Raw genomic sequence first — 68,712 nt, forward strand, 5'->3', positions numbered from 1 at the left:
GGTCTAGGTAGAATGTACTTACTCTTAATCAGAAGATATTTTCTACTATGGTGACACAGTGGTACGAGCGGTAAGGGCATGGTGCACAACCGGTTGCCTATTGCGGCTCCGTATTGCCAAGATGTCAAGATGGCCTTCACTTGCACTAGAGATGTCAGGATGGTCTCTACTTGTGTTGCATTAAATATGGGTCATTTTCTTACCGGAGAAAGACATTTAGTGAGCCCCATCTAATTGATCTTTCATTAAGATTAGATGGCCCCTCCCTCCGGGTTCCGAGGAGCCTGCCCAGGCTCCGAGAGACGCGGATCCAGGAGACTGGGGATCCGTGAGGCCATGGCTCCGGGAGATGGGGCTCCGGGAGGCTGTGGTTTTGGGGGTGTTGAGGGCTCTGGGAGGCTGTGATTTCAGGGGTGTCGAGGGCTCTGGGAGACTGTAGCTCCAGGAGTGCTGAGGGTCTGTAGAGACGGGGCTCCGGGAGGCTGGGCTCCGAGAGGCTGGGGCTCCAGGAGACGGGATTCAAGAGACTAGGTCTCCGAGAGACTTGGGCTCTAGGAGTCTATGGCTCTGTGAGATGGGGCTTTGTGAAATCGGAGCTCCAAGAGGTTATGACTTGGGGGGCGTTGAGGGCTCCGAGAGACTGGGGCTCCGGAAGTGTTGTGGCTCTGGGAGACGATGTCTACGGGAGACTGGGCCTCGGGAGACTGTGGCTTTGGGAGTGCTGAGGGTCTTTAGAGACAGGGCTTCGGAAGACGGGGCTCCGGGAGACTATGGCTTCGTGAGATGGGGCTTCGGGGGGCTGTGGCTGCAGGAGACTAGAGCTCAGAAAGGCTAGGCTCCTGGAGACTGTGGCGCCGAAAGTGCTGAGGATCTTTAGAGATGACCTCCACCCCCCTGAGGACGTATTCTTCTCCCGCCTTGGGGATAATAGTCGGAGGGGCTCACAGCCTCCGGAAACTGAGCTTTCTTCTGTGGATTTGAAACCCAAGAGTTCCGACGAAACTCTTGTTGACAACCTTTTCGCGATACCTACAGATTAAGATATTTCTCCCAACATGCAGCAAGCCAACGCTGTACATGATAGCGCAGACATGAGCCAGCACCAAAGCCGGCTGCTAAATAAACCGAGCACCGCATATGAATCTGTGCCACCGTGCAAGGCTACCGGCGATGCGAGCAAGATTGATGGCGCAAGACGCAAGTGGTAGCTGCTAGCTCCTGGGCCCTGGGCGTGGAGGACGTCAAGGCCGGGCAAGCAGAAGCAGGTGGCCGGGCAAGCAGAAGCAGGTGTCGGCGTTGGAGATAGTAGCGCCCACAAGGCCACCAGGATAACACAAACCGCTACTCCTGTATGGGCCTGGCCCAATAAAACTCTGGACAAGCCCAAAACAGCAGTGATTTGCTCAACACACAAAAAATTATCTTGGGAGGACGAGAGCTTTTTCCCCAAAACGACCCGGATCCTGTCGTCCCAAAAAATTTCACTCAAAACAGAGATATAGACACACAAAAAAGGCAGTGATTTGCAACCTTCCACCGTCACACCGGGCAGTAGCGTACGGACATAGCCACCATTATTAAGCGTAAGTTTATACAACTGCGACATGTAGATCATAATGAAAAGGGGAAAAAACAATCGGACAAACCAAAGCACAGCAGAGACGCGGGACTACATCAACATAGGTGAGGCGGTAAACAAAACATCATCGCAACGGGGAGCAGCCTTTCAGCTGAAAATTCCAAAACAGCACGATAGCAATGCAATAGTTGTCTGATCGTAGCGGTTCTACATGCTCAAGCAAGACCACAGAGGTGCCCACCAGCATTCACCGACTTGGTGCATTTCAAGCAAATAATTCATTACATGGTATGATTAAGATAGTACTAAGCCAAAAAACAGTTTCAAGGAAATGTTCTCGATCCATGCTCCCATCCTCGTGATCCTTTTGAGCTCTGGTTTTTCAGCGGTACTGCAAAACAAAAGCGGACATTGAGAGACTCAAAATCAAAAGCCACAAACTGTTTGCCAATAACAGAAGTGTCTAGCATCTTCGACAGAAAGAGACATTTATAGACTCAACGATGCATTAGAAACACCAACTGAATCTGTAAAAACAGCATGCTTCTTGGCTTATGCCAATGTGCACAGTACAAACATGAGAATTATAGGCCGAATCACAATAAAAACTTCAGATTAAATTGCTAATGGCATAGGTCCAACTTTCCAGGAAGTCCATTGTGACTCAGCGCAATAGTTTACCTATAACTAAAATGTCTAGCATCTTTGACAGAAACAGAAATAAGGGAACTCAAGGATGCATTAGAAACACGAACTGAATACGGGGAAAACAGCATGCTTCAGCGATTATGCCAACGTGCGCAGTACAAACATCAGGCAATGCAAATAAAAGATACATCCTGAGACAAGAAATAATGATATCATCAGGCAAGGCGCATAGTAATAGATTAATCGGGAGACATCGCCCCACATAACACTTGGTTTTTTACGACAGAACTATTAGTACGACACAGAGACTAGGAATTGATAAACAAGCAGCTAAATTCATGTTTCACAAGTGCATCAAGATCAAATGACAAGCACAGATAGGTGATGATAAATTGGAGTCGTAACATTGACGGCAGAAGCAAAAGAAACCCTAGAGGCAATCTTTGGCACTTGGAACATGATCCCTAACAAGTAACCAGGCAAAAAGTACGTCCAGATCCAGTAGGAGGCCCCTGACTCCAATCCCTCCCTTGTTGCCGAACAAAAACAAATTAAAAACTTAGAATTGTAAACAAGATAAGGTTAGTAATTCACAAATTAAGGAAGTATAAGCAGTGTAACTACCCGGCTCCAGTCAGTCATTTCTGCGTGAAGATGCCCCTCAGCTCTCTCTTGCGTGGAACGAGAGGATAGAGCTTCCCAAAGAAATTGAAAGGCAAGATGACAGGATGAGCATCGGTATGGTACTGGCGGAGGCGTCCGGACCACAGGACACACATCCTGCCCAAGTCGAGGTTGCAGATGTAATCCTCCGTGGGATCCTCCATTCTCTTGGGCTTGTTACGCAACAAGAGGCAGAGGGTACCATCCGCCATGAGGACGGGGAACCTGGGCTCCATCTCCGGCAACCCCTCCCTCTGGAAGCTCCACTGGCTCCAGAGCTCTTTGGCGCGGAACTCCTTGTCTTTCGTCCACAGCTGGGTTGCCAGGTCCAGAGTCCACACGGACACATTCACGCCGCCACGTCGTCTGGAGCGGTCGATGCAGACGAACCTGATGGAGCCCGCGACGCAGCCCATGGTCCGGTCCCTGGTCATCGAAAACAAAAGTTCCGGATCGAACTTGGGTGTCGTCCACCTCGGGTCAGGAGGGCACCCCGGGGGCAGGTCGATGAAGCCGAAGTCCACGACGGAGCCCCCGTCGGCGGTGGGCCAATCGCAGTACACGAGGCCCTGCAAGAGATCGACCCAGAAAGTCTTGCCTTCGAACGAGAACATCACGTCCGCGGCGAAGGGCTCATGGATCTCTTTCGGGAAGCGCCACTGCCCCCCGCTTCTGCCATGGGTGGATGCCGTCGCGACACGCCGGCTCCTCCGCGGTTGCAGCCGGTGTCCACACTCAGAGAACGTCATCGTAGCGCAGGTCCCATCTTCCCGGCGGCGGAGGCACCGACTTGCGAGCTCGAGCCAAGAGGACCAGTTCGTAACCGCCGCCGCGGGGCACGTGGAGGGGCGTCGGCGTGTAAGCGATCGGACACTCCTCCGGAAGGAAGGGGATCATGGAAAGCGACGCGGCGGTGGAGTCGTAGATCAGGTAGTACTGGCAATCGTCATGGTCCCTGAGGCGAAAGAGCAAGTCGAGGAAGATGAAGCGCTCGTCCGCTGCCGCGACGCAGGCATTGGCACGGAACATGCGGTCGTCGCCGAACTTGATGAGATGCCCTCGCCGAACTCCGCTTGGATTCCTCGAAGCGCGTCGTCGTTCGCTTGGATGTACAAGGCGGAGGTGAGACCCGGGGAGCTAACGAGGCGGGCGTAGAGAGTGAGGCCCTTCACCACCTTCTGGCCGTGCTCTCCGCAGCCGTAGGCCTTCTTGCTCTGGCACACGACGATCGCCCACTCCTGCTGAAGCCCCACGGGAGGCACTTCCAGATCCACGAGGTGCTCCAGCACGAGGTGGTGGCCATGCTGGCGCGCGAGGCTGATACGGTGGAGGATGGATCGGTGTGGTTTACCCTGATCTGAGTCTGGATGGTAGACGCACCGCCGGGAAAGGAGACGGACACGGCACGGAGCGGAGCGAAACCCTATTCGAATGACCGAGGGGAGTCGTTGCATGCGGGGTTAGATGTGGTGTCTCAACGAACACATGGTGACAAGAGTGCATGGACTCGGTGCACGGTGGACCGATTGGACGTGGAGGGATCGATTCAAGCGTCGTGGCATCAAGTTGAGGTGTAGACTCGAGGGTACCTGTTTTGCAGCTGAATTTGCATCTTTTAGGCACTGAACACAAATCGTGACGTCTGTTATCCCGTGAATGAACAATTTCCTCATCGTGTACCGTTATTTCGTTGGAAACAATTCTGCATGCTTACGGGTCCCAAAAAATGTACTGCCAATTTTCTCATATAAATTGTTAAAAAGCTCATAATCTTGTTTTCTCATATAAATTGTTAAAAAGCTCATAATAAAGTAGATTTATGAAATTGGTGAATCTTATTTCCCAATAGGGAAAACCCATGTCCATTTTCTGTTATTTACAAAAACCACACTAAAAGGTGGCTAGGTGGGCCGAGCGAAATGGGCCGGCACGAGGCACAGCCATTTCAGCTTGGTCTAGACACAGCACGGCACGGGGGCTAACAGATCAGACCGGCACGGTACGAAGGCTTGAGCTGTGCTTGGACCGGAGCCGCGACACGACGGGCTGGCACGGCACATGTCCGTTTAACTGTTTCTATATTTTAATATCTTATATAATTTATTTATATCTAATAACATATAGGATATATGGTGCAATGATAATATGTTTGACTCTTAAGCAAAAGGTTGTGTGTTCGATTCCGGGTGAAATCAAGTTTTTATGATTTTTTTAAATTTTTCGCGAGTTGACTGACTGATAGGCAAAAAAGATCATCAGATCTACCGTACCACGGCCCAGCAGAGAGCAGACCGTTGCAACTTGCCACATGTTCAAACATATAACATCCTAGATGCCTAAATTCAAGATTGAAAGCTTGAGTTTACATCTTGAAAGTATGAATCTTCAATTAACGTTTTAAGTTCAAACTCTAAGTGCAAGTCATTTTCGACGGAAATTAAGTGGAAAGTTAGAAGTTGAGAACTTCTTGATATATGAATTAAAGGTTTGAACTTCTTGTTGCGGATACGGACAAACAAGTAAAGTGGGGACACAGGAATTCGAAGTCGAATTCTGGACGGTGCAAACGATATGTATTATATTAGGCATCTTGCATATAAGAATCCAATGCCCTATCACAACCTTAGATACAAGGGAAAAATGTAAAAAAAAACCCTCAAAAATCACTTAGATTTTGATTTTCCCCCCAAAAATTGTTTTGTTGCAAATAACCCCTCAAAGGTTTGATTTTGTGGCAAAAACACCCCAAAAATTCAAAAACTTGTTAAAAAATCACAAATAATTCTAAGAAAACTAGAGACAATTCTAAGACCTTTTGTGAAATTGTTTTTCAAAAATAATATCCTTTGCATCATATTTTATGGAGAGGAAGTTTGAAAAAAAAGAAAAACGTGCAACTCATTTATTAATTCGAATTAAATGCATAGTTAATTATTTACTAATCCAAAAATCATGAAACCAATTTTTTAGTCTTCTTACATGATCCTTTATCTTCTAAAAATACATGAAATCTTGAAATAGTTATTGTAACGTGCAGGATTGAGTAAATATGTTACAGATAGATTAATTCATAACTAATCCATAACACCCCCAAAATTAGTGAAACCACTTTTATTAGTTTACTTAAACAATTATTTGTGTAGTAAAAATAATGATAGAAACGAAAAGTTAAAATAACATGAGTTATAAATGAGCTGCACATTTTTTTTTTCAAACTTCTTCTCCAGGAAATATGATGCAAATGATATTATTTTTGAAAAAAAAAATCACTGAAGGTCTTAGAATTGTCTCTATTTTTTTAAAAAAAAATGTGATTTTTTTTTATCTTTTTTGAATTTTTGAAGGATTTTTTTCAACAAAGTCAAACTTTTGAGAGTTATTTGCAACAAAATAACTTTTGGGAGGGAGAGTCAAAATCCAAGTGATTTTTTGAGGGGGTTGCATTTTTCCCTAGATACAACCTTAAGGTCCACACCTACATCCTCTCTGGATCTTTACTAGGGTATCCTCATACAATAGCATTGACCAGGGCATCCTATTCATCTGCCTAACTAACCCTAGTGGCTATCCACAGACTGGCTACGTTGTGAGACCCGCAGTTCGGGTCACACTATTGTCTACCCTGCTAAGTGGGACCTACGCGATGTTGGATCCCCTCCAAGAAGGAGTCTACGAGGAGTACTTCGCATGGCCTTCAGAGCATGCGACCCTTCAAATGGCCTCTTCTGCTAACTTGTTCCTACTAGGATGACAATCAGACCTGTGGGTTCGAGTTCTAAATTCATGTGGGTTTAGATTTCCCCCCGTGAGTGACCCGTGGGCACATAAGGTTACATGTTCTCTCATCTCCCAGTGGCCTACAGCCCAGCAGCCCAACATAGAAAACCTAGCCTATCCTTGTCCTACCTCGGCCCAGCGACAGTATGAGTTAGCGCTCCACCTTGCCCCGCCCCTCCGCCACGCCCGTGACCTTGAGGCACTCGGGTCCCTCAGTCGCGCCTGCGCTTTCCGTCGCCGCGTCAATATGCATAACACAATCTGTTCAGTGTCTGTTATAAGACTTGACGGGTACCGCGACCTCGAGGCGCTCGAGTCCCTCCGTCGCGCACACACCCTCCGCCGCCGCGTTAATCTGCATAACAAAATCTGTTCAGTGTTTGTTATAAGACTTGATGGGTACCCGTCGGGTTCGGGCGTGAGGCCACTTTTCAACCCGATTAACAATTCGAGTACGGGTAAGATTTTGATTTTCGGGTTTTGTGACGGACGAGTTTTGACTAAATCTGTATTCGATCTGACTCGCTGTCATCCCTATTCGCTAGCTTCTTGGCATGGTTCTTCGGAAGCCTGGGCTGGTCTTTCGATCCGGTCCTGCCTTCCGATACAAAACCTTGCTTTCCGGATCGAAGGTTCCACCTTTTGTTATGCTTCTAAACTATACCGTCATTGTAGGCTTGAGAGCTCCGGTGGCATCTCGGTGGATCTGTGGTGGTTGATGAGAGAGAGATAAAGAGAGAAGGGGAAATGCTACCAATTGTGCTGCGTATGTGCATACCGGAAAAAAAACCCAACAAATTCCAGTGACAAATGGGCTTGTAAGGAAAAGAGGCACCTGCGTACGCGCACGGTGCTGAAAAGGCAGCATGCGCCGTAGATTTCCAACCGCGGTGTGGAGTTTTGAACGTGGGGCGAGAAACAATGGATACACATACGACAATAATGCGTGTGTGCATGCGAGAATGCAAAACACATACAAGCTTGAAAAATTAGATTTTACCTTGTTTTTATTGATTGGAACAATTTTGTGTTTTACCTTGAACATTTTGAGGCTCGTCGAAGTAGCTTGCCGCAGTCTTCTACGATGCCGACGAGGAGGGCAGCGAGTGGGGTGCTGGCGCTGGAAGAAAGCCATCTTCACTACTATTGATGTGGGCCGAAGCAACAGGTAAATTGGGTTGTCTACGTGGGCCAAAGCAACTGGGCCGACTCGGCGATATATGATCTTGGGTAGGCGGGGGTGGGCGGCGGACGCGAACAATCCCCGCGGCACACCTCCATGCCCGAACATGGGCTTGCTATTGCATGATAACCTCTTGTCCCGTGACCGGAGTACGCACTCCATGGCCGGCAGCGGCAGGCACCTACCTCGGCGCCCGTGAGGCCAGAGCTGACGGAAACCAGGAAGGGGTCTCCTGTGGCGTGCATGGTAAGAGCACCCGGCGGCCGGTACTGTGTAACACGCACGGAACAGACGTACGCACCGCATGCTTTACTTCCACCGCCGGCACGGGCGGAAGAGGAAGCATTCACCCGGCCGTGCCACACCAGCGGCGAAGCAAATGCATCTGCATGCATCGACAAAGACGGGAGCATCCGTACACCAGTGCAGTGCGGCAGCAGTAAAATACTAGTATCAGGCAAAAAGACACCGGCCGCTAGATTCCATGACGTCATGATTTGGGCCTGATTAGACTAGCCCGGCGTGGTCAAAAGCTCGCTCGGCGGGGCATGATTGATCCAGTGGTTAAAACAACGGAACGGTGCTGACGGAGGGTGGTGTCAACCACCGTGGTGGCAACTTGCTATCGACGGATGATGGCGAGCATTCATCGCCGAGGTGGTCGGAACAAAAATTTAGACGCGAAACAAAAATATCCTGTTTGTTTATCGATGCCTTGAGCAATGGTCCGGCTTCCCTTTTATATCCGTCTCCTGAGAGCTGGGCCCATCTGTCAGTCGGTACAACCAAGTTCGTGACAATGCTCTATTGCCCTTTGGCGGTTCGGGCTCCCCGGGTATGTACCGCACACGCGACAACTTCGTGGCACGGATATTTTTGTTTCACGTCTAAATTTGTTATGTCTAATCTTATCTTATATTTACTAATTGCAGGCTCTTTTTTGCCTCCACATTAATCCTAGAAAAATTCTAGAAATTCTCATAAAAAAGCAAAACATCCAACCGTCGAATTGATTGATTGACTAATTGTAACCATAGATTAACAACCAGAAGAAACAAAAGATTAAAAAATAAATCATAGAGTCCAACTCTAAGACTACTTCTTTCCTTATCTTTCTTTTTTTTATAGATACCCTTTGTCCAACAAGATTACGTTAGCAAACTCCAACTTAGTTACGTTAGCAAACTCCAACTTAGTTACGTTAGCAATAAACACACTTTTTCAAATAAATTAAAATATGCCAATTAAATATGCGTGTAATCAAATATTACAAAATTAAAACAACAGAACGTAAATATATTACGGATTATCACATAAAAGTAATATCAAAGAATTTATAATGTATTTCAAAATAATAATATGAGATACGGTGACGACATTAAGAATAATAATAATTTCAAAAAATCAAGAAACAAATAAAAATCAATTTGCATAACACATAAAATGAAAATTATAAATTAGATCTATTCACAAATAATAAATATGATTCCAATATTATGAATAAAAATTACATTTATATTTTACATTCTAATATTTAAATATAAATAGCTGATGTATCTTAGCATACAATCATTATTAACACAAATATCTAAAATTCAGCTGTAAGCTAAATTTCTAGCCTGTGCAGTTGCACAGGTTGATGCGCTAGTATTAGTTAAACATAGTTAATAGATTTTTAGCTATAAGTATAGCAAAATATAAAAAAAATAAATGTATGATGTATATAACAGATCTAACAAAATATGATTTATCATAGTTATGATAATTAATTAAATAGTATCTAAAATCTATGAAATGAATAGATACGATAAATTTAGACATGAACCAAACATATTCGTACAGACCAATCACATGCAAGAATCTCGCAGCTCGGGCCACGGTTCGGTGTGCGCCCCCCCCCCCCCCCCCCCCTTCCCGTATTATGTTCTCTCTTTCTTAAAAGGGAACGCGGATATAACTTCCCTAAAAAAATGCAAATATGACTGCGAATCCGATTTGTAGCTGGGACTTTTAATTTCAAACACGCATGCAGTTCGAAATTCGTGAGTCCAGTTCAAAAGGCTGAGAAGAGGTGTTGGCTCCAAGCACATTCGAGTTTTGAGCTTCGCGGTGATCGCTTGCTTGTTGAAACCTTCAATATCTGGAACACGAACATAACTACGTGCCCAGTTTGTAGTTGGAAACTGAAGATTCTTCACGGGCATTTCGAAAATTTTCGAGTTCAAGTTCCGGAGGCGCGCGTTGGGGGCATCAACATCACCGATCTCAAGTGGGCCGCGACAGAGAACGTACAGTCCGGTCGCCTCACCAGAAAAATCATGTTCATGTTAGGTGCAACACGTTCCAAGTCACTAATGCTAGCTGTTCGTTTCACGATCAGGTATTATTTCTGATCCTTATCAGATCTCAAGTGTCGTTTTCCACGCATCTCGAAGAAAATCTAAAAGAGGTCAGTGACATTTGCATAAAAAGACACGAGGTACAAAGTACAAGCATTTGGCAGGGGCTTTTTATCACTATTAAATCGTTGTCTGAAATAGTCCACGAGCATAATTTCTTCGACTAATTACAGCATTAGGACCAAGAAATCAACGAAGCCGTACCGTTTTGCTGCAGCAGTGCTAGCGAGTCGTTGAATAAACGGGATCGACATGGTAACAACACGCAGGAGTAGATGTTTAGACCAAAGGCTTGGCCTGCTTTTTACACAAAGCAACATGGAGTAAGTTTAGTTTGGTTACCAGCTTACAAAAACCAGAACACCAATCAGGCAAACATGAGTATAAACATCTAAAATCGTCTTTACCAGATCCATCTAAAAAGCATAAACCCTCTAGACACTAGTCATCTATATGAATCTAACCGCTCAATAACTTCTATGCATCACAAAATCATCCAATCTCGGCAGGAAGTCTCGTAGGAATTTGATAGCGCTGGTGAGCCTCCATGTGAACATCCACTGACTTCTTGATCTTGTGGGCTATCATGTCTACCTCCATTCGCATCTTAGTTGTGCTAAGTAGTTTCTACCGCTGCAAGAAAGAGATCGTCGTGTAAACAACCACCTGAGGAGAAAAATAAATTTTATTATAAAAAAATATATTCGCTTCTAATTAGCCACACATAGCTTCCATTAAAACCATTATCAATTTTTTGTCTCTATTTGGGACAACAACCATCTCCACAAACTCTCTCAAAGAATTTGGTGCACACCAGTAAAAACATCTCTCATCACATATCAGGAAAATTTAGTAACAAGGCATTGAAACATGATATAATCAGCGAGAGGTTTAACGTCTGCGCACACGGATAGATCTGCAGGACCGATCTGAATGCAAGACGCGTCGACCATTTTCTGAGCGTTTCAGCAAGCATGCAGGCAGATTGTACGCATCCATGCATGAAACACGAACATTGTTTGCTCGATTACGTTACGGATGCTTTTCATTACCCGTGAATTAAGTTGGTACCCACGGCCCCACGCTAGCTAGTCTGGGGTTGAGCAAGGAACCCTCCCGATCAGGGCATGATAATTGTTGCTTATGGGAGAGATATTGGCATCAACTTATGTTTCGTTTGACCATTGAGTCCAAGGAACTATAGAATTTTAGACAGAAGGTCAGTTCCCAGTTTATAGCGAAGGCATAGGCTTGGGCTTGGGCTGGGGTTACCGGGCTACCAGCTACTTACTTTTTTGTACACTATGTGCTTGATGCTTTTAAAAAAAAAAAAAACAATACACCGTACAGATATATGTACCTACTCACACCACCAAATATACGTAAATATATAACGTTACTAAAGATTAGAGATGCAGAGCTTAAAGTTTGATAAAGTCATCATAAACACTTGTTGTCGACATGCACGTTATCTACCACTGAAAGAAAATTTCGTTTTAATAAGACACATAGCGAATTGATGGTTTGATCTCTGATGAGTAGAATATACAACCACATTCACTAACCACACAAGCCAATGCTTAAATACACTATGTGATTGATGCTTGTTCGGAATGCGAATTTTTGTCTGTTTGGTTTGGTGGTATTTTAACGATTTTCTACGAATTCCCAATAGGACTCGAATGTTTTGCACATTCGATTTTGAACTAGAGACTAACTTTGCTCGCTCGAGATTCATTTAGATTACAGTAATTTCGTACAGAGTTTTACGGTTATAAGCATATTTTAGTTCTCGTAAAATTACAAAAATAATAGCTTAGCAACAAAACGGTAGATAAGTTCACATGGTACATAGTCCCAGTTGTAGGCAGTAGCATCCAATTTTAGTTTAGCCCACGTTCAACAGCTTTCCTTCGCGGACGAGATTCTCGTCATGAATAGATTCTTATTCCTTTTAACGCTTCAACGATTTTCCTTTACAGTTTTCTTCACGACGGGATTCTTAGAGTTATTCCTTTCAAAACAGAATTCTCTCTCTTATTCTTTCACGATTTCACTCGAAGAGAAATTGTTAAAAATTAAAGAAAATAAAGGGAATAAAAACAGGGAAAAAAATTAGGAAGAGAAGAAATGAAAGAAATATGATTGGATGGTCTTAACTCTTCCGACGTGCGAGACCTGGCAGAGGACGTTGGACGTGGCTGGGCGCTGCAGTGCAGGTGCGGCGTCGTGTACCGGAGGGCCAACGGGCCGTTGGTGTGTGGGCCCACCTTTCTCCCCTTCCGTTCCGTGTCGTCTTCTCCCCCGCGGCCGCGACAGCTGCCGCCAATTAATTATTCGCCCCCGTTAAAACACCACCTCCACCTCCTCCCTCCTCTTCAGTCTTTCCCACCTCACCACTCCTCCCTCCCATTTCATCCTCGCCGCTTATCCAATCCCTCTCCTGAATCTTCGTACCCAGTCTCCCCGTCGTGCCACCCACGAAATCGCACCCGTACTGCCGTTTTCTCCCCTCTCTGGGGGCGATTTGGGTCGGGGAGTGCGGAGCTGGGAGCGTTTCCGACCTTCCTGGCCGTTCTTGGCGCTCCGGCAAGGGAGGACGGTTCCGCGAGATCGCGTTTTTTTGCATACAAGGTCGGGCGCCGGAAGCGTTTCGACTCGGCTGTCGTAGTTTCTCGGGGTGTTTGGTTTTCTTTCGGCCGCGGCTCTCGGGTTGGTGGCCGGGCCAGTGCAGTAACTCCTTTTGGCGGTAGCCTTTTCGGAGCTGCCGCTGCCGCTGCTGCTGGTGGGGATGCGCCTTGCCTTTTCGCCGCCTCCGTTTGGCGTGATTTCGAAGCGTTGGAGCCATTGTTTTGGTTTCTGGTAGATAAAATCGCATCTTTTTTGGGGGGGTTGGGGGGGGGGGTGGGTGGCTGGGACGAAGGTTCCGGACAATGCCGAGCATCCGAGCTCCGGCTTCCAAACAGACGGCCACACTACAGGTACATCTTCCATTCCTCCTTCCTTGGGGTCATGAACCGGGCTGGTTCCTTGCGATTTGTAGTTTTGCTATAATAATTGTCACTTACGCTGTGTGTAATTGTAATTATGTGTTCTTGCATTGCAATTGCAGGTGGCTGTCAAGTGCAGGCCATTGACTGACAGCGAGCAGCGGCGCTCGCGGCATATCATACAGGTCATTGATGATAAGGTATAGGTTCTGGTCTGGCGATGCACGAGTAGTTTTGCCATGGATGGTAGCAATGCGATGGTTCAAAGTTTTTTTTTTTTCTCAGACTGTAGTTGTGTTGGACCCTGATCTGTCCAAGGACTACCTGGACCTCATCCAAAACCGAACCAAGGAGCGAAGATATACCTTCGATCATGTGTACGCACCTGGATGCTCCAATTCGGTATGTAGGAGTATAGTTTGTGCTGCTCTTACTTGTAATTGCTTAGCCTGTTATTGACATTGGGCTCGGATTCTGATTATAGTAAGTTTTCAGAATCTGCATTTCAGCTTGGATTCTTCTCAAACTGCCCTCATTTCTTGCTTGCCAGGAAATGATGCTCTAAAAGTCCAAACGACCAACTACTTATTTTGATTATGAATTACTGGAATTAGGTGTCTCTCGTGCTTTGGACAGTTGAAGCAATACTATTGGTATCTGCAAAGGGCAAATGAACAGCTCTTGTTCAGCCTATAGTCAACCCTTGATGTAGACTTACTGTTGGGTCTCTACCTAATTCAGACGTCTCGTCCAGGGAAAAGGACAACAGTTTTAGGGTACATGGACAGTAGTTTTGTTGTATTGAACATTAAAACTCTAGAACTTCATCAAAGGCCTAGACTGGAACTTTGTGTTAAACTATGATCCCAACAAATCAGTTGCCTAAGATTATGTTCATCTTCTAACTCTACAAAGCATGCAAATTATTTTAGTTGTTATGGCATTTACCTTGGGAGCTTTCAGAATCTAGGTTGGGTTACCGGACCTAAATGGAAATTGCAAGATGAGGACAGAATAGTACAAGCAACAGGAATAAAATAGTTTGTTTATATATAATATAAGATTTAGGCTAATCCTCTTCTGGGTGTGTACATGCTTGTGGTTGCCAGCTAATTAGTACGAACAAATCACATGGTCTTGTACTTCCACACTATCACATTTCCATATTGTAATTTGACAAGCATATTCTTAATTGTCCAGGATGTGTATAAGAATATATCCTCTACAATTGCTGGAGTAGTCCAAGGCCTTAATGCGACAGTCTTTGCTTATGGTTCTACTGGAAGGTATATGCGTTCACTGGATTGTTTTACTTGTCTTTTTAACATCGTCTAACATGCTGCCTCGCTGTTCTGTGTAACTTGTATGTTACTATCATTAATAAGCATGGTGCATATTGTATGTTACTATCATTAATAAACATGGTGCATATTCAAATTCAAAATCTTAAGTTATGATGCAGTGTTATATGGAAGTTTGTTCTGATATAAGCACATTAGACATGCTTGATTTTCTTGTTTGTAATACTTGTGATAATGTGATACGTGACTTGCACTGTATCTGTTAAATTTTGTCACGATTATGCGAAATAATCATGGCTAAACATTTATCAAGCTTAGAATGCATTTATTTTACATTCTTTATGTTTGTTTAAATGCTATAACTTAACCCTGTTCTATCTAAAAATAAAATTAGCTCATCACATATATTTTCTCAGTTGACTTGACCTTTGGTTTATGATGTTTTTTTTTATCATAACATTGTATGAACTATGTCTGCTTTCATCAGTGCGACATTAGTATGTGTCGTATAGTAGTTCCTTATATCCTGTTGTGACACTTTGTTATTAATCTAGAAGCTAATGTTCATGATTATGTTTCATTTAATATACTAATCTTTTTCATGATTCTACAGTGGCAAAACTTACACAATGGTTGGAACCCATAGTGATCCTGGTCTTATGGTTCTTAGTTTTCGTACAATTTTTGAGCTGATAAAAAAGGACAGCAGTCCAGATACATTTGAAGTCTCGTGTTCTTATCTGGAAGTGTACAATGAGGTAGTTTGTGCTATCTTATGCTATCATAGTACTAGACATTTGCAATAACCTTTCTGAAACAATAGCATCAGTGGTACATTTTCTGAATTCCAGGTTATCTACGATTTGCTTGAGAAATCCTCAGGACACCTGGAGCTTCGAGAGGATCCTGAGCATGGCATAATAGTTGCTGGATTGAGAAGCATTAAGGTTTCCAACTCTTTCTTCTCTATTTATTTCTCTGTTAATGAGAAAATAAATGTCATCCGCTTGTGGAAGTGTTGATTCTTGCCTTGTATTTCTACTTTTCGTTGCTACTATTTCCTAACACCTAATGTTTATCTGCATCCTTTTTCATGTTTGGGACATTGTCACAGCATTCAAGCGGCTGAGCGAGAGGGCCTCAATTAATTAAAAAACAGCTAGATATGCATGTTGTGCTTTCAATATGAATCAATAATAATTTGTTAGGAAAAAACTACACCTTTTCCCATTCTTAAGAAAGTATTGTCATGCCATGTCAGTTTCATTCAGTTCTTTTAAAAGGAAAAACCTATTTGATTACCTTGCGTGTATTGAGTACCTGTGCTCTTGGTTTTATATGAAGTGCTGTTTTCCTTCAGTTTAGTTATTGTTCATTTACCTATATGCCATGCCGTACTGTAATATTGGATCTACCACTTCCTGATTTTTTTTCAACATAAACATGATTAGGTGTTCAACCTTCTTTTTTTGCTAGGTTCACTCTGCAGATAGGATTCTTGAACTCTTGAACATAGGCAACAGTAGGCGCAAGACAGAGAGCACAGAAGCGAATGCAACTTCTTCACGGTAATTAAATAATCTACAAGAATTTTTCTGCCTTATTTTTTGAATGCCCATGCTTTCATTACTTATATGTGTTTTGAAGGAGAGGTATTGATATCTTGCTTGGCAGAACTTTGCTATTTCCTCCTGTTTAAGAAATCTGTCATTAAAGAGTGAATATTTTTAACCTTCTAGGTTGCTGAGATTGTTAGGATATGAAGATAGGCACAATCATATGTACCGCTGAACATTTTCCCTTCTATTAAGGCACCTCAGCTTTGAGGGCTACAAATTGCCACAATAATCTGTGAGAGTAGAAAATCCTATAAATTATCACATTAATCGAGAGAAAAAGGAAGATCGACGCCTCTAGCTGTGGTGGTGCCAGCCAGACTAAAACAAATTAGATCAATTCAGATAGATATACAGTTCTATAACAAGTACAGCTAATGTTTAAACTTTAAGTATTGAACATAAACATATGTATGATTATATCTAGCAATACTGTGGGGAACTCCCCCACAGTTTTGCGTAAAAAAAAAGATTATAACTAGCAATGCAGCTGTGCATGCGATTCTTCTAGTTCTGCTGACATCATAATCACTTCTTCTTTTTCTTTGTCAAGGTCACATGCTGTACTCGAGATTACTGTAAAGCGAAAGCAGAAAGGACAATATGGTAGCCAAGTTCTTCGTGGAAAGCTTGCCTTGGTTGATCTTGCGGGCAGGTAATAGCAATTCTGTTTGTATTGCTGTTCTGATTCCATTCTTTCAGGAAAAAGCAAGTTGTAAAGTTTTATTCTATGAGCAGTGAGAGGGCCTCCGAAACAAACAATTTTGGGCAAAAGCTTAGAGATGGAGCCAACATTAATCGGTCACTCCTAGCATTAGCAAACTGCATCAATGCCCTAGGCAAGCAAAATAAGAAAGGTCTTGCATATGTTCCCTATCGCAACAGGTATTTCAAGTGCAAATTCTACTCTATGGAACCTATTTTGTTTGTGGTAGCTATCTGATAACGGCTATTTGCAGCAAATTAACTCGAATTTTAAAGGATGGGCTGTCTGGTAATTCTCGAACTGTCATGGTTGCTACAATATCACCAGCTGATGATCAGTATCATCACACAACCAATACGCTCAAGTATGCGGACCGTGCTAAGGAGATAAAAACACATGTCCATGTAAGGGGTCATTTCATTTGGTTGAGTTATAAGTGTATAAGAACTAAGAAGCAAATTAAGAGGTCAAACGCCAGATTTTATGCTTATTGCTTCATCAAATTATTGTACAAATCCAATAAAAGCAAATTACCTGTTCTGATTATAAATACATAAGTGGACACTTTTTTCTTATGCTATTCTTTGTTCTTTGTAGAAAAATATTGGAACACTTGACACTCATGTTGAAGATTACCAGAGGATGATCGACAACCTCCAGGTTTGCCATAATGAGAAACAAATGATCTCCTACCTCAATGTTCATCATAGTAAAATGTGTCGCATTGTGATTTTGTAGGTTGAGGTTTCTCAGTTGAAGAAAGAATTAGCTGAAAAGGAACATCAATTAAGTGTAAAACCTATTGAAAAAACTGCAGATAGCGAGCTATCTTGGTTAAATGCGTTGAGCCAGGAAACTGGTGAGAATGTTCAGGAACGCATAAATCTTCAGAAGGCACTCTTTGAACTCGAAGAAACGAATAAGCGCAACCGAATGGAGCTCCAGCATCTTGATGATGCAATTGCAAGGCATCAGGTTGGTAATTTACCTGATCAGTTTGAAATCTGTTCCTATTCTTTAGAGCACACACAAAAAAAACATCATATGCTGGGCTATTCAGGAGAACTTCTTTGGTGCTGAGCTTTTTCTTTCCCCTCTTTATCTCTCGGGGACAAAAACTGTGCAGTTTATAGAACATCCGAAGCTACTGCCAGCTTTAGCCCTTCCAAACAGACTGCCAAGGCTGCTGATTGAAACCTGCATCATCCAATAATGAAATAATAGCTGATACCTTTTGGATACCATGATAGACTATAATTTCAGATATCACTATATGTCATATGTAAGAAATTTCTTGCTACAGAACACTGAGGCTTTGTATTCAGGTGAAAGAAATGGACTCTACAGTTCTGCAAGCGTTAACATCAAGGAGACAAGTTATTCTTGACAACATCCGTGATAATGATGAAGCTGGTGCTGGATATAGAAAGGTGTTATCTTCTTCTGTTTCCTTCCGTTTAGTTGCCTTAAAACAAATTTATATGGAGATTTTTTTTCTTTCTCTTTAGGACATTGAAATGAACGAGAGTCGCAGGCGTCAGCTCCAGGATATGATCGAGGAAGCTACCAGTAACAATGGCAATAGAACCTACCTGCACATTCTCAGCCAGTACAGACTCCTTGTAAGTAACCCACAACTTTTAAGTATATTTCTGCATAGAATATGATATCTCACAAGCTATCGATGTATAATGCACTCTTTAGGGAATGACTAATGCGGAGCTTCAAATTGAGATGGCTATGCGGGATCAAGTGATACATAATCAGAGGGAAGCTCTAAGGAGCCTGTGGAACATACTTTATGGAACAGGGCTAAATCAGAAACAGATTCTTAAATTGGCTGCTAAGCAAGGCTTAACCGTTGAAGGCTGTCCTTTGCCTAGCTCAAGCCCAGATGTTACCACCCCACCTTCCTTTCCACCACATAGAAGATTGCCACCGTTCATGTCATTTCCTAGTCCGCAGTCAGAGCCTTATCCTCCATCTGCTTGCTTTTTCCAACATGGTTTCAGCACACTGTCTTTTCTCAAAAATCAACATGAGACACCTACCATATGTAGGCAGGAGCACCTCAGTTCTTACTACATGATGTCTGGCTGCTCGCCTTATTCTGGTGATGGAAAACAGTGGTCAAGTGGAAGGTCAATGCCATTCTTTTCTACCCCAGAAAAAACTAGGGAGATGAGTGATTTTTACTCGGGGACAGAAAATGCACATTGCCAACACAGCAAGGAGCGTTCTGGCAATCAAGATTTCAGTCTGCATAGGAAGGTAAACTGTTTCCCTTCTACAAGCTGCTAACAAGTGTAATATCACCCCCGCAAGCATATTCCATCTATCAAGAATCCAAAGCAAAAAAAAAGGATGCAGTGCCAGAATAATTTTGCTTAGCGTCACTTTTCAGATTGCACAATTTCCTCAGTTTGCATTCAATGTAAACTGACTTTCCTCCAGTGTGAAATGGTCCGCAGAATTGCATCTGCTAATTTATGGTTCTGCCAAGTAAAACATGGAAATATTCCAGCTATTGTAGAAGCAAACACAACAAGTTTCGAATTTGGAGAATCAAATGTTAGATGAAGTTGTAGTGTAGTAGTAGTTAGTCCCAATTTTGCACTAATGCTCATCAATGCAAAATAACTTCTATCGGTTTTACCATATAAATTGCATTATGGTAGTACGCTTACAAATTTGTAGAAATCCCTGGGACAGTGCCAAACTGCAAACCGTTCTATGCAATTTGCTGATGGACAGTCAAGATTTGGATGACAGGCTAAAATTACTAATGCATCGTGTAGAGTAAGTGATCATTTCGCATAATATGATGCATGCAAACATAAATCGTAAAGTTACTTTGGAAATATGGAACTTGAGTTTACATGAACTGACTAAGATTTACTTGCTCTGCAGGATCCCTGGTCCATAGAAAGGAAATGAAGGACCTCAAGATCCTCCTTGTGCAGAAACAGTCACACAGCTGTCATGGCAATAATATGGCCTGATGTTCCTAACCTCAATCGCTGCGTGCATCTTCCGCCAAGCGCCGAACACCAATTTTACCGGAGTTCCTGAGATCTGATCAGATGATAGTAGGTTCAGCCAAGTTTGTTGCCTTCCCATGGGCCAAGAGGCCAAGGTCATTCTGATGCTTCTAGATCCTGCTTGACATGGCTCACTGCACCCTGTACAGTAGCTGCTAGTTCTCATGTCTTCCTCCTTTTCTTTGTATAGTGCTCGCATGGGGTGAATCTGATTTTTGGACCAAGAATTCTGTAAATTTGCCGTGATTCTCGCCCTTCTCAGTAGAAACAAAAAATGAAAAGCTTTCAAGATTGGTCTTCAAACACTGAGAATATCAGTAGTGTTATACATGCTGGTCACTTGTGTGATGACAAGTTGAGGCCCATTTGCTGGTGATTCAGGTGATTCACCTCAACTCACCTTATCGCTGATCGATGAACAGGATAGCGTTGGATGATTGATGAACAGAAGCATGTGCTGCGTGTGGTAGGATCTCCAGATCATTCAATAACCCCCTGAGAGCCTCACCTGCCCTGGAGACCACATTCATTCACGCTGGGCATCGAATGGTCCCGTGGTCAGGCCACGCCCTCTCCCATTCATGTTTTCTTTTGTGTTTTTCGGCTGAATGCAACGCTGGAACGGCAGCAGCTGACGCCGCACGGCAGGCACGCACATCGCATCGCATTACATTGAGACACTTCGTGTTGCTAGCCCATGCACATACACGTACTGACCTGAAATGTAAAATGTGGCAGCAGTAGAGGGGTTCAGGAACAGAAGCAGCGTGCAAGTCGTGACCTACTGACCGGCGACTGCAGACGTGAATGCCAATGGCCCAATCCTAGCTGCGTACGTTCCTGCCGGTGTCTACAGGATGGCACTGGCAGCTTGTTGGGTGCTGGCTACAGAAGCTCGCAGCGTTTTACCTCTGCTACTCCAACATCATAGCAACTTGGATTTAGGATTTATGCTCGCGAGAGCAGAGTTTGTCCGACATCAGTGAACGCAGGCCATGACAAGACTGTTTGGATTTATGCTTGTGACAGCAGAGTTTGCCTTGCTAAAATTTGGCAGTTTTGATCAAAATTGTCCTCTGTTTGGTTTAACGCCGCTAGGATTTTAGCTGTGCCTGTCTTGTCTAAGTCGTCGTCCTAATGAGCGGTTTGAGAGAGTAATCGATAAGATCGTTGTGAGTGTGATGCATGCAGCCAAGCGGTGATTCGATCGAGAGGCGCAGGTGACGACGTTTTGGGACCCCAACCAACCAGACCGCCGCCACTTTCGCAAGAGCAAGCGAGCCTTCTTAATTTGGAGGCATGCCTATGTCCTAGTGCGTCAAAGTTCAATGCGTCGCTAGTTTGACGAGATTAGTCCATCCCGGGCTAGAAATATTAAAAAAAAAATGCATGGCTAATAGAACTTGGTAAAATGCCTATGATTTAATTAGAATTTAGAGGTGATTGATGCGTGTATATTGACTATATTTTCTTCCTATATTCCTCTACGGAATCAAAGTATTGAGCAAAGTTATTTTCTTATTTCCCCCCTCATGTTCACGATATTCATCAATATGTGTGTGATAATCTATGGTATAATATTCTTTTATCTTAGTTTATCTCCGGACTTCACGACATAATTGAGATACCTAAATTAATGTTTAGGTAAAAACCATAAGGAACATTGCAATCCAGCTGCACTTTAGGTAAATTTTGTTTACAATGATAAATGTGGATAATTTAGAAGCAGCTATTTAGGTTTTTTTTTAGTTTTTTTCCATAATGGCATATGTGAGTAATTTAGAAGTTCATATTTGAGTACTTTGAGTTAATTTTTTCATAATGGCATAGGTGGGTAATTTAAAAGCATGTATTTAGGGTGTTTTGGATTAATTTTTTTCGCAATAACAAAGGTGAGTAGAAACACTAGCAACTGCACATATGTTTTACACATATATAATCAATCTAGGATATAGCAATTCAAAGAAGTAAAAAAATAGCATATAAAAAGTGATCTGTATACACGAGATTCACAATATGATCATGTAATTTTGAATGAAGGAGAATGTCGAGTAACTGGACAAGAGGATAGAGAGGACCGTATAATATAGAGTTGACCGTACATATCAACGCTGCGAGAAGGATCAAGATGGTGACTGTTTTGTGAGGGGATGAAAACAATTCGTGGTAGACAACGGTGGAGGCGATGTGCAAGCGGCAGCACACCCTCTCTAGAAAGTCGGCAATGTAGGTGTGTGCGGGAGGCTGCACACCCTGAAACCTGACAGTGAATATATAAAAGGCAAATATGGATGTATATGTATGTAAGATAAATAAAAGGAGATAGAATGTATTTTTAGAATATATAGAAAATAAATATTAGACGTCTAGGTATGAAAGATAAATAATGAGAGATTAAATATATTTTTGGAAGGAAAAATAGGATCCAACTGTGTACGGTGATCGTTTGATCAACTCGGCTGGATGGTAGAGAATGATCGGATCTGTTACAACTCGTGCATTTCATATGAGTATAAATGTTAGAACTAATAACTATTATTGTTAATGATGATTAGAGTACACCAAGTCGATAGTCAGATGTTTTGCTTTTTTTAAGAATTTCTTCTTTTTCCCTAGTGAGTCTCATCTTAGAATTAAAGGGGCTCTAAAAGAGCCTCCAATTAATAATAGTAAGATTCAAGACATGTTTAAAACATATAAATTTCATAAGGAATAGATAAATCTCCAAAGAATTGAGGAATAAAATACCGCATTCAAACGGGTTTACAAGGTTTCCAAGCTTGATGACCTGTGGGAACTACAAACCTTTTAGTTTAGTTTCTCCTTCCCGTTCAAGTTCATGGAAGCACAGGGGGAAAAAAATGGACGAAACAAACGGCTTGCTTCAAGAACATGTATGGTCGGTCCCGTCGCTGTACGGGGGGACGAAATGCACCCAACTCGGAGCGCGCAAGTGGTGCCAACTCTCGCACCAACGCAAAGTAAATTTTAGGCCTAGGTACCAATGCTTGCTAGACGTTGATACTAGAAGCAAACACTACGCTATCGCTGGTTGTTTACGTCCCTCTAGGCCTGATAATCAACACCCTAACCTAGGCCGCAATTGATCATTTCGTTGAAAACGTTGCCCAAGCACCACCTAGCATAGCTCAGCCAATTCCCAATTTCCCATCTCTGTGTAAAATAGTCGATCGTCACACGAGTCACTTGTAAGCCAAGGTTTACTGCTATCGAAATCACAAATTAGATTCTCACATATCTTTCATTTACACGGATGTGAATAAACCTTAGCTTTCGTGTGTGAAAACCCATGCTAGAATCATTGCAAGATATCTGTAAAATTCATACTCCCTCCTCGTTCAATAATATAGCGTGCATTTTATTTCGAAAAAGTAAAACTTCCTAAGTTTTAACTGACAATAAGTCAAATTATGTATATATTTAGTATACAAAATTTGCTTCAATAAATTTGTATTTTAAAGTATTTTTAATATAATTTTAATTTTATAGTAATTAATATATATTATAACAGAAATTAACCGTTAAAATTTATTTTTGATATGTTTTTAAAAATAAGGTATACTTACATTTTTTAACCGAGGGAGAAGAGAGTAATACCTGTAGCATGTCACTCTTGCTATCGTAAATGGATTAGGCCAGTCTCAACGAATTCCTTTCGGGGACTAAAATCTCGTCGTGAAGAGATTTTCGTTTCCTTCAGCGCTCCAACAATTTCCCTTTACTGTTTACATCACGACGTGATTTCTAGAGTCATTCACTTCAGGACGGGATTCTTTCTACTTTTCCTTCGCGATTTCACTCGAAAGTAAGCTGTTGAAAATGAGATAAAATAAAAAGAATAGGAACAGGAAAAGGAATTAGAAAGTGAACGAAACGAAAAAAAATATGATTAGTGATTATCTATAGTTCGAACTAGCAAGGAACTTGATGACAACGCAACAAGGGCGTAGTCAAGCGCACAGGGTTCAATCCCCTATTGCAACTTCCCATTAAAACTTTCAATGAAGACTCCAGATAAAGAGGAACCAGTTAAAAAAATAAAAAAATGAATTATAGTGACCTGAACGAGGGAGGATGGGACCTGAACGAGGGAGCAAGATCGAGGAGAGCGAACCATGAAAGTTGCCAAGTTTCGATGGCCGTGCCAACCAATCTAGGAGCTGAGTGCTTCGGAACCACCCATTTTTCTACGGTCGCCTCCTACAGGAGCAGGGAGAATCTGCCCCTTCCTCTCTCCTTTCGCCGGTCTCAAAGCATTCACATGGGCGTGGCCCCGTGCGGTGCAGCCAAAGGGCCTTTGGCCTTTTCACCGGCAAGGAGACTTGAAATTACAAGACAATCCACACCAAGATTTTGATCAACTTTGCCTAACTCGTGCAAGCATTTGGTTCCAGTTGGGTGCGTGCTGGGACTAGCTTTTATGCCGTTGTTGTGTTGGACCAGTTTCTTAGCCTGCAGATGCAGCGCCTACACAAAAGTAGGGTTCATGTTCATGTGCTGCTGTCTAGTGTCGTACTAATGTCTACCTAGTAAATGGTTATTCAAATTGATTAACGAGGATGAGATATGCTAAAACCTTTTTAGAAATAAATATTTAAGAAATAAAATAATGGTTGAAAAAGAGATTATCATTTCTGGTTGGGCCTCGTGAAGGTCAAACATGAGTTTCTGAATCATCTTTTGCCCTATAAAGTACTCAGATAAGGTTTTGAGAAGATGTATGGCTTGGCTAGCATCCGTTAAAAAATCAATACCTTTTACTGTATAATATTATTAGAACACAAGTGTAACAATAGCGAAAGTGTTAAGCTCTGAACCTCTTAATGTCTCATTTAGAAGGGTACTTGTGGGTGATAAGCTAAGTTCAATATATAGGGCATTGCTTAATAATGGCGTTCTGTTGACTAACCGTTACCTTTGAAAACTAAAACCCCCTTAAAGATCAAGATATTCAAGTGGTATCTATACAATTGTGTGATCTTAACCAAAAATAATTTAGCTAAAAGGTAATTGAAGGGCAATACTGAATGTTGTTTTTGTAACTTAGATGAATCTATTCAACATCTTTTCTTTGATTGTCATCTGACTAAATTTATACGGCTTATGGTACAAATTTCGTTTGGTATTAATCCTGCTTCAAGTGTTTCTAACCTATTTGAAGACTGACTTAATGGGGTTAATCAAAAGATTAAGTATCATTTTTTTTGTTGGGAGCCAGTGTTCTTTATTGGGCAATATGTTTAAGTCTCAATTGCATTGTTTTTGATAAGGCTCAAGTTTATTCTTCTATGCAGGTTCTTTTAAGAGATATTGTCGAGGGTAAATCACTGACAATGATTTTGGAGTATGTTGGATAGTGAGTGTGTGAACGGTGTTTCAGGAATTGATGTGCGCACGTATGATGGACTCAGGGACATAGTGGAGTTATACAGGTTTATATCTCTTGGAGGATAATAGCCATACGTTCTGTGTGTTGTGTTATGGAGGATCTAATTTGATTATAAAGTTGTTCTAACTAGTTGCCAGACTTTATCTGCCTTTCTCTAAAACGGGATCCTCATCCTTTTATATAGTAGGGAGGATGAGAACTTACACGTGGATCTAAATAAAAGATCCTGCTCATCCTAATATCTAACACAAGCCATCATTATGGAGGATCAGACGTGTCCACTTGCTCGGAGGGCTCAGTATATCCCATTGTTGTGTGTCACTGTGCTGGTCTGCAAAGTCCAACTCTGCAACATTTAATGCTACGGGATGGGACAATGCCCCTCCGTGTCGTCCCCGATCACTTGCTTTATCGACCTGCTGATAACGTCCCATCCGTCGTGTGATGCCGTGTGCTACCTGCAAAAGTCCCACTTCATAGCATTTAATGCTACGAGATGGGACAATGCCCCTCCGCGCCGTCCATGACTTCGTCCACTGGAGTTGGTGCCTAGAGAAGGAAAGTACTTGAGTGGATGTCAATAAACGCGATTGGATAGGTTGTGTCAGATCCAGCCCTACGACCAGTGAGACCGGTCATGGGTTTATACGATGACGCAGGGAGACTGATCGCGTATGCTTTGTACTGGTTGTGGGAATCATACCCTGGTAGCGTGACCGTTCATTTTTAGAAAATATACGCCACTCGCCGTTATATCCCTCGCGAAACCTGTTTGCTAGGATACCTCTTTACTCAATACACCAATAGACATTCATTGGTTTCGCTTTCGGTCCCTATTGCAAAAGTAGGAGGAGCGCCTCCATATAAAGATGGCATGCTGATTATTGGGGACCGAAATGATGGATATCTTAATTTTTTGAGTAGTGGTTTAACAATAGACTTTGTGTTTGAGTCATTATTATTCATGTCATCCATGTTGAGGTGTTTGAGAATCTTTTTACTCCTATGTGGTCACGCAGCTCATGGCTGCAACATTGTAATAAGGAATGGCTGCATACATCTTATGGTATTGAAATAATCTTATTTCTTTGTCTTAAAAAAAGTTGTCTACCCTTAGCCTTTGAAAATGTGTCTTCACCGGCTAACAATCATTTAGAAGTGGAGAAAGTTCAGGTCATTCTCTTTCACTAAAGAAACAACTAGCTCTCCTTTTGCTACTGATTAGGAGCATGTGTTTGGTGCGTGTTAGTGCTGTTGATGCAAGGTTGCAGACACAAAAAAGGATGGATGATTGCATCTGGTAGGAAGTAAACTGACGAGAAAATTGCGTGTTGCCCCTGTCATCAGATGTGTAGCGTCACTGCAATGCAAAGAACACTCCATTGTACTCTATTTTTTAAAAAACACAAGTTAACTGCAAGTGCATAGTACTCTCTGCAGTCTAAATAGGAGTAGGACTAGTACCTGTCTCTGTAAGTATACGGCGCAATCCAAATTGTCTTTTACTGACCCCTACTAGTAGGCTAGTAGCCTCCAACTGCGAGGCAAAACTGCGAGGAGAATAGAACAGAGGAAGAAGGATATGGTCCCTGTGTCTGCGGCTGCAAGCGTAGCAGGAGCAGGAGGCTAAGGGAAACTGGGCAAGTGAAAATGAAAGCTCAACTGGCACAACAATTTGACTGTCCTCTAGTTAGTGGAGTATCAAGTAGGAGACGGGGCCCACAATGTCAGGACAGGAACGAAGCCAGTAGGATACAATGATACGTCGTTGGCTCGCGTTGCCCGGCAACGGCAAGCAAGCATGCTCAAGCACCGGGAAAATCTGCCAAAAGAGAGCTGCACAAAGGGGGAGCGAATGATTACTCCTGAATGTCCAAGTGTATTTGCGATGCATTTACTAGAACTGATAGGTGTCTATTTCCCCGGTGACTTCTTGCAATTGTCGAGTTTCATATCCAGACCTGCCGTCCCAAGAAACTGGCAGTGATTCTGAAAATTTTGATGGAATGTGGTCGAAGAAGGCACCTTTTCACCACTTCTTCCCGCGAGCCAACATTGTTGGTGAAGCTATAAAGATACTGTTAATGCAGCCTTACAGATATGTATATGCATCTGTAATAAACCTAAAAAATACAATCAGTCGGACAAAAGAAGTACTGGTGCTGCAGAAAATCTCGAGAGCAATTCACTCCACCCTGCAAGTCAAATTTACAGGTGAGGCATCAAGTATAGCTCTGAATGCACCCGTATAATGCATCAACGCCGATGGCTGGTATACGCAGCTGCAGCCTGCAACAATAAAACCTCGAAATGAAATAAAAACACGCGTAGCTGGAGGAGTGTGCAAGTCAAGATAGCGTCACTGCCACAATATCTACACGCCTTACACGCGTGAGGGTATCTCAGATGTAAAAATAGAAGTCAGTTATAATTTTATATTTAATTGTATCTGTTAGAACTCAAATGTAAAATCTCTAATCTTAATACCATATTGAGCTATAAATATTAACTATTTTATAAAAAAATAAAGTTGATAGAAAAATATAAACAATTTACTTATACTTTTGATACGGCGAGTCAGAGTCGATGAAGTTTATAGAAGTTGCCGTGAATGCGATGCGAGCTCCGCCGTATCGAACGCAGGCGAAATGCATGCGCGCGCGCGCGGCGCTTGCTCGCTTGCTTGAGCCGGCCGAGCGCCCGAGCCAACTGCTCCACTCGGCACCGCCGCACGGAGCCACACCACGCCACGGGCGCCGGCGGGAATCGTAGTCAGCTACGCCTCACTCCATTCCAACCGCGAGGCTGGACCACGGCGCGTGGGGGCAGGCAGTAAACCGGCCCTGCTCCGACGACCCATCACGCACGCGAATGACGATGGCTCGCATCCGGCCACGGCGTGGGCGCGCGCGGGCAACCACACGACACCGGTAGGCGTCTAGTAAGAGCGACGAGCCAACGAGCGTGGCACGATGGTGGCAGTACAAACCGTCCCGGTAGTGGCCTCAAGAAGACGTTCCGTTAGTAGAAAGAGCACTGCTCTGGCTGTGGCAATGCGCACGACGCCTAGCCAAAAGCTTGCTCGCCGTCGCCGGTAGTTGTTGGTGCTGCGTATCACCTTCAACTTCCACGCAGTTACCATACAATGTACAGCTGCCTGAAGCTGGTGGAGTGGGGAGGTTTCCCCAGCTCCGGCGGTATATTGCCGGAGAGCTCGTTCCCGGAGACGGCAGCAATGGATTAGAAGTGTCCGATGGTTTTGGAGTATGAAGCAAAATACGATGGCTTTTACGGCAATACGGAGATGAGTAGCACTGTATTGTATGTGATGACAAGATAAATGTACAGTACAAAAATAATCGTTGGTCAACAGCCCATACACATCTATCCATTCAAGACCGAAAGACCCCAAGATCACATTATAAAACCAACCCCAAAAGCAAAACCACAGCCCAAAAATAATTCACTTTTTTTTCTTTCTTTTGATATCCTAGTGTAGTGTTCCACAGGCCCACAGCAAGCACGCACCATTCCTCCGGCCCCTCTCAGTCTCGCCACACTCTCTTCGTCTGCAATCTCCTCGCCGAGAGTGCGAGCCTCCTCTCCTCCTCCATCCCAAGAAGAGAAACCCAACCCGATGCGCCTCTTCCCGCTGCTCCTGCTCCTCGCCCTCGCCGCGGGCGCGGCCGGCGCGGTGGGCGGCGAAGCGGACGCGGACGCGGACGCGCTGCGCGCGGCGAAGGCGGCCCTCTCCGACCCCACCGGCGCGCTCGCGTCCTGGAAGAACGGGACCACCGACCACTGCGCGTGGGCCGGGGTCACCTGCGGACCTCGTGGCAGCAGCGTCGTGGTCGGCCTCGACGTGTCCGGGCTCAACCTCTCCGGCGCGCTCCCGCCGGTGCTGTCCCGGCTCCGCGGCCTGCAGCGCCTCTCCGTCGCCGCCAACGCTTTGTACGGACCCATCCCGGCGTCGTTCGCGCGGCTGCAGCTCCTCACCCACCTCAACCTCTCCAACAACGCATTCAACGGCTCCTTCCCGCCGGCGCTCGCGCGGCTCCGCGCGCTCCGGGTGCTCGACCTCTACAACAACAACCTCACCAGCCCGCTGCCACTGGAGGTCGTGCAGATGCCGCTGCTCCAGCACCTGCACCTCGGCGGCAACTTCTTCTCCGGGGAGATCCCGCCGGAGTACGGGCGGTGGGCGCGGCTGCAGTACCTTGCCGTCTCCGGGAACGAGCTCTCCGGCAAGATACCGCCGGAGCTGGGGAACCTCACCAGCCTCAGGGAGCTGTACATTGGGTATTTCAACAGTTACACCGGTGGGCTCCCGCCGGAGCTGGGGAACCTGACTGAGCTGGTCAGGCTCGACGCCGCGAACTGCGGGCTCTCAGGCGAAATCCCGCCGGAGCTCGGGAGGCTGCAGAATCTGGACACGCTGTTCTTGCAGGTGAACGGCCTCACCGGCAGCATACCGTCGGAGTTGGGGTACCTCAAGAGCCTCAGTTCTTTGGACTTGTCGAACAATGCGCTCACCGGCGAGATACCGGCGAGCTTCTCCGAGCTCAAGAACCTGACGCTGCTTAACCTGTTCCGCAACAAGCTGCGTGGCGACATCCCCGACTTCGTCGGCGACCTGCCCAGCCTCGAGGTGCTGCAGCTGTGGGAGAACAACTTCACCGGCGGTGTGCCACGCCGCCTCGGTCGCAACGGCCGCCTCCAGCTGCTCGACCTCTCGTCGAACAAGCTCACTGGCACGCTGCCGCCGGAGCTCTGCGCAGGGGGCAAGCTGCAGACGCTCATCGCGCTCGGCAACTTCTTGTTCGGCGCCATCCCAGACTTACTCGGCCAATGCAAGTCCTTGAGCCGCGTCCGTCTCGGCGAGAACTACCTGAACGGCTCAATTCCGAAGGGGCTCTTCGAATTGCCCAAGCTGACTCAAGTTGAACTGCACGATAACCTCCTCACTGGTAATTTGCCGGCCGTGATCGGCGTTGCAGCCCCTAATCTTGGGGAGATCAGCCTGTCCAACAACCAGCTTACGGGAGCATTGCCGGCATCTCTTGGAAAATTTTCCGTTGTTCAGAAGCTGCTTCTTGATCGGAACTCGTTCTCTGGTGTGGTGCCTCCGGAGATTGGGCAGCTGCAGCAGCTCTCCAAGGCTGACCTTAGCAGCAACAAGTTTGAGGGAGGTGTACCACCGGAGATTGGGAAATGCCGGCTTCTCACTTACTTGGACATGAGCCAAAACAACCTCTCTGGGAAGATACCTCTGGCCATCTCTGATATGCGGATACTGAACTACCTCAACTTGTCCCGGAATCACCTTGATGGAGAGATACCTCCATCCATCGCGACAATGCAGAGCTTGACGGCGGTCGACTTCTCATATAACAACTTGTCTGGGCTTGTTCCGGGGACTGGCCAGTTCAGCTACTTCAATGCCACGTCTTTCGTTGGCAACCCAGGCCTGTGTGGACCATACCTCGGTCCATGCCGCCCGGGCATTGCTGGAACCGACCACACTGCCCATGGCCATGGTGGGCTGTCCAATACCGTCAAGCTGCTAATTGTCCTTGGCTTGCTGGTTTGCTCCATTGCATTTGCTGCTGCAGCAATTCTGAAGGCCCGATCGTTGAAGAAAGCTAGTGAGGCACGTGTATGGAAACTCACTGCATTCCAGCGCCTTGACTTCACCAGCGATGATGTGCTAGATTGCTTGAAAGAGGAGAACATTATCGGCAAAGGTGGTGCTGGGATTGTGTACAAGGGGGCAATGCCAAATGGTGAACTTGTGGCTGTGAAGAGGCTCCCAGCAATGGGCCGTGGCTCATCACATGATCATGGGTTCTCGGCAGAGATACAAACTCTCGGGAGAATTCGGCACCGTCATATTGTGCGCCTGCTAGGCTTCTGCTCAAACAATGAGACTAACCTGCTGGTTTATGAGTATATGCCCAATGGCAGCCTTGGGGAGATGCTCCATGGCAAGAAGGGAGGGCACCTGCACTGGGACACCCGATACAATATTGCTATTGAGGCTGCTAAGGGGCTCTGCTACTTGCACCATGATTGTGTACCATTGATACTTCACCGTGATGTCAAGTCGAACAATATACTGCTTGACTCCAACTTTGAAGCTCATGTGGCCGACTTCGGGCTAGCAAAATTCTTGCAGGATTCTGGTGCATCGGAGTGCATGTCCGCCATTGCTGGCTCATATGGCTACATTGCGCCAGGTAACAAATCTACTCTTCCTAATCCAGTTCAGTCTGAATATTTTCAAGATGCCACATAGGTATTTGGATGCTTATTACATGGTCCGAGTTATCAAGTTGCATTTCTAAAGTTAATTTTACAATTTCCAATCAAGTTCTAGTTAGTTAATGGAGATGCTGAAGCACTGTTTTATGACTTAATTATTGTACTGTTTGATGAGTATTGCCTATTTACATGGTTTGAATTATAATTCTCTCCTCTAGGTTCAGTCATGCAATTGCAAACAAATTGTATTATCAAATTGAGATATTGAGGCACCATTTCATTAGTGGTAAATGGCTTGTGTACAAGCCTAGCTTCTTGCAATTGCAACTCATCTTCCACATCAGAATGCTCTAACTTCTAATTTTGCACCATGATTTGATAAGATGCTTTTGTTGCTGAAAGCAGCCTCTCTTTGTGTATGGTTAGGTTCGATTTCTTCAATGTTGTATCTTGTGTACTAACTTGATAATAGTCTAGCTGCAAAAGCACAACTGTATTATTTTCTAATTGATTTACCTTACCCTATATTTTGTTATCCGCGGCTGTCGTCCAGAATATGCATACACACTCAAGGTTGATGAGAAGAGTGATGTTTATAGCTTTGGTGTTGTGCTTCTTGAGCTGGTCACCGGAAGGAAGCCAGTAGGTGAGTTTGGTGATGGTGTGGACATTGTCCAGTGGACGAAGATGATGACAGACTCAAACAAAGAACAAGTGATGAAGATCCTGGACCCAAGGCTCTCAACTGTTCCACTGCATGAGGTCATGCATGTCTTCTATGTTGCATTACTTTGCATCGAGGAGCAGAGCGTGCAGCGCCCAACGATGAGGGAGGTTGTGCAAATCCTGAGTGAGCTTCCAAAGCCATCTCCCAAGCAAGGGGAAGAGGTTTCAAATGCTGATGATGGTTCTGCATCCAATCCTCTACGTCCAGCTCCAGTTGGGTCCAATGAAGCACCAACCGATGAAGCGAAAGATCAGCAACAGCAGCAAACAAGCTCACTGTCATCGCCGCCTCCTGATCTCATCAGCATTTGAGTAATCGAAGACTTAAAAATGTTACCTTTTCTTGCTAAATGCGCGCTTCAATGCAAGCTTAGGTTTTAATTTAGAACGTGCTAAGTTTAGCCTCTGTTGTACATATTCAAGTTTGTTGGTGGTGCCCAGTTCCCAGTTCGACGTGTTTGCTTTACTGCTGCAATGTAGGAGTCTCTATTGACTTAAGTTACCTTTTATATCTTTTGATCTCCCTTCTCCACTTCAGGGCACTGAAATATCAAGTGCTCTCTCTATCGAATTTAGCATCGAATTCTTTGTTGTGGAACCAAGATCTTTAAGTGCTTTCTGCTCTTGTGTGTAAACCGTTGAAGTGGGCTAAGCCTTGAATCCAGATGCCATGCATGCTGCATTGGCCCCAAAGCAAAAGCATGTTTGCAAAGATGAATAGATATTCTCCCAAAGCATCTGATTGCTGCTTTCTCTTTATTCTTTTGTTGTAAAAAAAAGGTGATTTACATCTCAAAGCTGGCCCAGAATGTCAAAGGTGGTATGCAGGTCGAAGAAATGACTAGGCTGGTTAACAGATGCTTTGCCCTCTGTTAAAGTTAACAGCAGCAGCAGATAAGTGGTTAGCAGATGCTTCAGTGTTAAGTGAAAGCGAATGGAACATAACATTGTACTACCATCGTTCTGTTAGGCAACTGAGATGTCACCTGGTCGAGAAGTACAGTAGCAGGGTTTTGAGATGCGAGTTGGTTCCATGGTCTGTCCATTATCTTCTGTTAGTGGTGGTCAATAGTGAACTAGGTGCATTAGGTAAAAGAAACATTTTTTAACACAAATTGCAAAACACACTTGTTTTTCCTTCTCTCACTGATAAAGACTCATCCGTGCACTCATTCGAATGCAGCAACGGCCAATGAGCTTATGAAAAAGCCTTGTTCAATCATCGTTATGAAAAATAACGCAGAAGACAAACGAGAAGAACAACGAAAAAATGGGAAAAGAGAAAGAAAAGAATCGATCTGAGCAATGGTCCCTTCTGCGATTTCTCTGTGAACTGTCGCTGTTCTACAGAGCAGTGTAGGCCCTGGTTTTGGCTAAGTGGACATCTCACTCAGAAAAAGAAGGGCTCCGAGTCCCCTACCACGTGAGACATGAGTCCACTGCTAAGATCATTTCTAATTATATTTCTTTCATTTTGTTTTCTTCTCGATTCCCTTTTTCGTTCTCATTCCTTTTATTTTCTCTCATCTATAACAACTTCCTTTCGAGCGGAATCGCGAAGTAAAAGGAGAGAGAATTCCGTCTCGAAAGGAATGACCATGTGAATCCCATCGTGAAGGGAACCGTGAAGGAAAACCGTTGAAACGCTGAAGGGAACGAAAATCCCTTCACGACGGGATTTTCGTCCCCGAAGTGAAACCGTTGGGCGTAGCCAAGATTATTTCCAACGGATTTCTTTTGCGGGTCATATTTTTTTCACGAAGGAATTTTTATTCTCTTTAGCGTTTTAACGGTTTCTCTTCACGAAGGGATTTTTAAGATCATTATATTCACTCTGAGATTATCCATTATTTCTCTTTACGAATCTCTTCGAAAAGAAATTGTTGTAGATGAGAAAAAATAAAAAGAATTAGAATGGAGAAGAAAATTAGAAAAGGAATGAAATGAAGGAAAAATAGCTAGAGATGGTCTAAAGACGCCCTCTATCGCCCGAGGGACTATCAAACGCAAAGCTTCCTTCAGCCTCACTTCACCGGGGATTCTGATGCAATGCCATTGCTCTGTTCAAAACGCAGTTAGGACCACTTTAATTGTTGTGGTCTTTCTTGTTATGCGGTAGTACTTAGGGTCTATTTGGCAGAGCTCTCAGAGCAGTTTTTCGGCTAGAATAAGGGGAAGCTCTGTCAAACAGTAGCTTTTAGCTCATTGAGTGAAATCCGTGAGAGTGATTCTCTGAAATAAAGTAGAAATTGAGAAGTTGAAAAAAAACAGGTTCTCCTAATTCACTTCCGTATAAAATCACTTCCTCCATATATTTTATTTTAAAGAATCACTTTCAGTCACAAAATTACTTCCTCTAGAGAATCACATATCGCAGAGAATTTGAATCAGCTCTAACAATAGTAGCGCTTTAGAATCTGAAAATGTACTTGGAGGAGTGCAAATGGCTGGATCATTGGAACATGGGCTTTCGCAGTTCGTGTGTGTTCATCCGCGCTCGAAATGCTCCAATACTGTGCATGGCTTCCGGTAAGAGGAGTCTTGGTGTGAATTTTGGTGCTCCAGGATGCGGCAAGCGGCAGGAGCCATGCATGCGCCCTGCAAATGGGCAAGCAAGCACTGAGACTGCCTGAAGCCTGAAGACACTGAAGGCAATCTACATAAATCGAGTGGAGAGGACAAGAAGCAGAGAAGAAGGAAATATTGCTGTGAATTTCACAAAGCTATAGTAAGATTGTAAAAACTATCACAGAACCACACTTTCAATTATCAATTTCATAAAACTACAATTTTTTGTCACTTGGATCTCAAAACTACACTTTCAGAAAGTGTAGATTTGTAAAATTGAATGTCAATATAAGTATAGGTTTGTGATATAGATTTTTAAAATATGTAATTTTGTGATACGAAATGACAAAGGAAGTGTAGTTTCATGATATTTATTAATAAAAGTGTGCTTCTGTGATAGGTAAGGACACGAAAAATATAGTTATGTGAAATAGTTTTGTAAAAGTGTATTCTTTTTTATATTTTTACAATCGTAATATAGTTTTATATATTTTTTTCACTAAACTAGAAAGTGTTGGAGAATGGAAAGTGGCAACTGTAACTGCAGGTAAACAATAGCATGGTAAACAGTAAAAAGGCAGGCTAGTTCTATGTTATGTACCTCTGACCAACCACCACCCAAAAAGCTAAGAAAATTTCAGACTACGCTACTGATAAAGGAGTGAATTTAGACTACTGATAAAGGAGCATTGACGTTGAGGAAATGTCACTCATAAGTTGTAACTCTATCACAAACACGCCATTTCCTTCTCTCCATCCCTCTTTCTTTTATTTTCGGACCTAAATTGACTTGTACAATCATTGTTTCGCTGCTGTCTCTAACAAGGGTTGAATTTTCACATGACCTTTTTGCATGTGTATGGTTGAAGCACAATAATATTTAACATGGTTGAAGCACAATAATATTTAACATGCCAAATATGCAAAAAGGTCATGCTATTTTTTTTAACTTCACCTGTGCATGTGTAAGGGTTGAAGCACAATAATATTTAACATGCCATAAATATGCAAAAAAGTCACGCTGATTTTTTTTTAAAACTTCATATGTATAGTCTATCCAATTTAAACTTCATCTGTGTAGTCTATCCAATTTGATTAAACCAATCTAAAGTGCAAATTCAACCCTTGTTAGAGATAGGGGCAAAACAATCATTGTACAAGTCAATTTAGGCCCAAAAATAAAAGAAAGAGGGAGACGGAGAAGAAAATGGTGTGTTGTGTCTGAGTTCGAACTTATGAGTGGCATTTCCTAGACGTTACTCCTCGATGACGTTTTCTGGATTCCCTCCCTTACCGTCAATGCTCATCGATGATGTTTTCTAGATTCCCTCCCTTATCAGTGGCGTAGTCTAAATTTTCCCAAACTATGGCTGGAGCACTGTTGCATTGCAATAATGGCGTTAGGGCTGCTGGATCCACAGGAGACCAGACCAAGCTCTTGGGAAATGATTTTAATTTTTTTCCTTCTTTGTTTTCACTTACCACCATGAATCAATCTTGTAGCCAATTGTGAGCATTCATCCAAATTGTATTTGATTTAATCAAATTAGATGATCATTTAATAAGATAAAGAGGTAGCACACATCCATCTCTCGACACCACGTGATAATTCACATCCCACCACAATAATCGCAACCACTAAATGATTAAAACTAATAAAATCTCAGCAGTCTTGGTATGTGTGTTTTGATAATTTTCAAGAGAGCTATTACCCACACATATCTCTACCAACAGGTACATCACAATATTACGATTAAACAAGGATTCAAGTGATTATAGGTTGATAAAATAAACAAAAGATAAGTATCATCTAACGTAAATATACATCACGGTGGAATAAACATATACAAGAAAATGAAGACTAGTGGCACCATTTGCCCACAAGGCAACCGATCGGGGTTAGTGACAGTATAATAACTACTCATTACCACACCATTCTCAGTGGGGCATAAATATTGGCTTCTAAACTTTGTTTGCAGAACAATCAACAAAGCACGGTGAGTACGAAGGTACTCGCAAGACTTACATATAGGTATATATATTCTCGACTTTAAGGATAATTTATTTGGATGAATTAGCAAATAATAGGCCATAAGTTTAACTCAGATTATGCAAAAGTAATTTAACGACATAGGCAATGTGAGCATTTACATAACCTAACACTTGGACGATCCTAGCAAGACCATAAGAACATAACCATAATCACATGCAAATGTGATTGTCTCAACATAGAACATACATGAACTGTCTCATCTCATTCCACATATAACCTCCATATCACAAATCCAAATGAGACTCTACGGTGACATCTAATGAATATTAAGGTTTCTCATAACCGAGAGTACAACAATTCAAATTGATTTTACACCATATAGGGGATATATCTTTACCCACACGATACAAGACCACCATCCATACAACCTATCGGTTGCAAGCGATGATTCATGACAACCTTTTACATACCCACCCCGAACATTTGTCCCCATGCCCGAGTATGTAGAGGCCACCTAGGTATACTCTCGGAGCAATATTAGGTGCCTCTACGTGCCCTCTCTCTCACATCCCGCGCGTATGAGTCAAATGAATATGGTGACTTATGATACTTGACTCATCCTTAGCCTATTCAGATTATGATAGTACGGAAATATGCTTAAGTCAACAGCATCAATGAATGGTGCTTAAACGATGCAAGCAGTGCGAGTTCCTCTTCCGATCTACCCCTAGAACCACCCACATCTCATCTCATTCTCACTAATTCTTCATCCCAACATCATTATTATTGTGAAAGTAGTTAACCTTATAGCTCGCAAAGGATGGAACGTTCCACCTCTCAGCTTCTACCGGTGACCTATACATTGCTAAGAATTTCAGATAAATTTTAAGTTAGACATTAACATGGCTATCCCTAAGTTATAAGGATTGGAATCAATAATAACAAAGTAGGGATAAATGCAACAAGATAGGTTCTTGAAAGTACATCTAGGCCTCTATACGGGTTTTGGATAATTGATGATAAATGATTAAGAAACTAATAAGTTTATTAAAGTTATAAACATGTTTTAGTTCCATCAAAGAAGTTAAATGATGTTGGCGTCCCTCAAAAGGAAAAGAGAAGCGGCATGTAGTTACTCAATAGATTTAAATTGATTTTATTTTCGAATCTAAGTATAGGTATGACGTACTATCAAGAGGGATACATATAGATAGACTTGAAGATGTATCAGTACTCAAAATACCCATTTAGACCAAAGAAGAAAGACACAAATCACCCCACGAACACCAAGAAGTTCTAAGTCTTAGTCTGTACCCAGAATCTCCGGGCTGACCCAGATACTCCGGATTACGCAGTCTCCGAGTCCAGCTCCGGCAGGAGGTGTTCGGTTATGGCCCTTGTGTTTTACCTGGAGTCTCCGGGTTGACCCGGATACTCTGGAATCTCTCGGTCATCTGGACCCTCCGTGTTGGGTTCCAAACACGGCTCTCGGTTACGCGTTAAAGTGTCAATTTGGAGTCTCCGAGTTGAACCCAAATACTCCGAGTCAGTACAAAAAATACTACAATGGCTAGTTTTTTTGGAGAAAGGGTATAAATACCCCTCTCCCTCTCCATTTAAGTGTTGTTGTTGCTGAACCCACTCAAGACAAACACTTTCATAGCCATTTAATAGCCCTCATAACTTCTCTAATGCATCAAATCCTGCAAGATTTTGAGAGTTGGGTTGGGAAAATGAGATTGAGTACTAGTGAGCATAAATCCATCTTTTGAGCACTTGAGGTTGTCATCAAGCTGTTGATTCGCGTTTGCTACTCTTGGAACTTGGAGCTCCTAGAAGGCTAGGCGTCACACAGAGAACACACAAGCTTATGGAGTGTCCTGGGAAGTTTGTGAAGATCATCCCCGCCTCCGTAAGGGAAGAGATAGCTTTGAGTAAGTTCAAGCTCGATCTTTGTGGTCGCTTGGTGAGGATAAGGGTTGAAAGAGATTCGGCTCTTGTGAGCAACTTAACGGAGACGTATGTTTTTGTATCCGAACTTTGTAAAAAAAATTCTTGTATCTTTTACTTTTTTTATTTTTTTCATTCTAGTTGATCTTTTGGGAAAGTTGTTCGATCTATATGTTAACGAATTTGTAGCTACGGGTGGTTTGTAAAATTATCCTTAAGCTTCTTTTGAAACATGCGGTAATTCTTAGATTCAACTAGACTTACTTATATATTCATAGTTTTTAATTTCCTGTTTCATCTGGACTGTCTGGGTCAAACTCAGAACCTCCGGACGCCGGAGTCTTCGAATTGACCCAGAATATTCGAAATCTGTAATTGATCCAGAATATTCGAAATCTGTAATCTGTTGTGAAGTTTTAATTTTTAAAAAATACCTATTTATCCCCTCTAAACAACATTACGTACTCTATTTAATTCACGAGGACCTCAACAAGGCATCAAGATGTACTTCCTCGATGACTACTTCGACGACCTACTGCTCGGGCAGCTGGACGGGTAGGCGGACCATGAGCCGCCAGGCAAGTGCAGGCGGCCTGCGGCGAAGGCCGCCATGGAGGGCCTGCCAACGGTGATGGTCGTAGAGGCCTACACAGCCAGCGGCGACGCGAAATGCGTGGTGTGCAAGGATGACAGCGAGGCCAAGGAGCGCACACCTGTACCATGACGGCTGCATCCAATGCTTGGAGATCGATGCACACACGTGACGTGAATCGGGCATGGTGCCTCACCGGTTAACCTTGCAGCACGTATGCAGAGATTTTTTTCCTTGGCCGATCGACGGCCCGCCTCACGCTGCTCCGGCGAGGCTGGACGGCGGCCGCCACGTACGGAAGTCTCCGGCGGGGACAAGTCAGAGCTGGGAAGGCGATGGGATATGGTTTTCCCCCGGAGCCGCGGCAGGTTCTTGGCAGCGGTGGATACCAACTATTGCTATCAGCGAAGACAGTGGTGCAGGGCTGCAGGCATGCAGTTGTGGGCTTCCGCGCTAGAAAAGCCACGCTGTTCCCGTTCGTGTTCTTGATGGCGTCTGCAAGTCTGATGCATGCGTGTTCTGATCGTCTGGTTGACGCTGCAGTAGTGCTCCTGACGTCGGGTCAATGCTTTCTGCGCCCACCTGCCATTGGCACAGTGTTAACCATCGATGGCGGAGCGTGATTGCCACGGGCGGACCCACGATTTGAAGGAACCGAGATCCTTTGACGTGAGAAAGTGAAGTCACGTGTAAATAGTATTCGTAACTTTACTTCTCTATGAACTGTTGGATTAAAAATAAACGAACAAGATCAATTGCTACTGTTTATAATGACTTCTCTTAAATTAGAGGATCCAGTTCCGATTTGAACATATACTGAAAAAAGACAAGGCCATCGACTTGTGGGTTGCTCATCTTTTGTGGATTCGATGGGTTCAAGTTCAACAAACATGAGGGAGGGGGCACGTAGGGAATTTTTTTAGCCTGTATATCTAAAAAAAAAACCCTGTCTAAACAAATTTATGGCTCAAGAGATCGGTCCCAACTTTGGGAAGCATTACGCAACACCACTACACGACATGCAGATGTGGCAATTGGATTGGGCACGTTCGACTGTAGAGTGGGCACATGATCGGCAGCAGTGAATGCAGGTCAAACTGTTAGAAGACCGGAGTTAGGAGAGGAGGTTAATGCAGCAGATTGCAGGGTTAAGGAGTCAGGGTCCGTTTGATTGAGTTTTCAAAACCAGTTTGTAGAGTGAAATTAACGGTAGCTCTATCAAACAATATTTTCCAAATTTCAACTTTTTAGAGTAATTTCGTAGTAGTGATTTTTTAAAATGAGCTGGATATTAGAAACTTAAAAATCATCTTCTCTTATATAATTATTTATTTCATCAAATAATTATTTTTAATTATATAATTATTTGTCTGGTAGAATTTGGATATAGCAGGAGTTAGAGTGACTGCCGTGGAACCCATCCCTATGCGTACCAAGTGCGCCGCCGCCAGATGAATGAATCGGGTGCGCTGATTGGTGCAGGTGCGAACCGTGACTGGGAGCAGTCCAAGAAGCAGTCAGTCGTGGGACTCTAACAATGGGAGCGAGTGGTATATGGAAACGGATCGAGTACTAATGGAATTGAATTTGGATAGTATGATTTATTATATTTTAATTCGAATGTGAATACAGATTTAGATATCTTTGAATACGAATACGAATCGAATAGTTCGAATACGAATCCGCATTCGGATATCTACTCGATCTTTGAAATTCAGGTCAGAAATTTAAATTTTTGAAAAAAATTTACTGAAATTTGATAAAATTCGACTGAAATTTGTTCTAATTTGATTGGGCCGGAATTTTAGAAATTTTGTTCAAAATTCATGTTGGAAATTTAAATTTTTGATGAAATTTGACTGAAATTTGTTCCAATTTGATTAGGTTGAAATTTCGTTTATATCTGAAATTTCTAAAACTTTAGTAAAATTTGGTTCCCTAGTTGGCGGATACGGATACGAATCGGATATATCTCAAATTCGGATATCCACATTTGAATCCGTATCTCGAAAACGAAATCGGATATATCTATTTTAGTATCTATTTCAGAAACGAATACGGATACATATATTTATATTTGTATTTTAATAAATACGAAAATGAAATAATTTGGATTTCATGCCATTCCACCCCTAGTGGCATGCCATGCTTGGGTCATCACTCTGCAAGGAGTGTGCCGCTGTCCCGAACTGCTCACAAGGACAGAGAGGAATTTCATGGACCGTTGGAGTGCCTTTCATCTCGGGCCGAGTTACGCAACAGCATCCGCCACGGCCCACAGGGCATGGCTCAGAGTACAGCCACGCTATCGGCTAGCCCACCTTTACGCTGCAAATTAATTAACTTAAGGATATCCACTGATCCTTTTAGTTTAATCAATTACATTAATTTTTTACAATTTTATTTAATGTAATAAAAATAGTGTTATTAGTTGAATTAAAAAGAGACATTAAATACCCTTAATTTCACTGGTTTGCACCCCTACCCACCCTTCAGCGGGCGTTTTGCGTTGCGCTGCGTCAGCACGTACTCCGTGGCCCGTGCCGATCCGCATGTCGTCGCCGGCAGTGACCTTGCTACGCTACGCCTCCATTCCAAGTGCGCCCGCGGTCCCGCTCGGCGCTCGTTCACGCCACGCGTGCCGCTCGGGGCCTTCCCGGCGCATGTGGAAAACGCCCGTTTCCCACAAGAAAGAGAACGCAATGCCGCCATCACTTGTGCCCCGCGACCGGTGAGAAGCACTTTGGTGATAACTTGCTGCAACGGCAGGATTAAAATTTCGCCAAAATTCGATTTCACGAATTATGGAGAGAACAAAATATTTAATTTTGAATTTTTCTTTCACTGACATATAAAACCCACATAGTAAAGCACGTAAAATGATCAAAATTTCACAAATTTAAGTCTTTTCACTGGTGAACTAAAAAATTTGTAAAATAAAATCGAAACCCCTGTGCGACGCGAAGGCCGTTCCATTTTCACCTGGACCAGATTTGTCGTCATGGTTTGGTCACGTTGTGGTATTTGTTATTCAAACGGCAGCAGCGTCGAAGCATACAGGCGCAGACATACGCCTATGATAAGTACTAGTGCACACTAAACGGCAGCCAGCAGGATGCTGTCTACAAAAGGATTTATTCCATGATGAGCAGGATGTGTACCGTAGCTAAAGGGTAATTAGCCTTTTACTATTGTTTTACAAAAGTGATCGTACAGGTATAGCAGCACTATATCACAACACTCTTACATCTATGTATCGGTCAGGGATTATCCCTTCATATTATTTCAAATCTCACTTGTTCATGAAAGCGATGCCCTTCTGAATGCTCTCGCTCAATTCCTTCTTTGTCGCCTCCAGGCCGATTCTGTGACACCAAAGAGGTGAAACAAGCATTACGTCAAGAAATTGCAGTGGCTGAAGGGAGTCCGTTATCTAATGATTTTGAGCAGCCACGTCATGAACCGACTAATTACATAGGAGTAAGGTACCTCTCAAAATCGTTCAACGGTCCAAGAGGGAGAATCTCTTCAGCTCCACCACGACCCAACCTCACTTTTGTTGCGAAGAACGGCAGTTCTGTCACCTAATAAATACCAAGATAAATGGAAATAAGCAAAGCTCTGTGAAGTAATCAGAAGATTCGATGTTTGGATGATACGAAGGGGGAATATACAAATTTCGTGAAGGATACCTCAGATGCAACATATGAACATTCCACGATGCCAGCATCACCCCGCATTGCTCGCAAGCATGCATCACCGAATTTCGCAGCAGCAAAAGCCTGCGGTGTTCGTTTTGTTAGTACAAGTATTAAAGTCAGGTATCTAAAGTAAGCAGTCATATATGACCTACCATTGACAGTGTTGCAGAGCCCGATCCAGCCTTTGCCTGAATCATCAATGAAAACATCATTACTCGTATATTTTTCATTGATTCGGAACAACAACACTTCAAGAAACAGTCAAACTGGACTTGTCACTTGTGGCAGTTCCCGAGATGTATACTTCCCAACCAAAAGGATATGCAACTACAGCTATGCAATGCAATGTATATTAATGGATGCCACCAGCAACTTCATTTGTTGTAGTTATGGGTATTCTATTACATTTTTTTGCTTAGTAGATGCTGAAATACTATTTCCTAAGAGCTCATTGTAACTTGGCTTATTAACTCTGAGTTAGATGGCATGTAAAAGGACATGCCTTCAGCTGGACGAATTTCACCATATATCAAGGTTGGAACCACGACTAATCCTCAATGCAAGCATGGCCGCATGCTTGCTCTTGCTGTTTGGACTCCCGGCATAAATAAACCAATCAGTTAACCTATTGTAGGACTAGAATCTGATATATAGACACTGCTTGGGCATATATTCATAATAGCACTGAATGATGGGTCTGCACTACATATTTCCCCACAAGACAACATCGCAATGTAAGCTTTATGCAGAGCAAATAACATGCACATTCATACGTGCAGCATGTAGCATCTAACAGTCAGAAATGCATGGTCACCAAGTGTTAAAGCAGAGAACACATAAGAATTTTAAGAATGTAAAACCCTTCTCTGTTTAAAGCAGAGAACATCAAATAAAGAGCTTAGCCTATAGGCCACGGCAAAATTCATTAAATAGGTAAAGCATAACTTCAGGCTAGTGAACTGAAACAACATTGTACCTCAACAACTTCTGTGCCACCATTCTGTATGCGGTTAGTCAAATATTTGATTTCGTCTGGAGTAAATGAGCTTGGAGGGGTGACCTGAAGATAAATAGGTTAGATAACATTTTCTTAATGGGGAATATTATCATTTCTCGGGTGATAACATTGCCACATGATCAGTACCTGGGACAGGAGGGGTAATATAGTTACCCCTGCATGCCCGCCAACAACAGGAACACTGACATCTCTTGGATCAACTCCAAGTACCTCAGCCTATAAAACACAATGTGGAGCAGAAATGTGAATGGCCAAGAGAGAATACGGCAATACTACTAGGGTATGTAAGTATGTCAAGGTTCTTTAAGACATGCTATGCCACGTTTGTAAGGCTTCATACCACAAAGGTGTTAGCCCTCACAACATCAAGTGTTGTCACTCCAAGGAGACGCTTGGGATTATAAGTTCCAGCTTTCTTGAAAACCTCTGCAGCAATGGGGACGGTTGAGTTCACTGGGTTGCTGATCAAGTTCACAATTGCATTAGGACAGCATCTGGCAACGCCTTCACAAAGTGTGCGAACAATCCCAGCATTTTTGTTGAATAAATCATCCCTTGTCATTCCTGGTTTTCTTGGGAGGCCAGCAGGTATGATAACAAGATCCATTCCTGTAAGTGCTGCATCAAGCTGCTGTACCCCAAGGAAGCCACGAACCTGAAAAGAAGTTTTCTCATAGTTATTTGCTGGACTAAGTGTATACTTGCATTTCCCATTACTTGCCACCTTAGTATCTTCAGCCAAGGAAATAACAAGTCTATAACATATTTGAGCTATGTGAATATTAAAAAAGCATTGTAGATTCAACACTCTTTTTTTTTCAAACATCCGAATATAGAGGGTTTTTTTTTGCATGCTTCCCTTTGTGGCTTTGTTTCTTCTAGACATTACAAACCAAGACTCTAGCTATAGCATTGAAGTATTCAATTGTTATATATAGGTAGAAAATGAACTGCTAAAGGTGGCTTTCTTTTGAGCACTACACAAAATGTTGTGAAGGGTTTTTGGAAACTTAACAGGCCTAATCACAACAATGAGCAAAATAAGGAATGAGATACCAATGATGTGAAGTGATTAGGCGAACTATCAGGGAAAAGGTCGTAAAGATATCAACGCCAGAATCACAAATGGTTGGTAGGAATACTGCACGCCAATGAAGTGGCAGCAATAATCCTGACGGTCACAGCTTGGGTAGGAAACGTGCAGGCTTGTTAAGATTCTGCTATCCGATGGCGGCGCCTCACAATTCACAAGTTACATAAAGAACATAATGAGCTGGTGCCATGGCACCACCTAGAAAACTAGACAACCCGCCAAATCGATCTATGGGTGCTTAGTACGCTATCTTGACATCATTAGCGAATACGTAATCAGTTAACCATTGCTGTCTCGTTGATTGTGTAACAGCATCGCAACGTTTGCAGCCATCACGCTGCAGAGCCGCACGCTACAGAATAAGGGGCACCGAAACGACGGAAAGAAAGAAAGGGAAGTTACCACAGCGCCGGTATCCATGTGGCTGACATCGGCGGTGACCCCGGGCGTGTTGACGACATCGTAGAGGTGCAGCACGGAAACGAGCGGGTTCATCTTCATGAGCAGCGACAGCGGCTGGCCGATCCCGCCAGCCGCGCCCAGGATCGCGACCTTGAACCCCGGCGCGCCGCCCTTGGCGCGGCAGGCCGCGGGTCTCAGCGCGGACCCGCCCTCCATCTGAAATTAAGCACATGCGCAGCACTTCCCGCGTTACAGAGTCACCAGTGGGCGAGTAAGCGTAGCCAGTGAGGATTGAGGAACCGGGCGGGGCGCACCTGCGGGCGCGGGGGGTTGAGGTGCGCGGCGACGCGGGCGATGCGGTGGGAGGGGGAGCTGGCGTCGGGCTGCATGGCGAGGGTGGGTCGCTGCCGGTGGCTGCTGAGACGGGGGGATTTGGGTGGGGTTTTGATGGGGAAGTGGGGATTCCTGCGCGTTTTTGGATGGTTGCACCGGGCGTTATCCGGTGGCCTGTGGCTGCGGGGATTTGGGGAGATCGGGGCGCGGTGAGCGGCGCTGGCTCCCCGGGAAGCTCATCTCTTTTCTCCGCCACTACTTGCCGCTGCGGCGCTGCCTCTTCGGCTGCTGTGCGGTGCGTGCCGGGTGGGGTTGGAGACTTGGAGTGGAGTGGCCGCTCGGCCGGGAAGAAGCAGCGCGCACGGTTGGGCTGAGCTTGTGCGAGGATGGGATGATATATTTTTATTTCTAAGGTGAGATGGTTTAATTTTTTTATTTAGTTATATGTATAGGATGATTTAATTTTTTATTTGATTGTAAGATAGTAGTAAATAAGATGAGTTAGTTTTTTTTAAGTTGAATAGATTAAAAAATTGAGTCGGTGTATTTTGATAAATTAATACGTCACATGAGAAAAATATTAGTGAATTTTTCTTGATTTTTAAAAATTTATTTGAAGCATTAAAAATTATTAGAAGGTATAAAAATAGTTATTTTAGATAATTTTAATTAAATATTAGTTTATATTTTTAGATCAAATTGATTAAAAGAGATTACTAGTAAGCTCTAATTAGCTTATAAAAATTTGTAGAATAAACACTTTGTACTCCGAAATAAAATGAAGAGTTAACTGAAAAATCAGCCACACGTACGATCCATCGCAAACAAGCACGGCTGTACGGACGAGCAATCTGGATGGCATCGTCCGACTGATTTTTCGGGATGAGCTCGTTTAGGATTTGAAACAAAAATGGATGATCCTGTCCACCTCGTCCGTAAACCAAACACCGGATGAGCACAAAAGGTTAGACAGGACCGCCCCATGCGATACTTATCCATCTAACCAAATACTGCCTTGATCCTAAAGGATTTTAGATCCGACAGGAGCGGATTTGGATATGAAACCCGGCCTGCGGGATCATCAGATCGGCCCCGATTCGAGTTGGTTTCGGGTTCGGGTTCAGATCTCATTTTACACCCGCCAGTGTGCCAGGCCCCGCACACCCCGTGGGTTCATTTCTGCTGCTCCTCTCTCTCGATCTCTCCTCCCACGATCCATCTCTATACTCCCGCAGTCTCTCCCTCTCCTCCCACGGTCTCTTTCCTCCCACAGTCTCTCTCTCCTCCCACCACCGGAGCCTCGTCGGAGCGGTGCCTTCCTTCGACGGATCCGGCGGCCGTGGCGACTAGATCTGGCAGCGCTGCCGAGGAGTACCACTACTTTGCGTCTGCCATGTCAGCGCTCCTTCAGCGCGACCTCCGCAACGCCAGCGTCCACACCATGCCGGAGGTCGACGTCTGCGGTGGGGCTCTAAAGACGGTTGTCATCCACTACATGGGGTGTGGCTACTTCAACTAGTGCACGGGAATTCTCATCCAGCTCGAGGACCCGCACCTGTTTCGCATGAGGTATGACAAGGGCGCCCACGGTGGCGCGAATATCTTCTGAGAAACCAGCATGGAGTCCGTCATCATCGCCAACAACGTTGTGCTGCCCACCTTTGAAGCCACCCCCTGGGACCAGATTAGCCCCTTCGCCGCTGAACGCGATGTGTTGCGCTTCGACTCCGAAGATCTCCGCGGGTGCGAATACCTCAAGACCGTGCTCCACCGCATCTATGCCTCTATGGCAAGTTCATGCGCCACAGCAGCCTGGGAAGCATCCTTGATGGCTTCGCCCTGCCAAAGAAGGAGCACCAGCTGTTCTTTGCCTGTGGGCTCGTATCACCGCCCAAGCCCAAGTCTGTAGCAATCTACCGCCAGTAGTTGCCATATTGCATTGTCTGGTTCGTCGAGAATCCAGGTGACCCCCTTACTCCAGCTCTTGTGATGATTTTGGGCTGTCGAACTTGCATGAAGCGGCAGCGGATGCGGGATGGTGATGGCCCATTGGATCATGTGGAGTTTCTTGGAAAAGAATTGGAGGTTATTACCAAGATATGGATCTCTGATGGGGTGCATGGTTGGTTCAAAGGAAGCATCTCTAGGATAATCTGGTATATATTAGAATCAGCACTCACATTTATGGAGATCAAGTCATTGGAGCTAGTATGTGCATGGCTGCCTCCTGCCAAGGACCTTCGCGAGGCAAGAAGAGCTGCGCAGTCCGAGCTGAAACCTTGGCCCAATTGGCATAAAAACTGGAGCAGCAAAGAGTGGTGGTGGGTATGGAGTGCTGTGAGATTGTGAGGCTGCTGAAAGAAGTTAGTGAATTGGTTGCTAGGATTGTGGCTATATTCAGCGAGGATTGCAAATCTGTAGCAGCTGGATGAATGCAATGGATTTAAGGTGGGGAATCTCAATGGCTGTTGATGCTGTTGTAACCAATCTGAAGGGCTTGACCAGGATGATCAGCACGTCAGAAGAAATTGCTCAGGTGGGTGCAATATCAGCAAATGGGGAAAGGGAAATTGGTGAACTTATTGCAAGGTCTATGGAGAAGGTTGGTGACAGAAACAGGGATGATGTTTTTTTGTGGAAAGAGGGCAAGAGATTTTACTTACAGACTCATGAGGATCCCATTGGAGTACTGAAATGTGCTACTTGCATTAGCTATGATCAGTGAGCTGCATATTTGCTATAGCTATTTGCTATTTGCATTAGCCATGATCAGTGTCCTGGAAGGTGCTATTTGCATTAGCCATCAGGTGCTATTCCATTAGAGTCTGGTGATACTGGAGTTTTTTCGGAATGGGAAATCAAGGTATGCCCTAAAGCTTCTCCACTGAGTGGTTATGAATTCGGCAGTGCTGGTCACTAGGTCGATCTTGCTCAATGTGATTATGACCTGCACAGAGTTGGGAGAACTAGGACAAGTGGAAGATGACACTATATTTGCAGTAGAGATGCAGAGGACTAGCACTGATCCGGATGTTGTTACACTCTTAGAGGTCCTATCTATGACCTCGGTGACTCCATCACTGAAGAGGGGGATGGAAGCAGATGGTGAAAAGACGATTCCAGAATGAATGGACAATAGCAAATTCTCTGATTTGCGTGAATGGTCTTGTTGAGGAGGGAATGGGCTTGCTCAAGTGCATGTAAACATCATCAGGAAGTGGTGGCCGCAGGACATTCCTTCAGAAAGACGTCATGACGGTTCTTCTAAGACCATTTCCAACGGTTTCCCTTCAGGAACCAAAATCCCTTCACGACGGGATTTTCGTTCCTTTCAACGCTCTAACGGTTTCCCTTCACGGTTCCCGTCACGACGGGATTCCCAAGGTCATTCCCTTCAGGACGGGATTCTCTCTCCTTTCACTTCGCGATTCCCCTCGAGGGGAAGCTGTTGGAGATGAGAGGAAATAAAAGGAATGAGAACGAGGAAGGGAATCGGGAAGGGAACGAAATGAAAGAAATATGGTTGGAGATGGCAAGTGCTTTCTGAAGGGGAAGGAATTTGTCACGACCCACCGTGTTCGCCTAGAAGACAGAAGGAAGGAGGGTGCGCGTCGGCGTCTATCTGAACTGACGGCGTGAAGCTGTGTTTCAGCAGATTTTCGGATTAGGCATAGTTAAGCTCGCTTAGTCACTTTTATCTCTCCTTTTTCGGGTTATTAGCTCTTAATTACATATTACTGTGTAACAGATGGTAAACTGAGTTGGTCCAGCTGGATATCGTGTCATTTGTAAGAACTAGTCTCTTCTGTTCATGTCCAGAAAATGCTATAGCAGTTTCTGAGTTGGTTCAATTCCTCCTCTAGCTTGCAATTTATGTGTGAATCTCTCCCGGGTTTAACAGCATATATGGAGCCCGACATCGACGGTACCGCCGGCGGATCTGTCTCCCTTGTAGAAAATCCCGCCCACGGTTCGACGCGACTTCAGTGAAGACGTTCTCCATCGGCCGGACGGACTCAGTTTGCGGGAACAGCGACGGTGGCGGTAAGGCGCAGCACGTCGTGGGCTGTAGTACTACTTCGGCGACCGGTACGACCTCGTCCGCTTCGTCAAGCTCGCCAAGCAGTACAGCCTCCAATGCTTCTTGATTTCTTAGCTTGTTCTGGCATGGTTGGTGTAGTGGCTTTCCCACTTGGCTCAAGTATGTCCCCGGCATTAGCTTCCAGACTGACATGGATGATGCATTCTGGCCTCCAGTTGCTTCCTGATTTCTTAGCTTGTTGTGGCATGGATGATGCGGTGGCTTTCCCGTGTGGCTCAAGTTTTTTTTTCTGAGTGATTATCTGTATGTGTAAGAACTTTGGAGAAGAGTTTGTTTATGCATCTTTCAAGCTAAAACTCAAATCGAATCACTAAATTTTGTGATTTTTTTGGGGGAGGGGGAGGGGCTTAAATTTTGTGATTGTTTTGTCTTCTTTTCTACGGCTCCTCTCAAGTCCAACACCGGCGACGACCGGTAGGACGAGTCCCTTTATCGATTATAAAGTCCTGTTTGTTTCAGCTTCAGATTCTGACTTTCAGCTTTTATAATCCGAAGCTGAAACAAACAAGCAGTTTTTGATTATAGCTTTTTAAAATCTGCTAGTTGATTGTGAGAATCTGATAAGTTGGTTTTCCTCAGCTTTTGATAGACTGTGAAAGTCTATTTTACTAAACTGTTCATTAAATTTTTTTAAAATCTACAGTCTAAAAGCTTTTCATAATTCAGCTTTTCACAATCTAGCTTTTCACAATCCAACATTTATAAGCTGCTTTTGGCGTCGCAGCAACCGTCAACGCCTGCCTGGGCGGGCACAAGGGAGCATACCATTTGGCTGCTGCTTGGATGTGCGTGAACTTTTAGCTCTTTGTAGCCTGTCGTTGAGCGGTGTAAAAATCGGTCGTCAATCCTATGGCGAGCCAACTTCTGATAGGGTTAGGCATGGTACAATCCAAACATGTCCGTCATCTTCGCTTCAGGCTAAGTTTGTTTCCATTGTTCAGATTCAGATGCAGAAGAGGCGGATATGCTAGAATGCCAGCAAGGACTGCATGACTGAGAGGGTGGAAGTGCTTGTAGTTGTTACTTTGGAAATGGATTGCTTAGCAGTTTGCCGAGCTCTCAATTCAATGGAAGAAGAGAGAGATCCAAGTTGGCGGTGCTACGTGGAGAAGCCAAGAAGCTTGCTCAAGATATCACAGAGGTGGAGATTGTGCATTGTTTTAGAAAACAAAACAGGGTAGCTCATGTAATAGCAAACAAGGCCATTTTGGAAATATCATCCTCAGTCCTATCTTTTGGAGGCTGATTGTTACCTGTTTTGATCTAATAAATCTCCATCTATGAAAAAAAAAGGGAGAATCGTATATGCAAAGTTGGCCAGGCTCAAGACTATTCCGGGTCTGTTTGGTTCCTAGACCAGTTTTTTCTAACCTCGTCAGCACGAGCAAACCTCATATTACCCGCACAGACGATCCAAGTCGATAATAACTAGACTTTTCCTTACCAACGCAAACTTTGAAGTGAAATAATCACGCAACCAAACAATCATCCACCTTCATATTCTACTTTGTCCGGATCACCACTCCCCCCAGAGTCAGCCGGCCCAAGGGCAGCCCCGTACTTTCCCGCGATGGCGCAGTACACAGTTCGAAATTTCAAAATTCAAACGGGCGGCCGGAAGAGCCGTTCCCTTCCATTCCCATGCCGTCCTCCCGAATCCTCCCACCCCACACCAATGACATGCTGGGACCACAATCTCGGTCCACCTTTCGGTCCCACATGTCAGTGTAACACCTCCAACAATCCCCAGTAAACACCGCAGAGGCCGATAACGCCGGCTCCGCGGGGCCCGCCGTTGCCGGCCGTTGATCCCGAAACCAAACCAAACGGCCGTCAACTCCCCGTTGCCCGTCGCACCAGCAAGGCGGGGACGTGGGCCCGGCCACCACGAGCGCCGTCTAACCCGAAGCAAACGGCGGTTAGGTCAGCCGCCCGCGCCCCACGCCCTCGCAGGCTGGCCGCCGCCGCCTCCCGCGCGCTGCCTATAAAACGCCGCGGGGGCTGAGCGGGATGAACACTTCGCATCGGCGTCTTCACAAACGCCGACCCTTCCTCGCTCGATCCCCTCTACACGCTCTCCTCCCCCCGACCGCTTCGAGAGAGGTCGCTCGATCCGAAGGCTTCGCACGCGGTTGCTTGAGGGAAGAGGAGGAAGATGAGGGAGTGCATCTCGATTCACATCGGGCAGGCCGGAATCCAGGTCGGGAACGCGTGCTGGGAACTTTACTGCCTCGAGCACGGCATCCAGGTACGGTCGCCGACTCCTCTCCTCCCGCCCCGTGTCTCTTCATCCTCTTCGTTCGATTCATGAGTGTGCCGAGGAGGTTGTGAAATCGTTGCGGTTTACTCAGATCTGTTCGAGCTATTAACTGCAGGATACAAATTTTGCTGCGCGAACTAAACTGTGATTCTTTTTCGAAAGGACGAATTAAACTGTGGTAAGGCTGGGTTTTATTTTCTCGTAGGTTTTGTCGCTCTTGATCATTTTTCAGCGAAATTAAGATGTTCCGATCGAATTTGATATGTCGTAGTTCTATTCTCGTTGGATTGAGAACTCCTAACATTTCTGAAGTCGCCCTTCATCTGTTCTGTGCCCCATTTATATGGACCAGTTTTGATCTGGTTTGTGTATGGATGAACTCTGCTATTTCTGAAGTTTCTGCTATCGTGGACTATGTATCAATTGGATTCGAAACATGAACATGCCATCTATTTATTCCTGAATGAAGCTCAAATTCTGTAAATTTTAGTCACGTCACTTCCATTTTTAGAAATGATTTGAAATTGAATCTGAAGACTAATGTTTTAGCTTGTGTTGGATATATAAATCACTATGCAACTTCAATCAAGCTCTATGGCTGTATACTAAATTATCCAGTTGTACTCTTTCCTAGCCAGCATGCCTTACGAATTGGTGACACTAAAGTGCGTTGCATTTTGTTCAGTCACTCTGACATCCGAACCTGTGCGACCATGTTCCCTCGATCCTTTATAATTTGCGTCTCATTAAACAGCTTTTTGTTTCACGCAGCCTGATGGCCAAATGCCTGGAGACAGGACTGTCGGACACCACAATGACTCTTTCAGCACCTTCTTCTGCGAGACCGGCGCAGGGAAGCACTCTCCCCGCGCCATATTCCTTGATCTCGAGCCCACTGTGATCGATGAGGTGCGGACTGGTACCTACCGCCAGCTCTTTCACCCTGAGCAGCTCATCAGCGGCAAGGAGGATGCTGCCAACAACTTCGCCCGTGGCCATTACACAGGTAATTAGCTATTTAGGGAAAACTTTCTGTTCTGCAGGATCAGCTCATGTCACTTTGTTTGATTGCTGATGGGTGGGCAATTTGCTCTTATTCCTGCAGTTGGCAAGGAGATTGTTGATTTGTGTCTTGATCGCATCCGCAAGCTTGCCGACAACTGCACTGGCCTTCAGGGCTTCCTGGTCTTCAATGCCGTTGGTGGTGGCACCGGTTCTGGCCTTGGATCACTCCTCCTAGAGCGCCTGTCCGTGGACTATGGCAAGAAGTCCAAGCTTGGGTTCACCGTGTACCCGTCTCCCCAGGTGTCCACCTCTGTTGTTGAGCCCTACAACAGCGTGCTGTCCACCCACGCCCTCCTGGAGCACACTGATGTCTCCATCCTGCTTGACAACGAGGCCATCTACGACATCTGCAGGCGCTCCCTGGACATTGAGAGGCCCAACTACAGCAACCTGAATCGCTTGGTAGCTCAGGTACTACATTGATTTTGTCAACTGAGGATGCCCTCCGGTGTTATCCAGCCTTGAAACTGTGATGCTATGACGAGTTGTTTGGGTGTGCAGGTGATCTCATCGCTGACTTCTTCCCTGAGGTTTGATGGTGCCCTCAATGTGGATGTGACAGAGTTCCAGACCAACCTTGTCCCTTACCCGAGGATCCACTTCATGCTGTCCTCCTACGCTCCTGTGATCTCCGCCGAGAAGGCGTACCACGAGCAGCTCTCGGTGGCGGAGATCACCAACAGCGCCTTCGAGCCGGCGTCCATGATGGCCAAGTGCGACCCACGGCACGGCAAGTACATGGCGTGCTGCCTCATGTACCGCGGCGACGTGGTGCCCAAGGACGTGAACGCGGCAGTGGCCACCATCAAGACGAAGCGCACGATCCAGTTCGTGGACTGGTGCCCCACGGGGTTCAAGTGCGGCATCAACTACCAGGCGCCGACGGTGGTGCCCGGCGGCGACCTCGCCAAGGTGCAGCGGGCCGTGTGCATGATCTCCAACTCCACCAGCGTCGTCGAGGTGTTCTCCCGCATCGACCACAAGTTCGACCTCATGTACGCCAAGCGCGCGTTCGTGCACTGGTACGTCGGGGAGGGCATGGAGGAGGGGGAGTTCTCGGAGGCCCGTGAGGACCTGGCTGCCCTGGAGAGGGACTACGAGGAGGTCGGCGCCGAGGGCGTTGACGACGAGGGTGACGAGGACGAGGATTACTGATCTGCTTGCAGGAATCGATTTCTCACTCTATGAACGTGTTGCGGCGTCGAAAAACCTTCTGTGTTTGCGTCTCAGGTGGTCAGGTTATATAGGTATTCGCTTCTATGTCGCTGTTGAACTGTTTTAGTACTATGTCCGTGTTATGCTGGAAAAAGTATCTCGCTTAAGCACTGTTTGTTCACTTTACCTTCTAGTCTTGCTTTGACGCAACATTTCGGCTGATTTCTGTGACAGCTGTTGAAATGTGTTCTCAACCACCTGTTTATGTTCAAACTCTACCATTTTGGCCCCCTATGGAGCATGAATTTTCTTGATAGTCATGTGACATGGAATATCTATGTCGGATTCCTCTTTTAGGATCATCTCGTGTAGCTCATATCAGTTTCTGGATCAGTAGTTGGTACGTACGAATTTCAACAGAAGTAGATATCACAGACATATATCGAATAAATACGATAATAGAGTACAATATAGAGTTCAACAGAAACCCGTAGTCATAATTTAACAAACCCTCAAAGCACAGCGGAAACACATATAAGCAACCTAAGCCCTATAGGCAGTTTGAGTGCAGACGAAATTGGCTTCTCTAATCTTCATCTTCTCTTTCGACGAAGTCAGCCTCTAGATCATCTGGATCCACAATTAGCAAGTGTGAGTACATAAGGTACTTAGCAAGTCCTACCTCAAGGGGGGAAATTAGATGCTTAAAGGTAGATCAAGGATAAGGCTGTAGAGTCTTTTAGGTTTTGCAAAAAGCTAGTTTTGTTGATTCAATATTCATTTTGCAAAGACCAACTTTAATAAAAACACTTCCGAAGAGAACATATAAGTTGAGCTTATGGGGGTTGACGGCCCTGAGGGAGATACATCCGTCCCGCCAGTTCCCACAAGACTTTTACCAGCGGACACACAGTACAGGAGGCTTAGGGCACAAAGCCAAAATCCTTCTTTTTGAAAACATGGGTACACAGCCCACTCACACACCAAGGAGATACTCACGCCAAAAAGCTAATCATTGTGACCAAACTATAGCATGTCCTTGACCAAGGACACGGCTATCCGGATAGGTTTAACACTCTGCAGAGGTTGTACACATTACCCACAAGATATGCACATGCTCCCACCTTAGCAACTGGTCAAGCTATCATAACGAGACGCAACGACCTCACAACTAAGCCACAATATCCACCCATGGAGCACTAAGATACTAGGGGCTTTAGACGATTCACGGGAAGGATACTTAGCAATCCCTAGGCTTTGACATAGTCTCAATAATATCACCAGCCGAACCTTGGGCTACACACTACCCAAGTCTTCTCCTGGTCCCCATTGCCATTACCGGCCTCCGGGTGGGTACCGCACTAAGTCAGAGGGGTTAGGTCAAATCCTGCCCATACAGGCCATGTGGTTGTACGAGTGGATACTAGGTGAGATGTCACAGCGAACCGGTCCTTATATGACCGAGGCAAGAGTCTCACAGCAAGAACACCACAAAGGTGAACCTTGCTCCAAGGTAGTTCCCATCTTTGTGGGGCACCTTACTCACCCTCGTCAATACTACTCTAGAGTTTCCCCAAGAACACAAGTTTTATACGCACACGCACCAAGCACATATCACTTCACATTGTAAAGCATGATTATCATATGTAAATAATCTAGTTTTTTCTTTTGAGCAAGCAATCCTAAACATACTAGTAAACAACCATTCATTCAAGCAATCATTATAGTTAATGTTGGGAACCTTCTAGGGTTTCAACGGATCAAAGGTAATAATGACAAGGCATGAGATAAACAAGCTGGGTCATAATTATTCTAGCATTTCTTAAAAATCACAACTATTAATTTAATCATGCATACTCCTATTGTTTGAAACAACGGCTCTACGGGTTGTATTTAAAAATATAGGATCAACATGATCAATGGTTGTAGGACTTGCCTTCGTTGAAGTCCTTATCTTCTCCTTCTTCAAACTCCGAGTCCTCGGGGTCTTCCTCGAATGCTCCTTCCTCTAACAATCGCAACAACGATAAAGGTATACGATCAATCAAACGATTAAAATAATGACCAAACAATTTACAAAAATTATGAAATTGATATGATTGGGTAGATCTCGAATTTAGATGAATATCGGTGGAAGAATCGTTGAAAACGGAGTTAGGATGGAGGAGAAACGAGCTTCGAAAGTTTTGCTGGGAGAGAAATTCAGAAAAAAGAAAAGGAGAGAATATTCCCAGAATATTCTGCTGAGTCGGCTCGGGATTGGACTCGGCTCGCGGCTCGGCTCTCGGCTCAGGCTCGGCTCGATTTTGTCGGTGGGCTCAGCGGCTCACGGCTCGGCTCGATTTTGTCAGCTCGGCTCGGCTAATATGGGGTCCACTCGTCAGCTGCGGAGAGAGGGGGGGGTATAAAAGAGAGAGAGAGAGCAGAGAGAGGAGAGAGGGGTGGAGAGCCGGCTCGGTCAGAGAGATAACGAGAGGGAGGGAGAGAGAGGGGCGACGGCGGCGGCGGTGGACCGACGGCGGAGGGCGGCGGCGGACCGAGGAACGGCTTCGGCCGGCGCGGAGAAGCGGCGGTCAACAGCGGGGAGGATGGCGGCGGCCCGGCGACGGGAGGGTGGCCCAGGAATGTCTACGGGGAAGGGAAAAGAGGGAGAGGGAGAGAGAGAAAAGAGAGAGAAAAGGGGATAAATTTAGGGATTTGATAGTCTATCAAGTGGGTTTGGGTGCCCACGACTGTTAACCGGGGACTTGGTACTGGGGTTCAAAGTGAAACGTCCTGTTGCTCGACCTGCCCTGTAACCAATCTGCTCTTTCAAACTTCTACTTGTCGGGTCCGGATTGTCTAAGTGGATTTAGTTGTTTCGTAGAGTTGTATCGTATAAATTGATTGAGCTGAACAGGTTGAGTTAACAGTTGAGTTAAAGTTGTAACTGAATTAAGTTTCTGTTTAGTTAATTGAATTTGAGATCGCATAAGCAGAGATAAGAATTAAGATTGTGATTGTGACACTTATAAATGAACTCGTCTGCACGAGCGAATATCAAGTGTGTGCTTCACCTCTGAGCTTTCTTTAAAAAAACATATTTGTATCCATCATGCTAGACTGCAATCGTTAATACAGGTAACCAAACAAGCTATCTTTCAAGATTATATATATGTGACAAAAGATTTAGAAAACCAAACACACCCTAACCCTCTGAGCTGCTGCTCTCGTTTCCTTTTTTAAGCAATAACCTTTCTTGAACTTGCAAACCATGCTCTAAGCCTCTAACACAAGCAAGACTGCAGTAAAAGAAGATTTCTTACTCACGAACATGGTATCTCCAAAACTGAAAGCGGAATTTTGCGGCGCACACATTGCCGCTTGGGCGCATCTTATGTGACAGCAGGTCGTTGATGGATGTGCAAATGTGTAACACGACATGATCCTTCCGTGTCTCGGTCGGCGTTTCTCGAAAAGGGTGAGACACTATAGCCATAGGATTGGAACTGGATTTGTGGGAGGTACAGTTCAACGGCAAAAATGGAGGAGGGAAAAAAGAAATGAAACTCATGCTTTCGTTGAGAGTCGAACTCAAGACCTCCCGCTTACTAAACGGGTGCTCTAACCAACTGAGCTACGAAAGCTTCTCGCACCACGACTCATCAGCACATCTTAGTATCATAATTACTTGTTGTACAAGCTCTTATGCTCCCCACCACGCCAGGCGCCTGGGTCTAGAAGTCTAGATGCCCGCAGCTAAAATGGTCATCCACAGACCGATGCATCGACGGCTTCCTGCCGGCGTTATCCACTGCTCCCACCAATGCCGCTCCAGTGCCGAATGGCTACTAGTCGCCTGAAGTTACTCTGAAAAACCTGTCACGTGATGCCTGAACGACAAACTTCATTCAACCCTCAGTTAAATGATTGACAATGCACGGGGTAGGTAAGTGAGACACAAACGTCCTGCAGGACCCGTCATCATCACACGACATCCAAGCGAAAGAAATGTACCAAAAATCAAATTGAAGTTCATCGAGACCAGACCACGGTGTTCTGTTCAGTTCGCAAACATCGCCTGTGTTGAAAACAGTTCAATCGATTGTAACAAAGAACATGCAGTGCACCTTTGCCCTGGCACATAATACAACAGACAGTCGGTGCCGATGTAAAAAAACATGTACCTGGTATTCAAGTTAAGATACATGGTTTGCTTATTTATCAGCTAGTTGAGTAAATACGGGAAATGACGAACCCAGCTTATCACAAGGAAAGAAAAAATCAGCGATAAAGACTCTCAGATCTCAAGTTCTCAGCAATCTCAGTCTCCCAGCGATCGCCGTTCTCAAGTAGTTTCTCCTTGTCGTACAGCAGTTCCTGCATGGTTGCAGCAAAAAGTTGAAACTTGAGACGAAACCTACAATTGAATCAAGTATTTTACCTCGTGGGTCTCAGTAGCAAACTCGAAGTTAGGCCCTTCGACAATAGCATCGACTGGGCAGGCCTCTTGGCAGAACCCACAGTAAATGCATTTGGTCATGTCAATGTCATATCTGCAAGATAAACGGACCATCAGAATTCAGAATAAAGCTTAATTGCTGGTCTCAAGCAATTAAGCCTTTGGTTACCTTGTGGTTCGGCGACTGCCATCTTCACGTTCTTCAGCCTCAATTGTAATTGCCTGAGCTGGGCATATCTGGACATTGTTTACGCTAAGTGAGACAGATTCTTCTCAAATAATCACATACAAGCATCAGATCAATAGGGAATGAGAACTGTAAACAATGAAACCATCTTAAGCCAAATACTATTGGTCTACTGCTTTACACACTTGATAACTTGCAATGCTCATTTGAGTATAACAAGCCCGGAATTTCACTATACTAGATTAGTCTGGTATAGAAAGCTACTTCATGGATATATAAGTTGCTGCTAAAGTGGTTGGTAAATCTAGGATAAAACCACCGAACCAGTGAACATAAGAGCCTAAGAAGTCTGAGCTCCATATCTACTATCTAGAACTAAGTATTTCATAATTAAAGATATGATGGCCCATTACAAAATTTCTTTGGCCACATTATATGAGCTAGTTGCTTACACCATACTTATATGACAAGGAGTTCCTCAAAGATTGAGCTGCAAATGTTTTTTTTTAATGAACCAATAGTACAAAAATATGCAATGACTTTGCTGCCAACTTATTCACAGTTAAAAATTCTTTTCAAAACAAGATTGTCCAAAATTCTATCATACTAATTCTTATGAACTCATAAGGTTCCACAATCTGGGTTATTCCAGTTTAGCCAAAAATCTCAGGCGGTGGCAAACAGATCCAAGTTGGTAAATGGTACTTCTGCGAGCAGATTGAATTTGTCTGGTACCCTTCCAGAAAGACAGGAAACCCACTAGTTCATTGTTCATCATTTGAATTCAAAACTTTGAATTTTAATTTAAACTTAAGAAAGTACAACTTACAGCCTCGCATAGTTTACATGCAATGCAACGCTCTTCCCCAGATTCATAACGTCTGAGAGCATGTTCTCCTCGGAAGCGGGGACTCAGAGGACCCTTCTCGAATGGATAGTTAATCTGCAAGGTGGTAAGATAAAACAGTCAATGCCAGTATGCAGTTACGGCCGAATAACAATACATGTCAAATTCACACTTACTGTAACGTTCCTCTCGAAGAAGTACTTGAGCGTCAGTGACAAGCCGCGGACCATTTCAGTCAAAAACAATGTATTGATGCTCCTTTCAAACACTGAAGCAAGTAAATTCAGAATAGAAAATTACCACTATCTGGACAGCAATAAGGAGCCAAGGATCATACTCTTATCCTACGCATAGAAAAACATCTTGCAGAAACTCACCAGCATTCCAATCTTTTGCAATCTCTTTTGCAAGCTGCTCTTTCTCCTCATCCTCTGGTCAAATAGGATTAGATACTTTCAGAGCACAGTGGTGTCGAACAAATTCAAATTAAAGTATGCATACACAAATACAGCATCGAAATCAGAGCCTAAAAATTAAAGCTCATACAGGTATATGCACAGTAGCCTGTCATCGGCTATTCAGCTCCTGATTTCAAGTTCAGCACGCTATCTTAACACAAACCAATGCGGCAAGGCACAAATTCATCTCCGAGCATTTCATGTTGGTCGAAAGTTACAACTAATTGATAATCAACGATCTATCACAAACATTTTCACATCTAGCCTTAATTCGTTGCTCTCACTCACTATTGTAGGTATCACATTCAACAGATCGACTGTACTCACTACTTGCAGCATATAGGATACCTAGTACCGACGCTAGAACCAATGTAACACAAACAAAAGTTTTCTTATGGTAATTCTAATACTACCAAACAGCCCAATAGAAAAAGGGGACAGTGGCGACCTTTGAACCTCTTTGGCGTCTCTGCATTCATGTAGGTGCGGAGGTGCCCCTGCATCGCTGCCGCGGCCGGCCCGAGCTGCGCCTGCAACACCAGCACCACGAAATCACAAACTCACGCATCACAACACTAGCACCACGGAACGGCAAGGTTCGATCTGAGAATCCGTCAACCGATAGGGATCTGGGAGCGCGGATAGGGGAGGTGTGGGGGCTAGGGTTCCGTACCGTCTGCCTCGCGCGGAGCGCCTGCGCTGCCTGCCGGGTCAGGAGCGACGCCATGGCGGAGCGACGTCGACGGCGCCGAGGCGGAGGCGATGGCCTCGGACCGAAAGGGAGGTGGAGCTGGAGCTGCCGGGCTGCGGGTTAGTGGCTGCAGAGATGCCCGGGTGGAGGAGGAAGACATTGCTGCTGCGTGCAAGTGGTCTGGGCTTGGGTGGGCTGCGTCGGGAAGGGCGGCAAGGGCCCTGTCTAGGCAGGCTATGCGTGGCTGATATGAATTTTTTTCATTTTTATGTTTTAAAAATAAATAAATTATATACCTCTATTATATAAAACACGAGTTAATTCTCGCACCATCTATTTTCTTACTCTCCACCTAGCTAATAAAACCCCTAAAATTCGTATAATTTAACCACTTTTAATATCCACCCTCATCCGTCTTCTCACATCGTTACCGGTTACGGATATACTCCATCCAATTATAAATATTTAACGTTTTAATTAAGATCTGATCAAACTTTTAAAACTTTAACTATATATTATACGTGTAGATTTATCTTAAAAAATATTTTCATAATATTATATTTTTTACTATATATTATAACTATATTTTAATAGAAAAATAGTGGTCACAATTGCACACCGAAAATGTGAATAGTCAAAAACCGTATGTATTTTTGAACGGAGAGAGTAAGATCTATTTTACTAATAAAAATAAAGAAAAAACGCTCGTCGCATATATTGCATAGACAGCCGCATAGCCCATCTAATCGACCTAGGTGCTAGGTGCCTTTATCGCGCGTCTAGCACTCAGTGACTTTTAAAAATTGTATGCAAGAAAGTCTTAAGCAACCAACATACTTAATGCACAAGCGTCGTCTTTTTTTCCCCGGAGGAGATAAGCGCCTTCTACCGAGCGAGTGCAAAACAAACTACTACTACTGCAGTTATCAAAACACACACACGATCATGTCCCGCACACGGTACTATTATCACTTGTAACCTCCTACACTCCCTCCCGCAGTCGCTGCTCGACGCTAGGTTTTTTTTTTTGCATTTGTTCGCCCAAGTATGCTTTTCATACTGGACATGTTGGCCTTCTTTAACTAGCTGAACACTTGAACTGCTGCAACTCGCAGAGCCTGCAAGATCAAGTCCATATTGTTGGACTCCATGCACTTACCAAAACGATTGAATCACAAGAAACAAATAATACATGCACTCAGGACATGATCGACATTGCTTTCCTTTGCTTCTGCTTAAGACATTGTTATGTACAAAAAGATACAGGTAAAATTACTGTTCTTCTATACGAATCTATAGCCACTATAGATAAACCTTCCCTTCTTTTCCTCTCAGGTAATATGTCGAATGGGTGAAGCTTTCACCCGATAAACTTCATCATTGTTCAGGGGTAATGCTGCAACTACATTTGTTTATTCAATGCCAACTAAAATCACCCTCCTATCCAGCTGCGGGTCAATTACAACAGGGAACTTAGAACACCAGCAGAGACTGCTCCTACAGCCCAAGCACATCGAACTCATGGGGCATGTAATCTTCGCTCGGACGATAGTACTTGTTGGGGGAATACAAACCGAAGTTTGTAACCTGGCTGCTGTACAGGCACGCAAATCTCTCAACCTGCGGAAACAAGCGAAGCAGAAACATGCGTCAACTAACTAAACATTGCTGCCCATTAAAACTTTTTTCCAGTATTAAATGCCAAATGTCTTTAGACATCCCAGCACCTGATGGGCGAATCGGGAATTTTGGTACCCAGTCTTCATCAGCTGTCCCCACACCTTATGAAACTTAAATCAAATAGAAGAAAAATCAATTAGAACGACAAAGAGTGTTTAGTCCGGGACACTCTTTCTGATGGTTGTGTAATTTAAGCAAATTACCTTCTGATGATGTTGCCTCTGAGCCTCTTGATGAAGGTGGCGAACATGCTCTCGCTTTTGCTGCAATAAAAAAAAATGAAAAACATAGTAACATGAAAAATTGCTTTTACCAATAAAATGAGCAGTATGGAAGTTGACACTGTGCTTCATATAAAGACCCCAATATTGTGCACAAGTCCTACATACATAATCTGAAAGAGTGATGTTATCTCAACCAGAAGTCAGACAGGTTGGTCCTTAAAAATCCAAGGGCACATCTTACTATCTTAGTACTGTCTAATCTACAAGATATGTCTAAGAGCATCATCTTTTTCTTTCACTTGTGAGGGTAAAATTATTTTTCTTTTTTGAGAGAGAGGAACTACATCAGGCTTAACAACAACCTGAACGGTGTATTGAAATATGAAGATTTGGCATACAAGACTTGTGACTGGGGAGTAGAAGGAGAGCAAAACTCAACACATGACCCTATACATTGTTGAAATGCTCGCTCCAAACTGAGAACTAAGTAAATCAGAACAAGGACTGACCAGTAGATTTTCATGTTCAGAGAACAACTTTTCTTTCTGATTTTCTGTAAGATCTTCAAATCTGGACAAAAGGGAGGGTTAGACATAGCAATTCATGATGTAAATCAGAAATAAGGAAACAACATGATATCAAGAGAAAGAACACTTGTTTTAAACACTGCATTGCAAATAGTAGGTGACAAGACCGTTGGGAGTGGACACAAGAATTGTTGCTTAGCAAATTTATTTTTAAAAAGATGTGTTGGAAAATTGTTCATAGAAAGCTTCAAGATTAATTTGATGCAATGGTACAGATATCTTAGGACCGTTCAACTTCATTCTTGAAAGCTAAAGCAATAGTCTTGGGGTATCTGCAAAGAGATTTAAAACGGAGAACAGTAAAAATAGAGTTTAACTTAGCAGACTTACTTGAGAGACCATTCGAGATGATGGATTCTGTCTTCGATTGAATCACGCTCCATCCTAAGATGTCTAAGCTCCTGATATGGATAGCACATAAAATAGGGCCATGAACAAGTTGCTGGTGCATAGGCTGTTTACATATCAACTCAGCACCATCCTAGGATGTCTAAGCTCGTGAGAAGAATGGAACAAAAAGAAGGGCCATGAATAAGTTGCTGGCACATAGACTGATAACATGGCAGCTCAGCATGCAAAAAAGATAGACGAAAACACGGGAAAAGAAACTCAGATGCACATAATTACGCACATGAGATAATGTAGGGAAGTTTTAATATGCATATATTATACAAATTTTTATAGCTCTTTAATAAAAAAAATGAAACGATACCACCTGATCCACTACTTAGTTTTTGTGACATGCAGGGCAACTTGAGAATATTAACTCAAGGTGCTCCGATTCCCTTATCATTATACCTGGCAAACTATGTTTTTTTAGGGGAAACTGTATTCTGACAAGAACTCTTCTCCTATTAGACTGTTCACAACTGAGGAGGGAAATATTGGAAAACATTTTATTGGTCAAGATTAAATTCTATCAAACATGAAATTATGAGTAGTATCATGCAAATGTTAGTCTCAAAAGTAGAGTTGTTAAACATTTGTTTTCATTTAAGAAAAGTATCCAATCAATATGGAAATTATTGATAAAGGAAAGTGCATGTTACTAATTCAGGACTGTAGGCTGCTGCAGTGGTGCTTTCCTAGGATGTGCGACTCAAGACTGTTATAGCCTATGCCCAGTTGATATAAGTTCACATTGTTAGGACTCATTTCCTGAATGAGCAACTGAGCGTCAATTAATACCTTTCGAGTAGACTTTGATTCTGAAAGAAGTTTCACCTCTTCCTCCAGCTCTGGTATCACCAGCATAGTCCGCCAACCTTTCAAAGAATCACAGCACATACACAAGCACTTATAAAATGGATAAGTATAGTTGATCTGTGGATAAGTGCAATATTAAAAGGGAAATGTGTGTGTATACCATTGAGAGTTTATGGTTTTGCTAGTGTGCCATCCCAAACTCGTTATTTGTGTGCGTGCGTGTGTGTGTGTCACACACACAAGTTAGGATGGTGCACAATCAAAACTATCGAGTTCAATAAGGTTCACAGATATATCAAATTTCCAGCACTCCTAAAATGTAGAGGATGAACAAAACGTACCCAAAACTTTCTTGCTGCGCAGAATATCTCCATATATGTGATCACCAACATAGAGGATCTATGAAATGGTAAGAATAAGATGTTGCGTAATTCGATTTGATTGATGTACTAAGATCACATTAAGTGTCGGTCCGAATTTCAGGGCAACAAAAATATGTCCTTGAAACCATTTTGAATAGTATAATAAGTGTAGAACCAATACCTGCGAGCTAGAAGCAACAGAAAGTAATCTGTGAAGATGACCGACATTACCTCCCTGAAAAAGATATAGCAATAAATAGATATTATACTCATTTACTTGCTAGAGCTAAGGTATACAGCACAATAATTGAAATGAAATCACAAAAATGCAAGCTATAAAATTGATTGTGTTAAGTGGTCATCTGTGTAACCATCGCCCACATCTGAAAAGTCACTATATTATGGTAAGAATTGCAATATACATTCTGTCAGAAAAATAAGTACCTGGTAAACTTTGTGAACTGGTTTTGTTTGCTGATGACTTGATCTTGGGCTTCCAATCTTCATGAAGGACCAAATATATTAGGAAATAAAAAACATGTGCTAGCAATAGATTAGACCTGATCAAATTTACTAGCCTGAATATCAGCATTTAGAAGTTTTCCGGAATCAGGCTCAACTTCAAAGAGTCCTGCACGGTTATCATCATGGAAGAAGCTTGGCTTTGAACTGAAAAGTTTAAAGAGGACTGGCTGAGTTGACGAAGCATATGCTTTCACTAAATAAATACCAAGAAAAAGAAAGGGAAATCAGGGAACATAAGACACAAACCTTCCTGTTATTACAACATCAAAATATTCAAGCCACTTGTGGTTGAGACCAGAGCCTACATATGAAGTGTATGGTCCAGAAAGGTAGTTCATGACAACATCGGTGTAGTCCCACAAACTGCATCAATGAGTGAATGTCTAGATAGCAAGTAGATTGTAACTAAAATCTCAGAAATGTAGGATGCAGCGAGATGAAAAACCTTAAATGTGCTACATGGGTTCTTTTAGGAGAAAAGAAACCAAAAAACATAAGACTGCATTATAGAAGTTTGTCGATGTAAGTCTCAAGAAGCCTGAAATCATAAAGGGACCACATACCTATTTGTCACTAAGAATGTTGAGCGTCCAGATTTTCTAATCATTTCAAGCATTGGTACAATTGCCAAGTCCTCATTGATGTACCTGCCATGTTGAAACTACACAAATTAGCCGTGTCAACTAGAACATAATTATAAGTATATAACAGTTTAAACATTGGAAGTAATGCATGGATGCCAAACTGCCAATTGGCAAGTGGACCAAAATAAAAATCAAGGCAGCCTGTCCATAATCACTGTTGGACGGCGGATCGCTTGTCCCGAAGGGGTTTGCCGCATCCTGCGCAATGTCCTTTATGCGATCAGGTGGAGGAATCAATTCAACATATCTTGATGACATGTGTGTTTGCAAGGCAAGTTTGGTTCTTCCTCTTTAGGCGTTTTGGCCTGCCTGATCTGACGCCACAAGGTGATGAGGAGGCCTTCAGCGAATGGTGGCTGCGGGCTAGAAGCAGGATAGTTAAACCAGCGAGACGGGGATTCAATTCCTTGGTGATTCTTGGAGCATGGCTGATTTGGAGACACCAGAATGATTATGTGTTTAATGGTGTTATGCCTAACATCCAAACGGTCCTGCGACGGGCTGGGGAGGAGGCCCAACTTTGGTGTGATGCAGGAGCGGTTGGATTATCACAGCTACCTGTGCTTTGAGCTCGGTTCGTTGTAGCTGTTGGGGTCGTGTTTATAGCATGTGGCGTGCATGTATTCTTTAGCTGGTTCGGTGATGTGTGTGTGACTGTGTGGGTGTTGTGTTTTCATGTTGTGTACTTGTTTTATTCCTCTCTTAATGCAATGATATGCAGCTCTTCTGCGTATTCGAGAAAAAAAAATCAAGGCAGCCTTATAGAAAAAAGAAGTCAGTCTGTAGGGATAAAGCACTGTGGTTATGTAAGGTGTCTAGTATTAAATAGTTTATCATAAAATAGGGAACTGAGTTACCTGCCAGGATCCTTCGCGACCATCTTCTTTAAAGTTCCATCACGATGACACAAGTCAACCGCAGACCTCACATCTCTATACATAAGTGGATAGCTGTACCAACATAGTAATGCAAGCACACAAACAAAGAGTCAATTTATATAAGCTCAAGAAGAAAGGATGAAGGACTACAGTTACAAATGAAGAAGCAAAAGGAAATATACTAAGGGCCTGTTTGTTTCCAGCTGCTTCTGGCTTCTGCTTCTGTCAGAAGCCCAGAAGCCAGAACAAACGGATTTGCTGAGAAGTGGCTTCTGGAGAAGCCAGAAGCTGCTTCTGAGGAAAATGAACTAGAAGCTGAGAAGCTCGCTGAGAGTGGCTTTTCTGAGAAGTTATATGCTGAGAAGCCAAAAATTTATTGTAGAAACCAACAACCGATTTCCAAAAACAGTTTTTCAGAAAAGCCAAAAGCACAGCTTTTCAGAAAAGCCAAAAGCAGAAGCTCAAACAAACAGGCCCTAAGTTCATGCAAGTAGCACAGAGCTCTTTTAGAGTTTCTTTGAAGTTGTAGGTGATTTCAGGATATAAGTTAGCTCCAGGCAGAACAGAGAAAGAAAAACCTAAAGAGCAACTAAAGTAAACAACAAAATATGATTTTTCCTGAAGTAATAAGGCTCTGTTGTCCTGTTAAATTAAAAGATACATGCTAAAAAATAGTCTATTCATTCACATGCTTATGCTGGTGTTGTGTAAGGTGGAAGACATTGGGTGCCAGCAGTTCTGATTTTGTTGGCCTCATGGGAGCAAAAATGGAAAAGACAACTGCGCCATAATAGTGTTCAGGCACAGCAAAAGGTAGCAGGTTAATTAAGGCTTCGACATAGTTAACACTGGAACTTACAGAAAGTTCCAGCGTCATTATTGAACAATTTGCTCGTTGTCACAATTAAAATTTTGGTACGGTCATGAGCCTGTGAATTCATGAGAACACCAAACACAGCAACCTCAAATCGCACGTCTAAGTGTGAAAAAAAAGTAAAATTTAACAATGAGTGCCCACGAGAATAGTGTGGTATGGAACAGTACAGGGAGGGTATCGACAAGGCATGTCATGGTAATATGATATGACTCATGCGATCATCCTAACATCTTCATGCCTTCAAACCTCATGTGCCCATATGTAGTAAGTATTTAAAGACCACCAAGAGGTTGTGTTAGGTAAGCTTGTCTCAATGACTAACAAGGGAATGGGAGCAACATGGAATCACCAATACAGGCATGGAGTACAGACATAGCCTGACTTGGTGTATAATGCATTCATACAATTGAGTAGTGTTACTTGACCATGAGCATGAGTGTTAGGAACCTGACAAGGACATGGGGGTGGGGGAGGCATGGAAATGTAACTTGAACATGGACACCGAGTGTTGGAATCCAATCGGATTAGGGTGTCCGATTCGGCAAAAAAATAATTGACATGGCTGTCCAAGTA

At 43.9% G+C, this 68,712-nt stretch overlaps 7 protein-coding genes, 1 long non-coding RNA gene and 1 other non-coding gene across 13 annotated transcripts in view; 4 read left to right on the forward strand and 5 right to left on the reverse strand.

Annotated features, from left to right (window-relative positions):
- Nucleotides 1–1,720: 1,720 nt before the first annotated feature.
- LOC133911265 (uncharacterized) lies at nucleotides 1,721–4,175 on the reverse strand. The gene has a single exon (XM_062353464.1). The coding sequence runs from the start codon at nucleotides 3,637–3,639 to the stop codon at nucleotides 2,866–2,868; it is 774 nt and encodes a 257-aa protein (XP_062209448.1). The 5' UTR covers nucleotides 3,640–4,175; the 3' UTR covers nucleotides 1,721–2,865.
- Nucleotides 4,176–12,585: 8,410 nt separating this feature from the next.
- LOC133913421 (kinesin-like protein KIN-8B) lies at nucleotides 12,586–20,192 on the forward strand. Of its 2 annotated transcripts, XM_062356569.1 has the most exons (16): nucleotides 12,586–13,230; nucleotides 13,362–13,439; nucleotides 13,525–13,641; nucleotides 14,440–14,525; nucleotides 15,154–15,298; nucleotides 15,392–15,487; nucleotides 16,017–16,108; nucleotides 16,710–16,811; nucleotides 16,895–17,041; nucleotides 17,116–17,266; nucleotides 17,460–17,522; nucleotides 17,601–17,837; nucleotides 18,188–18,292; nucleotides 18,371–18,484; nucleotides 18,567–19,133; nucleotides 19,773–20,192. In XM_062356569.1, the coding sequence occupies exons 1-16, from the start codon at nucleotides 13,183–13,185 to the stop codon at nucleotides 19,797–19,799; spliced, it is 2,175 nt and encodes a 724-aa protein (XP_062212553.1). In that variant the 5' UTR covers nucleotides 12,586–13,182; the 3' UTR covers nucleotides 19,800–20,192. The 2 variants fall into 2 exon arrangements, with proteins under 2 accessions (XP_062212553.1, XP_062212554.1); XM_062356570.1 differs by lacking the exons at nucleotides 12,586–13,230; nucleotides 13,362–13,439 and having other exon boundaries at nucleotides 13,541–13,616.
- An 8,571-nt stretch (nucleotides 20,193–28,763) lies between these two features.
- On the forward strand, nucleotides 28,764–32,898 carry LOC133913422 (leucine-rich repeat receptor-like serine/threonine-protein kinase BAM1). The gene is made up of 2 exons (XM_062356571.1): nucleotides 28,764–31,549; nucleotides 32,128–32,898. The coding sequence occupies exons 1-2, from the start codon at nucleotides 28,951–28,953 to the stop codon at nucleotides 32,610–32,612; spliced, it is 3,084 nt and encodes a 1,027-aa protein (XP_062212555.1). The 5' UTR covers nucleotides 28,764–28,950; the 3' UTR covers nucleotides 32,613–32,898.
- Nucleotides 32,899–40,769: 7,871 nt separating this feature from the next.
- LOC133913424 (uncharacterized) lies at nucleotides 40,770–42,641 on the forward strand. Its single transcript, XR_009909026.1, has 2 exons — nucleotides 40,770–40,885; nucleotides 42,518–42,641. It is a non-coding gene; the product is annotated as an uncharacterized LOC133913424 (long non-coding RNA).
- LOC133913423 (malate dehydrogenase, glyoxysomal-like) lies at nucleotides 42,501–46,160 on the reverse strand. Its single transcript, XM_062356573.1, has 9 exons — nucleotides 45,932–46,160; nucleotides 45,618–45,833; nucleotides 44,463–44,777; nucleotides 44,249–44,338; nucleotides 44,081–44,164; nucleotides 43,257–43,292; nucleotides 43,096–43,185; nucleotides 42,893–42,987; nucleotides 42,501–42,768 (listed from the first exon to the last, which is right to left on the reverse strand). The coding sequence occupies exons 1-9, from the start codon at nucleotides 46,004–46,006 to the stop codon at nucleotides 42,696–42,698; spliced, it is 1,074 nt and encodes a 357-aa protein (XP_062212557.1). The 5' UTR covers nucleotides 46,007–46,160; the 3' UTR covers nucleotides 42,501–42,695.
- A 5,843-nt stretch (nucleotides 46,161–52,003) lies between these two features.
- On the forward strand, nucleotides 52,004–54,859 carry LOC133913425 (tubulin alpha-3 chain). Of its 2 annotated transcripts, XR_009909027.1 has the most exons (5): nucleotides 52,004–52,300; nucleotides 53,084–53,318; nucleotides 53,418–53,788; nucleotides 53,879–54,592; nucleotides 54,625–54,859. XR_009909027.1 is itself a non-coding variant. In XM_062356574.1 (4 exons), the coding sequence occupies exons 1-4, from the start codon at nucleotides 52,208–52,210 to the stop codon at nucleotides 54,530–54,532; spliced, it is 1,353 nt and encodes a 450-aa protein (XP_062212558.1). In that variant the 5' UTR covers nucleotides 52,004–52,207; the 3' UTR covers nucleotides 54,533–54,859. The 2 variants fall into 2 exon arrangements, 1 of the variants encoding a protein (XP_062212558.1); XM_062356574.1 differs by having other exon boundaries at nucleotides 53,879–54,859.
- Nucleotides 54,860–58,084: 3,225 nt separating this feature from the next.
- TRNAT-AGU (transfer RNA threonine (anticodon AGU)) lies at nucleotides 58,085–58,158 on the reverse strand. Its single transcript has one exon. It is a non-coding gene; the product is annotated as a tRNA-Thr (tRNA).
- A 420-nt stretch (nucleotides 58,159–58,578) lies between these two features.
- Nucleotides 58,579–61,356, reverse strand: LOC133913426 (uncharacterized). Its single transcript, XM_062356575.1, has 8 exons — nucleotides 61,139–61,356; nucleotides 60,914–60,995; nucleotides 60,385–60,438; nucleotides 60,184–60,275; nucleotides 59,990–60,103; nucleotides 59,143–59,210; nucleotides 58,956–59,067; nucleotides 58,579–58,891 (listed from the first exon to the last, which is right to left on the reverse strand). Exons 1-8 carry the CDS (start codon nucleotides 61,190–61,192, stop codon nucleotides 58,796–58,798), a joined length of 672 nt encoding a protein of 223 aa, XP_062212559.1. The 5' UTR covers nucleotides 61,193–61,356; the 3' UTR covers nucleotides 58,579–58,795.
- A 1,006-nt stretch (nucleotides 61,357–62,362) lies between these two features.
- LOC133913427 (uncharacterized) overlaps nucleotides 62,363–68,712 on the reverse strand; it is a 10,109-nt gene continuing 3,759 nt past the window's right edge. For all 3 annotated transcript variants that reach the window (XM_062356576.1, XM_062356578.1, XM_062356577.1), the window contains exons 5-17: nucleotides 67,242–67,334; nucleotides 66,304–66,387; nucleotides 65,987–66,103; nucleotides 65,794–65,884; nucleotides 65,660–65,716; nucleotides 65,397–65,450; nucleotides 65,195–65,252; nucleotides 64,836–64,912; nucleotides 63,978–64,048; nucleotides 63,570–63,630; nucleotides 63,040–63,099; nucleotides 62,884–62,946; nucleotides 62,363–62,776 (exon numbers count right to left, since the gene is read on the reverse strand). In XM_062356576.1, coding sequence (XP_062212560.1) covers nucleotides 62,654–62,776; nucleotides 62,884–62,946; nucleotides 63,040–63,099; nucleotides 63,570–63,630; nucleotides 63,978–64,048; nucleotides 64,836–64,912; nucleotides 65,195–65,252; nucleotides 65,397–65,450; nucleotides 65,660–65,716; nucleotides 65,794–65,884; nucleotides 65,987–66,103; nucleotides 66,304–66,387; nucleotides 67,242–67,334 — 1,009 coding nt within the window. In that variant the 3' untranslated portion in view covers nucleotides 62,363–62,653. The remainder of the gene's footprint in view (nucleotides 62,777–62,883; nucleotides 62,947–63,039; nucleotides 63,100–63,569; nucleotides 63,631–63,977; nucleotides 64,049–64,835; nucleotides 64,913–65,194; nucleotides 65,253–65,396; nucleotides 65,451–65,659; nucleotides 65,717–65,793; nucleotides 65,885–65,986; nucleotides 66,104–66,303; nucleotides 66,388–67,241; nucleotides 67,335–68,712) is intronic.

Source organism: Phragmites australis, chromosome 3 (assembly GCF_958298935.1).
Source record: "Phragmites australis chromosome 3, lpPhrAust1.1, whole genome shotgun sequence".
Lineage (NCBI taxonomy): Eukaryota > Viridiplantae > Streptophyta > Magnoliopsida > Poales > Poaceae > Phragmites > Phragmites australis.

Coding starts and splice junctions, on each gene's coding strand:
- LOC133911265 (XM_062353464.1), bottom strand. CDS start 3,639: ATGACGTTCTCTGAGTGTGGACACCGGCTGCAACCGCGGAGGAGCCGG.
- LOC133913421 (XM_062356569.1), top strand. CDS start 13,183: ATGCCGAGCATCCGAGCTCCGGCTTCCAAACAGACGGCCACACTACAG. Junction 13,231..13,361: donor AACAGACGGCCACACTACAG/GTACATCTTCCA, acceptor TTGCAATTGCAG/GTGGCTGTCAAGTGCAGGCC. Junction 15,488..16,016: donor CTGGATTGAGAAGCATTAAG/GTTTCCAACTCT, acceptor TTTTTTTGCTAG/GTTCACTCTGCAGATAGGAT.
- LOC133913422 (XM_062356571.1), top strand. CDS start 28,951: ATGCGCCTCTTCCCGCTGCTCCTGCTCCTCGCCCTCGCCGCGGGCGCG. Junction 31,550..32,127: donor ATATGGCTACATTGCGCCAG/GTAACAAATCTA, acceptor GCTGTCGTCCAG/AATATGCATACACACTCAAG.
- LOC133913423 (XM_062356573.1), bottom strand. CDS start 46,006: ATGCAGCCCGACGCCAGCTCCCCCTCCCACCGCATCGCCCGCGTCGCC. Junction 44,339..44,462: donor TGAGGGCTAACACCTTTGTG/GTATGAAGCCTT, acceptor TGTGTTTTATAG/GCTGAGGTACTTGGAGTTGA. Junction 44,165..44,248: donor TATTACCCCTCCTGTCCCAG/GTACTGATCATG, acceptor ATTTATCTTCAG/GTCACCCCTCCAAGCTCATT.
- LOC133913425 (XM_062356574.1), top strand. CDS start 52,208: ATGAGGGAGTGCATCTCGATTCACATCGGGCAGGCCGGAATCCAGGTC. Junction 52,301..53,083: donor GCCTCGAGCACGGCATCCAG/GTACGGTCGCCG, acceptor TGTTTCACGCAG/CCTGATGGCCAAATGCCTGG. Junction 53,789..53,878: donor TGAATCGCTTGGTAGCTCAG/GTACTACATTGA, acceptor TTGGGTGTGCAG/GTGATCTCATCGCTGACTTC.
- LOC133913426 (XM_062356575.1), bottom strand. CDS start 61,192: ATGGCGTCGCTCCTGACCCGGCAGGCAGCGCAGGCGCTCCGCGCGAGG. Junction 60,996..61,138: donor CGCTCCGCGCGAGGCAGACG/GTACGGAACCCT, acceptor CTGGTGTTGCAG/GCGCAGCTCGGGCCGGCCGC. Junction 59,068..59,142: donor GGCAGTCGCCGAACCACAAG/GTAACCAAAGGC, acceptor TTTATCTTGCAG/ATATGACATTGACATGACCA.